The following is a 72,089-nucleotide window of genomic DNA, read 5'->3' as shown; positions in this document are numbered from 1 at the left end:
ATGATAGCTGGCTTGATATACATCTCAAATATAGTACAGGTAAATCCAGATTAAGTCCTGTGCCTTCTAGAGGTACCCAGCAAGGTGCAGCCTATACATTTTGGAAGCAAACCTGAAATTCGTTTAGCCCTAAGCTGCCAAAGTGTACAAAAGGGTTCAGCTTTCAGTTGGGCTATACCCAGATGCTGTTTTATAATTGTTCCTGAAAACTCTCTGTTAATATTTGCCAATTTAGGGGCACACAGGCTCATTCCTGGGAAGAATTTTAAAAATATATACTACTAGAGCTCTTCTGTTTTAATGAACTTTTCTGGGACAGGTTCCCCTCACTACTTTCAGGTCCTGATGTCCAGACAGAGAAAGAAAATTATGAAGCTGGAAAGAGGAAAATAGAAACAAAACAAACTAACAAACAAACAAACTGGTGTTCAAAGCCGCAATGCCAAGCTCTGTCCATAAAATGAGCAGGAGAGATGCCCAGAGGGCAACCAGCCTGCCCACCTTTTCCTCTACCCTCCCCATTCCCAGCTCCCTGCTGGGGTGGGAAAATTCAGGAAAGGGTCTCACTTCAGTTAGAAAAAAGGTCGAACCTCAACAGAACCCTAGCCCTTTATGGAAAGCCCCCTCTGTGCTTTTGCTTCTGCGTTGGCTGTATTTTCTGGACATTTTATTCACCTCTTCCTGGCCGCGGGACTTCAGTCGCGTTACTTTGCCTCTCTCAACTTGCTTTTTTATTTCTAAAATGAGAGATAATAATCCTTACCTCCCAGATGGCTCTTGTAGTAATTAAATTCAATAGGCTACATAAAGTAACTAGGAGGTGTAGGGGATCAATAAAAAATACTGTATGTCAGAAGCAGGAGCAATTTATCGAATGCTTTCTCTCTGCTAGATATCCAAAATGATGCTCATCGCCAGCCTTCACAGAGTTCAGGATAGGTTCTTCGTAAAATCTCCCGGGCTGAGAATTTTGCGCAGCCTTAAAAGTGCGCGGTGTAGGTGTAGCTCCTTGTCACAGAACTGACTATGGCGCTTAGGGGAGACTTAGTAAAGGTTAGTTCCCGGGGACGTTGACGTAGCTGCAGTATTTGTAGGAAGAACAGTGGGGTTTCAGAAGGAACCCTAGCGCGAAACGTCAACTCTGCAAGATACCTTAGTACCTGTCCTCCAGGATCTCATTTGTTTCTTCCAACACACCGCTCCGGGCGGGGATTATTTTCCCCATTTTACAGGGAAAAGCCTAAGGCTAGGAAGCACTGAGTATGCTACCCAAAGTCACGCAGATTGGAAGTGGAGGACCCGGGATCCCCACGCGCAGCACAGGGCCCCTCCTCACAGACCCTCATCATTCCACAGCCCTGCGCTGCCGGGGGGATTTAGCACGTTCCGGGGCCCTGCACCTAGCAGCCGCGCACGCGCACCGCAGGTCCCAATGTAAAAACACTACTTGCAAACTGTGGAGGACGGGGCGCGGACCCTAGCGTTTGCAACCCCCAGGACCCATCGCTGGATCCCGGCGGCTCGGAGGAGGCGGGGGAGGGGCGGAGGAGGGGGCTGTAGACGGGCCAGGGCTGCGGGCAGGCGCCAGGCGCGGGGAGATGAAAGGCGGGCTCCAGGGGAAGGGGCTGCGCCGGGTGACCAGCTCCAGCCGCGCCGGGCGCCCCGCCCCCGCCCCGCCCCGCCCCCGCTGCCCGGGGCAGAGGCGGCTGCCCGCGCCGGAGCCGCGTTAATTGCTCTCGGCCCCGGCACTCAGCCTGCGCGGAGCCGGGACAACCTCGCTCCAGGAGGAATGACAATTCGCCCTAATGGGACAACCTCGCTCCCAGAGGAGTGACAATTCCTCCTAATGGGCCTCTCGTTAGCGGCCTATTCTTCCGAACCCGGTATCAGAAGCGGGCAGACACGCGGGCGCCAATGTCCGCCTGGAATTCCACAACGCGGCTCCCCCATCGCCCCCACTCTCCCAATCATTCGCTGTGTGACCTCGGGGAAAAGGCTGCTCCTCTCTGAGCTTGTTCCTTACCTGTGCCGTGGGAAGTAGGAATGAGGACAATCAGACTGTAGTGGGGTGGGCATATTTCCAGGCATTTAAGAGATCACTTGCAGAGTTACAGAGCGGGAGGAGGGGTAGACTGGCATTCAGCGTTGCTTGGGGGGCGGGGGAGGACGATAAATCCCATGTTTTAGAAGTTCTGGACGTTCAAACCGGTTTTCCAGGGCCCCCGCCCACTGGAAAAAAGGGTCCTTTGCCAAAGTGCTCTGCAGATTGCACAAGGTTGCCTGAAGCCTGAACTTTCACTGGTTTCCCATTTTACAGATGAAGATGTGGAGGCGCAGACAGGAGGGAGGCTGGCCTGAGATCTGCTGTGGGACGACGAGCCTAATTCGACCCGGTGCCCTGGAAGAAGCCCACAATGAGGATGCCCTGGGGGCGGGGGTGGGGGGAGAGGGCGAGAAGAGAAGGCGGCAGCCAGCCTTGGTACCGCTTGGCGGCCCCAGGAGCCTGGAGAGGGATGGGCCAGTCCCTGGAGACTTCCAGTTGTTCCTCCCCACCGCAGATGTGAGCGTTGTGAAAGGGGGAAGAGCCACGAGCTCCATTCCTTCTCTAGCTCTAGATTCAAATCCACACCCTACTTCTTACCATTTGTCATCCAACTGGGCCTCAGCATCTTTCAGAAGGGGCATCCTAATGAGCAGCTGGCAGGGTTGCTGCTGGTGAGGACTCGGTGAGAAGCCTTACCAGAAAAACAAGTAGCACAGAGTGGCACCGCACTCACCAGCGGCTGTAGCAATTGTGTCTCGAATCCTGGAGCTGCCCTGGCTTTAAACAGGCTTGAACCCCGTATTTGTTGTGCAACTCGGGATAAATCCCTTCATCTCCTTGGTTTCCTCCTCTGTACTATGGAAAGGCCTAGCATTCAGTGAGTGTTGGATATTATCATTTCTTAAGTCATTATTGATATTTTTACCTCCTTTTCCATAGATCTGCGTGGCGTCATGCACATCTGGGGTCCAATGACCCCATGCTGGAGGATTGGAAGCATGAGTCTGCAACTTTTTTCAGCATTGCCTCCCCCCCCCCCCCCCCCCGGCCACCCCAGTTGGTAAAATGGGAATAACTACCCACCTCTTCAGAAGGAAGCAGATTGGCAACTCTGGAGTGAGGGATAGGGACTGAGGGAAGAAGAAATGCTTTAGACAAACGGCTCACCTCCGAGTCACATCTGTTTCCCAGTCCCTGGGTACAGCTCGCTGGCACCTTCCCAATCCCTGCTCCAACGGGAGGAAGGTTCCCAGGAGCAGGGCCCAGGCTCTGATGGAGCTCTGCACGAAAGGGGTGGTTTCAGGAAGCTGGGTGCCTGCAGTCCTATGGAACCAGTCTAGCCATCCAGGATGGCACCCAGGGGATCCTGCCCTGCCATTCACAAATCTCTGCCCACCCACCCCTTCTCAGTTTGCCCATCTGTAAAGCCAGAAAAACCACCCATCCTGGGCTGAGCTGAGGTGAGGTTTGAACCAGGGTTCAGTTAACTGTCCGCTCTCTTCCTCCAGCAACCGTATGATATAGGGGCCCTGATGATTCCCTAAAGAGGAGAAAATTGAAGCTTAAGGCTGGATAAGACTTTCTCACAACTAGTAAATACCAGGGTTTTGCTGATTTTTAAATTTATGTATTTTGCCTGAGGCAGAAGTTGCTCTAAAGGTGGGAGGGGAGGCATCTGGAATTGCTCACAGCAATGAAATATCTACTCTTTCCACTTTCTTTCACCTTGACAGATGGGAACCTTGGGTTTGGGATGGGCTAAATAACTAGCAAGGGAACACAGACAAAGGGCACCCTGGACTGTGGGTTCCCAAATCCTTGGGCAGGAATCTCTGATCTCTCCTATTTGTTGGCTTCCAGAATTGTTTCAGCTTCAAACCTCTGCCAGTTGGGCATGGGGCGGGGGGGGGGGGGGGGGGGGGGGTAAAGGGAAAAGGAAATGTGGGGAGTTGTTTAATGGACATAATTATATTTTTTAATTAAGGAAGACAGATCTCTTTCAACTGCCCCACCCCTAGTACCCTGGTGGGAAGTAAGCAAGATTCGCTTTACCTGTAGGATGAAGACAACTAGAAGCAATTATTCCGAATTTTGTTAGTCATTTCTAGGGGCGGGGTTGGGACACTGGAGCTGGGCCCCAGGCTTGTGTCAGTCTTGGGAAGGGGCTGCAGGTCGCCACAGGCAGGAGGACCCTTGCAGGGGGTAACAAAAACTGCGCTCAACCGGAGCTGGAGGCGTGGCAAAGCGCTTTCAAGTCCAAGACTTGGCTTGCTCCTCAGGATTGTACAGGGGCGCAGAGATTCCCGCTCTCCCGGAGTCCCTCTCGGCCTTTGCCCCCTGTAGTCTGTCACCCCATTTCATTGAAGGCGGAACTGCAGCTCAGAGAGGCACGGCCACTTGCCCAAGGTCAAAAAAAAAAAAAAAAAGTCGGGCTGGAGAGCGCATCCAGCCGGCCCCAGAGGGGAGCGCTGAGCCTTCCAGCCTCCAGGACCCTCCGATGCAGACACCCGGCCTCCCGGGCCTGGATCCACGGAGGTCTGATTTCAAAGTCCCTGTGATAGGAACTGTGTCCAGCACCCAGAAGAGCCCCTAGCACAGCGAAGGTCTCAATATATACCAGTTGACCAAATGAATAAATCCAGAAGTCAAAGTCGTGGTGGAGAACGTGGGGGCAGCTCACTGGACTCGGAAGTTCGCCTTCCCCAGTGACTTGGAGTGAACCTTGAGTTGTGAGGAGTCATCTCTGCGTCTTGACAGTTGGAACGAATGCTGGACTCATGTGAGAGGGGACAGAGTTTTTGATTGTCCACAAAGAAAAATAGGGCTCATTCTACCCCAGACGCTGAACCCACCAGACTTAGAATTGACCTTCACACTCCCCCAGAAGTAGCTGCACATTTCAGAGTCTGAGGAAGAGTTGCCAAGATTGTCTCCTGCACCAGGTCATGTAGCAACTAAGTGAACCAGTCAGCATTGGACCCCAGGTGAATCTGACTCCAAACCCCAAACTGCTTTCGCTTTATTTTTCTCTGATGGCATTTCTCTTGTCCCTGGCTTGACACGGATAGGCACTCAGCATCACACCATTAGCTTCATCTGCTCCCTTTAGTAATAGCATGCTTTTCTCGTTGCATTTCCCAGATTTTATAAAACAAGAGTGTGTTTACACAAGAGGTAAAAAAAAAAGACCTAAATGTATTTAGAAATATAAACTGAGTTTCAGTTTCTCTTCCCTCTAATAATAGCGGTTGCTGTTATTGGACACTTGCTAAGTGTCAGACCATATACTCAGCGTGAGACCCGCACTAACTCACTGAATCCTCACTAGAACTCTCTCTAGCAGCTTGTATTATTATCCTCATGTTACTGATGGGGGAATCTGATTCTCAGACACGGAAAAATCTAGATAAATAGAATTTCTTTTTAATTACGTTATTTACAAAGAGGTCATTCTCTCCCTATCCTCTACCTCCCTTCCTCCAAACCTAGCAAATAATAGTCACCACCATTTAAATAGGAAAAATAATTTTATTAGATCCACAAACTTTAAATCTAGTTAGGCCTCCCTCTGCTCATAACTTTAATAGCCTATGTGTCTTGTAGCTTGATAAAATTGGCACTTTTCCCGTTTTTCACCTTTCCCTGGCTCAGGGCTTTTTGCAATGGGCTTCCAGTGTCTGTGAGGAGGGCAGGAGGGTGAAGGGACAGGCCCCTGACCACAGCCAAGAAGCAAGCATTCTGATCCCCTTGGGTCCCTTACTTGCTGGGTGACTGAGCAGGTCCCCCCCCTCTCAGGATTCCTGCTTTTCCTCACAGGCAAAATGAGGAGGCACAGTTGCATTTCTTATCCCTCCTGGTTCTGTGGCTTTATGATAAGTGAGCGGGTGAGTGAAAAGTTCAGTCTGCTCCTAGTTCTGTCTACCCACAGACTGACTGAAGTCTCCAGGAAAGTGGAGACGTAGCATGGAAAGATCACCAGGAGGTGGTGGGGGGGGGAGCACTGGTTGGAACCCCAATTTTATCCTCTCCCAGCTAAGTGTCCTGGGACAAGTTCTGCCACTTCTCTGAGCTGAGCCTCCTTCTCCCTGTCTGAAAACTGGGGCTAATGAGCCCTATCTCAGGGAGTCAGGAGGATTAAATGGGCTCCTGGATATAAAACGTGAAGAGCAGTCAGGCCAGCATGTCCCCTGGGTGCTGGTCACCTGTGTGAGAAAGGAGAGGGCCTGACTCAGCAGAAGAGAGGCCTAGGAGGTAACCTGGAGGATAACTGTTGATGATAGAGTTATCGCTAACGCAGTTGCAGGCCACTGCAAAGAGGCTTATGAAAATCGTGCTTGCTAAGAATCCTCAGGACCATGGGGCAGCACAGGGCTTCTTGGCCCAACTGGTGGCACAGTCCTTCTTGGCGAAAAGAATCGAGGGTTTCCTGTACCCGGCAGGAAGGAACATCTAGGCACATGACAAGAAAGTCATTCCACTTTCAGGGATCTGTTAATCCTCACATTATATTCAGGAGACTGTCTTGGTACACCTTTAACACCTTGACGATGATTGCTGACGTCCTGTGGACAAAGGACCAGGCTGTGACCTTCAGGAGGCAACAGCATCTGGCTGGAAAACACCAGCATCATGTTGCCTCCACTCTACTTATTTTCAGAGTTAACCCCTCTATGGCTGATGGCTGATACTGTGACATAAATTTCCCTTTATAAACCTTTTTTTTTTAAACAAGTTTATTTAAAGTTAAACATTAATTAAAGAATACCACTGTTGGTGCCGGGATAAGGCCAACAATCATAATGATTGTTCTTCGACAAGGGAACAATCATGTAGGTGGATGCCTGAAATATGCGTTAACCCTGATTTACAGGGGGGGAGCACTGCATTTCCAACCGCATAAAGTCTGGTTGGAATGCTGCTCCACCTCCTCCTAGCTGGATGGCCTTGGGCGAGTTACTTACCCTCTCTGGACCTTGGATTCCTTATCTGTAAAGCTATGGGGATAGCGATCATTCCGATCTTCTAGGTTTGCAGGGAAGAAGCTACTACAGAGATAATAGATGGAGGACCACACCACATTGGATGGATTGGGTTGTTTGTAGCATTAGTAAACAATAGATAGGAGAATTTGTTCAAAACACGGGCTTGTTTCCCCTGGACCAGGCTCTCGGCTAGCTTAATAGTAATTGTAAAAGAGGGGAAGAATTCTTTGAAAGCGGGAGTTCTGTTTAGAAATCACTTACCCTGTTTAACTAGCTCAGCGTTATTGCCTGCTTTGCAGACTGTCATTTCTCTAGGGGACACTTTGAGAATCGTCATAGAACATCACTAGGCTCTGTAGGCAAAATTAAGACACCTGTAAATTGCAAATAGGGCCGAAAATGTTTTCACTTGTCCTTTGCAAAAATGATTAAACTCTTTGCCTGGTCTGTCCTTTTCCCCTTTCTTTCATCGTCGCTCCCTATTCCACTCCCTTCCTCCCTTCATTTTCCCCTTTTCCCTCAGGCAGCTTTTCCGGGTGTGACTCCCGGAAAACAAGTGCTACTCACCCTCCTGCCCTCTAGAGTCCCCCACTCGGTAGGTAGACAGCTTATCAAGTACCCGAGCACCCCCACCCATGTCAAAGGACCGTCCCAGCGCCAGCCTCGGATGGCAGAACTCTTCCCCTTCATGCTCATGGTGTCGCCCAAATACAGTTTATTACACATCTGAGTAAGTGGCCAACATTTACAAACCAGGAAACGTTCCATGGACATCTGGAATTCTGGCTTCTCCGCATCAATCTGCAGGTGAGAAGGCCCTAGGTGTGGTCTTTTTAGATGGGACATTTGTCCTAGAGACAGGGTATAATGGAATGTGGTGCCCAAAGGGACAGGGGACGGGTGGGATGGTGGGTTGCCCAGAGGGGGAGCGACCCCTCAACCTTTGGGGGGCAGGAGAGGGCTGTTGGGGGAGGTGGCATTTTGACTGAGCCCAGGAGGATTTGCCACGTCATGAAGGGGAGCTACCTGCTGGCAAAAGAGGCGGTATGTGAAAAGGGATAAGAATTGAAATGACTTGGTCTGTGTGTTTGTGTGTCAAGAGAGTCGGGAGGAAGTAGGGGTGCATACAGGCCGAGTGGAAGGGTGACGGGGTGGAGAGCCAGAACCCTGAGGGTTGCAGTGAGACAGTGAAGGGTCTTTCTTCCTTTTCTTTCCTTTCTTTCTGTCACCTTTTATTAAATTCTCCTTTTAGAATATCAAAAGCAATGGATATTCACCCTAACTAGTAAAACAAATCGGATATGCAAGGAATTAATAATCTTAATTCTCTTTCCATCAGTATAACTAGGATTAACAATTTCATCTGAATCCTTAGATACTCCTCATTATATATAAAGACAAAATAGCCTAGATAAATAAAAGTAGAAATTGACAGTGTCTTTGTGTCTGTGTGACTCTATCAATCTATGCATCCATCCATCACTTGCTTTCTTGTCTAATTCATGTCATAGACAATCATTTCAATAGATATGAATCTAACCCATTCTTTTTATACTCCATAGTAGGGATGTATTGCAGTTTATTTAACCATTTCCTTATTGACACAATTTCTCCAAAGTGTTACTACTACCAACAATTTTTTTTTTACCTATTTTATTTTATTTTATTTTTTAGTAATCTCTATACCCAATGAGGGGCTCGAACTCACAACCCTGAGATCAAGAGTCGCAAGTTCTTCAGACTCAGCCAGGTGCCCCACTACCAACAATTCTTGAAAAAAAGAAAGAAAGAATGAAAGAAAGAAAGAAAGAAAGAAAGAAAGAAAGAAAGAAAGAAAGAAAGAAAGAGAAAGAAAGAAATCCTCGCAAACCTTCAGACTCAAGCTCTTATCTTAAAGGTTTAATTTCTAAAACTGAGATTGCTGGAGCCAACTGAGTGTCCTTCTAATCTGAACAGATATTGTCAGATTATTTTTTTAAAACCTCTGTTCCTGGGTACATTTCCAGCAGCAGTACCCATCTCCCCCCCAGCTTTGCCAGCCCTCGATAGCACTGCTCTGTATTCATTTCTGTCACGGCCACAGTTTTGAACAGGGGACTAATAGCATTCCGTACCCCTTTGGGAAACTCCCTAGGAGCATATTGTGGAAAATGGGGAGCAGGGGTAAGGAGAGGTATGCCAGAACCAGTTGGAAGCTGGTGGGAGGCTGCTGTGGAGTGTGGGTGCCGCACAGGAATGGAGAGGCGGGGAGGGACGAGAGAAGTGAATTGTGGAGAAGTACTCATGCTCGTCACTCCCTCCCAGGGCTGGAGGAGTGCCCTGCTGGCCTCGCAGATCTGACTGCACAGGAAGGAGATGGAGTATGGCCTATCCTCCTGCTATCCTCCTGCTATCCTCCTGCTGTTTCTTATGCTCCTTCCTTAGTGGCCACCCACCCCCAGCCTCCTGTCCTCCAAGATCAACTTCAGCAGCTCCACACGTCTGGAGCCCTGGGCCAGGGCAGCAGTCCACTTAGAACAGAAGTGTGGCCTTGCTCCCTCCACTCAGGGCCTGGGCGAGCGGGCAGGGCTGGGTGGATGGACAGACAGGCTTCCTTGCAGGGCAAGCCTTGGAGCCTGGCTTGCCAATGAACTCACTGGTGACTTCACAATGCAGCTTGATGATTAGTAGTGTTGTTACATCTAATCCTCACTGATTTGCTTTTTAACCTACGCAGCACCTGGCAACAGATGTGTTAGAAGTAACAATAGCATTCAAAGTCTTGGATCCGTAGAAGAGGGCCAGGAAGGCCCGGCCTGCTGAGACTGGGGCGGGGAGTCCTGCTCGAGCTCCTGGAATGCCCTTGAAGTCTCTGTCCAGCTCCCTCTGCCCCTTATTCTTTCACCCTAGTGTTTTCTCTGTCTCCATCTTTCTCCTCGGCCTTGGATTGAGCAGCAGACTTATTTTCTCACAGGCCCCCATAGGGAAGCCCGGAAGCCCAGGGATGGGGCCATCTTATTCTAAAGGGTTTCCCCAGCCCTGCGGGAAGCTGAGCCAGTGCTTCAGGGCCTTGGGAGAATCTGAGATTGTCATCAGTACAGGACAGCCTGTCCAGCCAGCATGTTTGCTCAGCTCCTAAATAGTCCAAGAGAGTGTGGTAAGCTTTCCTGGACAATGGATCCATCTGACTTCATAATTAGCCCCATTCTCCGTGGAGCAGAATGTGGGCCAGCTGGAGACTAATTGCTGAGATTTCGCTCCTTGCATGACCTCCTAACTGATTCTTGAGCGGTCACATGGGTGTCCAACCTTACAGGCATCGAATAGAAGTATTTAGCAACCCAGGGTGTGGCTGAAAGTGTGAGGGGTCTAATGGAAATGAACTCTCCATTCTGGCTTTGACAGTGGGTCCTCCAACCAACAGCCAGGTCTTTGCTTGGAAGAAGTAGAGCCCATCTTTCAGTTCCTCAGCACTGGCCCAGGACACGGTTACATAGGATCAAAGGAAGAGGGTAGGCTTCAGCGTCACTCAGACCAAAATGGGGGGGCTATGTGACCTCGGGCAAGTCCCTTAATCTCTCTGGAACTCAGTCTCCTCATCTGTAGAATGGGCTGGTGGGTGTTGGATTATAGTGATGCTGGATTGTAAGGATGAGATGAGCAAGCACCTGCCACAGCTTTAGGCACCGAGAAGGTACTTGAGAAGTGGAAGTGACTTCAGTTTTTAAAAGCCGTTGACTGAAAGGACTGACAGAGACCAGCTGACTCTGAGAGGAGGAGGGGTGGTGGGAATTGTTCCCTTGCTCCCACCCAAGTCCATTTCTGCATCAGGCTACTGGTTACCTAGGCGATGCCAGGCCGCAGAAGCTGAGCCCGGCGAGAACTTGCGCAGCTGCAGAGTCTCCGCGGTGGTGTGTGTGGCTCAAGAAGAAGCCGGCCTGGCCATGTCCTGACACGGCCAGTGTCAGCCCTGGCGACCGGCCGAGGTGGCTGGGACAAGGGGCTTAACTCCCGTGGGGAAGGCAGCTCAAAAATCAGTTGGTGTCACATTAAAATGGGAATAAATAAATACAATTTTTTCAATTACAAATTAAATTCAGTTAGACAACCAAAAAAGGTCTGGGTCAAGGGGAGGGGAGGTCCTCAGACTTGTTTATAAACACAGTAAAAAAAAAAGAAAACCAGCGAGAGTGTTTGGGGGCTGATCTTGTCTGTTTTTCATGGAGCATGTTTCCCATTACAGGGGGAAAATGCAGGCCACACATGGGCAGAGAGGAAATATGCAGATGGGAGAATGATTGGGGGTGCCGGGGTCGTGGGATAATCCGTGAATTTGTTTTCAAAATCTTCTTGAATGTTCCGCTACTTTTACAATTAAAAAAAAGTGAAGCAAAATCAACTCTAAGTTGAATTCAGCTGGAACTAACTTAGTCTGTTGGTGTCATGTCCTGTAAGATGCACCTTTCCGCTGACTCCAGGAAAGGGCCGTGGTGGTTCTTATTTTTATCCCTCTATTTCTCCCTCTATTCATCCAACCCCGGGTGGTCAGGTCAAGTTCGAATCTGGGTACCTATTTCAGAGAGGGTTCCCTTGCTGGCTGCTTGCGGCACACGTGGTGGTAAGGCGTGGGGGCAGTGTGCCCATCATCTCACAGCCTTGACTTTATCATCCTTATTTACAGGAGGGGAAACTGAGGCTAATGGGGGATCCAGCCATCAGGGTAGAGTAGGTTTCAAACTTCAGTCTCCTGGGTTTGTCGAGTTCTCTCGTAGCCCAAAACAATTCCTTCCTTGGAAAATGTCTCCTTCTAGAGTGTCCCTGGCAAAATGGGAATCAACACAGCAGTAGGTACACCCCTGTCGCTGGCGTGAATTTGGGGGCCCCTCTAACAGCTGACAAAAGGGGCAAACATATAAAAATCTGTCTTCTCTCGATCTCTTTCCCACTCTTGGGCAACCAAGCATTTTCCTTGTTGAGAAAACCCAAGTGTCATAAAAGTGATTTGGATAGAAAACAAATAAAGATCTGGTTTGGGAAGGAAAGCCAAAATTCCTCATTATCAACAACACTGCTTCTTTAGATAAATAGTTACCTAATCCAAGTCTTCTTCCTTTTTTCGCTCTTCCCTCGACAAGAATGTTCCTCCATCTCGGCGGCCACAGTGGCCCCTGTTGGAACGGACGACGTTCAATGTTTCCATCGTAAGGCATGTTTTTCTGGGGTTTATTACTCAGCTGTAAAAATGTGCTCTAGGCAAGAACTTGGCATATTAAGTCTCATCTTAGAGGTAATTGGTGGGGATTTTTTTTAAAAACCTTTTTTCTTTTTACAGACAAACTTGGAAAGAGAAACAAAAAGGTCAAGAATTTACTGTTGGAAACTATGGGTTTTGCCCCCATGGGTTTTCCTCTTTGGTTTGGTTTGTTCTGTATTATTTTTGATCTCCTCCAACCAGATATTTGGGGCAAAGTTATAGAGGCTATAATCCCAGACACGCATTTATTCTTCCTTCAACAAATATTTACTGAGTGCCTAGTATGTCCCAGACACTGTTTTAGGCTCTGGAGATTCGTGGGCAAAAATACCCACGTGGTCTAGGTTCTCATGGGGCTGACGCGCGCACACACTCACACACAAATCCCACGTGCAACCAGCTGGGGGAAAAAAAAAACACCTCAATGTGGAGGAAAAACAATGAAGAGAGTACAGGCACTGGGGCTCTCGCTCTGGACAGGCTGGCCTGGGAGGACCCTCTAAGGAGGTGACATTTGCTCCAAGACGTTGAGGCTAACAGGAGCCTCATGTCAAGTCTGGGAAGAAGGAAAGTCAGGAAGAGAGGAAAGCTGATATGAAGGCTGCAAAGAGGGTGGTGTGTTGGGGGTGCACAATGAAGGCCTCCGTTTCTGGACTGCATGGAACTGGAATGTGGTGGAAGACAGTATCTGGCACCATGGGGGCCCAGGCAGATCATGAAGAGGCATTTTAGCTTTTCTCCTACGTGCAAAAGGAAGCCAGGGGAAGAGGCTCAGCAGAGCGGAAATGATAGAACCTTGTCTCTGGAAGATCTTTCTGGCCTCTGTGTGGAGGATGGATTGAGAGGGGCACCTCGGAAGCCAGAGGAACATTCAGGTGGCTGCCCTGGGTGTGAGGTCTCGGTGGGCGGGGCTAAGAGAGGGGCAGAGGAGATGCAGGGAAGGGTGTGGATTCCAGCGGTGTGGAAGGGAGAACTGGACATGACCTGCCGGTGGGTGGGGCAGGGAAAGAGGGCTGGGGCGGAGCTGGGGCGGAGGTGACCCGAGGTGGGGAAGGAGTGGGACCGGTGAAGGGAGGGAAGGGGTTGAGAAGGACTCCCAGTTTCTGGCCCTGGCCCACTGGGTGGTTCTGATGCTGAATGAACAGTGTGAGGAAGAATAGTTGTAGGAGCTGTGCAGACTCTGCAATCACCCAGCCTGGGTCGGGTCCCTGCTCTACCATTGACCACTTGTCAGCTGCACAACCCTGGAGAAGGGTCTTTCCCTCACTGTGCCTCAGTTTCCTTCTCTCAAAAATGGCAATAATAATAGAATCTGCCTCATGGGGTTGCTGTAAGGGTCAGACATGCTCATCCGTGTGCTCAGGACAGCCCCCATACGTGTTATGCACAGATCAGTGCAAGGAGAATAGCATCTTACATGTCGTCCACAAACAGAACTCCATTTTGGACACATGTTGATTGAATCATTTCTTCAGTAAGCACTTCTGGCCTCCCTGACCTCATGGGGTTTGCTCTCTGCCGGAGAACCTAGCCGTTAAGGAAATACATAGAATACACTGTGCCCAGCACTCCTGAGGAAGGAAACAGGGACCTATATAAGAGGGAATAACAGAGAGAACAGAAATTAGATTGCGCTGGGTGGTCGGGAGGCCACCTCTGGGGAAGTCACACGTCAGCTGAATAGGGCTTTAGCAAAGAAAAATGGGGGGATCATTCTCGATCTAGGGAACAGTAGAAGGCTGGGAGGTAGGATAGGACGTGGTGTGCTGAGAAAGTGAGTGTGAGACAGTGTTTGGAGCAGACAAAGCCAGGGGCTGGGGAGCATGGTGGAAGAGGCAGCAGGTCCAGATGGCTCAGGGCCTGCCGGTCATGGTCAGGGGTTGAGGTTTTCTTCTAAATGGGATGGAGACATGACTGAAATGTCTCAGGCAGGAAGTGAGAAACCCTGACTTGCATTTTTAGAAGAACAAGCTCAGCTGCTATGTGAGTCGGGTCCACGTTGGGCGGCAGAGCAGGCAGCACCAGCAGACTGAGAGGGAGTACAGGCAGGCGGCTGAGGCTGCGGATCTCTAACAGATGATGGCCGTCCCTTGGATGGGTTGGCGACCGACTGTGCAAGAGGAGAAGCGGATGTGCCTGAGAAAAACTTCAGAAGTAAAACCGACTTCTTCTCTACAAGGAGGCCGTAGAGATTCACTAAAAATGCAGATTTGATCTATTCGCTCCCCTGCTCAAATCCTGTCAACGGCTCTCCAGCGCCTTTGGCTCCCCTCAGCCCCCCCAAATCTCTTGCCATGGTCAATGCCTTCTCTCCCCATAATGCACTGCCCTCTGTTCCTGGACACTTGTCATCCCTCTCCAAGCCCCAGCTCCAGTCTCCCTGCCTCCCTCTCTCTGATGTCAATCTCAGTGCCCTCCCTACCTCAGTCCAGACTCCCTAACTGGGGTCTAGGTGTGCCCACTGCAGTTACTGAAATGAAAAGTTGGGTACGGCCTCACGGATCAAAGTAAATGGATCAAGAAACTATCGTTTATCCAACAGGTGCAATCATCTGAAAGGCCTCTATAGTGAATTTCTATCGTCCCAACTCACGCTTGGTGCCACTAGCTAGTTGGGCTGGGGGAGAGGGGGACTAACGTTTGATTGAGAATGTACTCAGGGTCTGTGCTTCACCCACCTCATCCTGTCTCATTGTCACAAGAAGCCTGTGAGGGAGATGTGTCAGATGAGGACACAGAGGGTCCAAGAGGTGAAGTGACTTGCCCAGGGTCACTCAGGTAAGTAGGTGGTGGGCTGGATTCAATCCCAAGTCTGATGGAAAGCCAAACCACAGTCTCCTCCAGGCCTGAATGTCCCCCTCACTGCATACCCAGGCGTAACACCCTTATCTCCCTCGGCTGGTTCCACTGAAGGAGAGACACTCAGATTCAAGAAAAAGAGTCTGGGTGTATTTCTATTATGGACTGACTTGTGTTTGTCCCAAACTCCATGTTGAAACCCTAGCCCCCCATGTGATGGCATCTGGAGATGAGGCCTTTGGGAGGTGATTAGGGGGCTAGATAAGGTCATGTGTGTGGGCCCTGTGATGGAGCTAGAAGCTTTATAAGAAGCGGAAGAGCGAGAGATCTTTCTCTATCAGCCATGTAAGCGCCCAGCAAGAAGGCAGCCATCTGCAAACCAGGAGGAGGGCTCTTGCCAAGGACAGAATCTACACCACCTTGATCTTGGACTTCTAGACTTCATAACTAAAAAATAAATCTGTTATTTCAGCCACCTAGTCCATGGTACTTTGTTATAACAACCGGAGCAGACTAACACACTGTCCTTCCTGGTGACAGTCCATTGTCCCTTGGGAGGACTCAGGTCCTTCCTACCTCTAGCCCTTCAATCTTGCCTTCTCTTGAAGTAGTAGGGAGGTGATGCCTCCACCAGTTGGATGTTTGGCTCCCCTCAGACACCAACCTATAATTCCACAAATTCATGGGTGAGACAAGAAAAACCAGAACTGTATTTGTCCCCTTGCTTTCCATTTCCCAGGTGGCAATGTTAAGGCAGAGTGAGGTCAAGGTCAGTGCTAACCTAACTCAACCTCTCTCAGTCATGGCCCTGGCAACCTTTAAATGCAGTTCAGGCAGACCGTGTTGGAACCCATCTTTAGTGGGCATTTTTCAGAGCAGGCTGGGCCATCAGCAGGCCCAAACACACTGGCATGCACGTACGTCTAGAATGAGTCATGGAGACTTGGCCCTGGGAACTCAATGCCCATGAACCTCAGCCCAGCGCTGGGCTTCCACCTCCTACTCTCCATCAGGCCCTCCTGATCCCCAGCGTGGATGCAGACCTTGCTGAGTCCCCCCTGACTTCCCTGTAGCTCTTGCCTCTGAGAGGTTTGGTCCTCCAGCCCCACCAGCCTCGCAGCGAGCAGCTCCCTCTCTGTTGGGGAGCGGCCTTATGGGGTGTAAGTGTGACTGGTTCCACACTTCTGCCGGGACCATCCTGTCCCCACCCCCACCCTGAGACTATTAGATCAGAGTCATATGGGTCAAGTTCATGAGTCTACATTTAGGAGCTTCCTGAGGGGTGCCATTTATTTATTTATTTATTTATTTATTTATTTATTTATTTACTTTTTAAAGGTTTTATTTATTTATTTGACAGAGAGAGAGAACGCGAGAGAGGGAACACAAGCAGGGGTAGTGGGAGAGGGAGAAGCAGGCTTCCCGCTCTGCGGGAAGCCTGATGCGATGCGGGGCTCGATCCCAGGACCCTGGGATCAAAACCTGAGCCACCCAGGAGCCCCCTGAGGGGTGCCTTTTAAAAACAAGATACAAAGCCAGAGGTTGTAACAAAAAGGACTGAGAACCTAGTCATATATAAATGAAAAATTCCTTAAGAAAAAAATATAGTCAAAACGCCAACCACGAAACTGCAAAGACAATTTGCAACATAAAGGCAAAGGGACACTTTTTTGTTGTTGTCTTATAAGAGACTGAAATAAATAAAAAAACAATCCGATAGCAAAATAAGGAAAAGATGTAATCTGACAGTTTACAGAAATGGAAATACAAGGGTACAAAACATATAAATGAATAATTTCATTCTCTTTGGGATTAAGCAAATGTAAAGGGAAACAAAACTCCAATACTAGTTTTTCCCCTGTCTTCAATAACAGTAAAGCTTTAAGAAGGGTATGGAGGAATAGTTACTTTCTTACTCTCCTGGCTGATTCGTACTCACGAATGGGTGCAGAGACCAGTTAGGTAATATCTATCAAAATGTGAACTACGTATGTCCTTTGATCCAGCAGTTCTCCTGTGAGGTCTTTATTGGCCTTGAAGGATCTACTCACGAAAGAATGTGAACATGTGTACCCAAGGATATTCATAGCAGCAAATTTGTAATAACAAAGAGAATAAACAATTTAACTGGCCATTAGTAGGGATGTGTTAAATGAATGATGAGCCGGCTATACGGTGAAATACCGGGATTAAATGAAAAAAAAAAAAAGGAGCTAGAAGTAATGATCCCTGTTATAAGTAAAGGAGATATTTTTTAACAGATATGTAATGAGTGCCTCTTGAGTACTTGGTACTCTTCTAGGCACTAAGAATCAGGAAGACAATCATGTAGACCAAGTCCTCGGAACTGACGGTCTAATGGAGGAGATCAGATACTAAAGAAACTGTACACTTATAATATTATGTTAAGGAGTGTTAAGTGCTGTGAAGAAAATGAGAGCAGAGTAAGGGAATAGGAGTAGGAGCAGTGTGAAGGGACAGGAGGAATGCGAGGAGTAAGAGGAATGATAGGGTAGGGGGTGACTCTAACTAGGGTGGTTCGAGGAGGCCTCTCTCATGAGGTGTCATGTGAGCAGGAACCTGAAGTGAGGGAGTGAGCCATATGCCACATCTGTGGGAGGAGTATGCCAGGTAGATGGGACAGCCTGTGCAGAGGTCCTGAGGCAGAAGTAGCTAGGCTTATTAAAGAACTAGCCAGAGGATCAGAGAGCTGGAAAGCTGGATGTGACAGAGAGGATGGAAGGAGGTAAGAGCAGACAGCCGGGACCAGATCTTGGGCAAAGAGATGCTGGAGAGTGAGTCAAGCTTATTTTCTGGAAGGATATATAGGAAACTTTTAATACTTTACATTTAGTTAGATTCTAGTGTAGGAAGAAAAGGGGCCTACTTTTTGCCTTATACTTTGTTACAACATCTGCATGTCCTGCTACATGCATATATTATCATTACTTATATTTATACTAATGTTGAAGGGGGGCTCTGTGTTGAAGCCCCATGGGCTGGTCAGCAGGCCTCTGGGCTGGTCTTTTCCCAGCCCCGCTCCCTGGCCTGGACCATCAGCCGGTTTTGGAAGCCCCAGCCCGCTTCACAAGTGCAGCCTTGAATTGAGACAGGTGAGGGCAAATCTGGACCTGCATTTCTTGCTGTCTTGCCTACATGACCGCCTCCACCACAGGACCAGAGGGACCCGGGTGCAGGCCTGCCTCTCGTGTGTGTGCAATCAGGTCGGAGCTGAGTGATCAGACTCAAAAGCTGGGAAAGCGGAGCTCAGCTTTTCCAGAAAAATGGCATCCTTCTCACCACCAAAGGTGAGGCCTGGATTGAGACCCTGAGACCATTTGGAGCACTCCACCCAGAGAAGCCAGCAGGAGTCTTGGAATCACTGCACGTTACCCACCCCTTCAAGTGAGGATCTCCAAGTGCCTTATAAATATTAATTAAAAGACATAGCATCCCAGAGGGGCTGGTATAATTATCGCCATTCAACTGAAGAGCAAACAGAAGCCCGTCGGCCTGGTGAGGAGAAGGTCCTCGGAGAGCTGCCCATACGCCCGTGAGCCGTAATAAGCTCGGATCCAGGCTGGACAGGCACTAAGCCAGAAATGGGTGTCGTGAGGCATGGGCTATATTCACATTTTACAGACGGCAGGACCAACCTCCCGAAGTCCTTTCTGAGCTAGAAAGTGGCAGAGGAGGGACTCGAACCTACGTATTTGGAATTCCAAGCCTGGGCTACTTCCACTGCTCCCACACTGCCTCTAAATAATTCTCTTTATTGCTACATAGTAGTTTGTACTTTCCAGAGCATTTAAACATCTTATCCATTGCTCAGGGTAACTCAGCGAGGCGGGAAGTGTGGAGGTAGCTGGCTCCATTTTATAGATGAGGAAATGGAGGCTCAGAGAGGAGGAAGGAACTTGCCTCTATTCTTACAAAGCAATAGTAGCTCATGTCCATATGATTTACAGCTTCTCCCTGAATCTTTCTAAGAAAAATATTTGCAAAGGCATTTAATTCATTCATTCATTCATTCATTCATTCATTTGGCAAATGTTTACAGAGCCTGCTGTGGATCGGGTGCTGTTTCTAGACACACGGAATACCGCGGTGAACAAAAGAAAATCCTTGCTGTCCCTGTGAATATATTCTTTTGGGTGTGGGCGGAACAGACCATAAAAAACAAATAAATGTATACTACACCAGATAGCACTCAATGCGAAGAAGAATAAAGCAGGGGAAGGCAGCTGAGAGGTGGGTGGTGTGAGGTTAGACGCTGGCTAAGTGAGCAGGATGATAGGATGGCCTGATAGGATGACAATGAGGAGAGATCTGAGTACAGTGAGCCGATAGGGGTAGCAGTTGGGTCTTGAGGAATGAGTAAGAGCTGACGCGCTTTGGAGGGAAGCAGAGGCGTAACCCTGCTATGATAACAGCCCCAATGAGGGCAGCTTCTAGACCCTGAGGGTTTAAAATGTGCCCCCAATCTTAAAATGTTGCTTCATGGAAACTTTGCAACCGTGGGAAGTGGGTGTTGGGGGAAATTGAGGCTGGAAAGTTAAGTGGCCGGCCCACCGTCTCATCGCTAATAAGTTGCAGATTTGAGACGGGACGCTGGCTGGCACCAAGCTGGGACTCCCTACCAGGCCACATCCTCACACAGAGGACTCAGCAGGAGGTTCAGGGAGACTGTGCTGGGCAGCCAGACTGGAGGGAGCAGGGGACAGAGCGATGGCAAGTGCAGCCGGCCCAGTGAGGAGGACCAGATCCTTCAGGGACTTGAAGGCCATGCTTAGAATTAGGGCTTCAACCTGAAGGTGGTGGGAGGCCATAGAGGCTTTTAAGTAGGGGCAAGAGAGCAACAGGTTTGAGCACTCTGTCTGGAGGGAGGCGAAGAATCCAGAAGGCTCCTGGGGCAGCTGGAGAGGGATTAGGGAGCTGCCATTTACTGAGATGGGGCGGTGAGAGTGGGGAAGCTTCTTTCCCTCTGCCAATCCACCTGTTAAAGAAATCCCATCAAGTGTAGAAGTTCTTAGTGGTGAGGAGGGGAGAATGTCTTTGAAGCTGCGTGGGAAAACATTACATCTTTCTATTTGCTCTCCTCTCACTGACATCTATTACTTCCTTTCATTATAAATGTAGGCAACAACCCAGAGCAACGTTACCAGTAGCTGTGATTTTGTCACTGGTAGACACCACGTGTTTTCTTTTCTTTTCTTTTTTTAAGTTTTATCTTTCATTTGAGAGCGAGAGCGCGCATGAGAGAGAGAGAGAGAGCGCGCACAATTGGAGGGAGGGGCAGAGAGAGGAGCGGGGTCCCCGCTGAGCAGGGGCTCAATTCCAGGACCCCCGGATCATGACCTGAGCCGAAAGCGGGTGCTTAACCGACTGAGCCACCCAGGCGCCCTGACACCACAAGTTTTCAAGTCACATTACAATTATTGCAGATATCTTGAAACTTCGTTTCTATTCATCACTGCTTTAGAGTTATGAAAGTCATTAGCTCAGTCCCAGATTTTGTTACTGATGTATTAACAAAGAAGCATCTGAGTTAACACACCCGCAACATTTTGACAACTGTATTTAAATATAATTGGGTGCCTTGATTATTTGATTTCACACATTTTTAATTTTTTAATTTTTTTGATTTCACACATTTAAAAACATTATTCCTAGATGGGGTCCATAGGCTTCAGCAGCGGCCAGAGGTGCCCACCACCCACAACAGGTTTAAAACTCTACAACGGGCGTCAGCTGTTTCCTGGGCATCTTTTACCCTTACTTTTCTGCCTTGGATCTCCAAGAGGCAGCAGTGGCTCTGGCCTGGAGGCTTCTGGAGGCTGAGATCTGGTTTTGTGCAACTCTTTAGCCTCAGGGTTCATGGAGAGAGCTCAGAAAATGTTATTTTAATTTGGATTTGATGTTGACATTTAAAAACCAAAGGTTTTTGCACACATCTGGATTTCTGGCTTCTCTTACGAAATCAGAAGGTCTGGCAACTCTGGGCCTCTCCACCTCCCATGGCAACTCTGGGCCTCTCCACCTCCCATTGGGGGCAATGCTGGAGTTAAGCAGCAGCTGTCGTGATGGACAGAGCACCCTTCTCAGCTCGCCACAGCTCCCGGGCACCCACTGCAGGGGCATGCTCCCCAGTGACTCCCAAGTCATTGGCGGTTTTGATCCCCAGGTGGGGAAATGGTTTGGGGGGGTAGGTGGACATACTGAACAGCAAGTGGCGATTCCCTGAACTAGCCCCTGCTGTACCAGTTAAAGAGAAAATATCTGAGCATGGAAACTTTGGCCAAGCCCAACAGGTCAGAATACAGGTAAATCAGGAGCCATAGACAGTTCCGGCTCTCCCTGATCCCAGTCTTGCTTCTTGCTTCACTGTATTCACTTACTGAAACCTTTCTGATTGCTTCGCATTGCACCAAAAATAAAATCAATGTGCCCAGCGCCTGGTCCCTCCTTTCCCTGGGTATGTTCCCCTCCATATTCCCCTCCTTCTCAGCATTCAGGACAAACATCATCTCCTAGGAGAGGAGGGTTCCCTGACTTCTCTCTAAAGGTGTGCCTTTTCCCTCTACCCAGACAATTTCTCTCCTGCTATTCTGCCTTCTTTTCCTCAAAGCTCTTACCATCATCCCAAAATTACGTTTCTAGCTTACTTATTTACTGTCCCCCTCCCAGCATGTAATATTTGTGATGGCAGGCCTTCATGCCTAGACACTGTGGGTCCATCTTGAGCTTTTAAGACATACTGTTGAAAACACAGATAGCAGAACGGTGGCCTTCTGCCAGTCCTGTCCTGCACCTCTCACCCAGGGGTCAGAGTCAGGCTCAGGCACTGGGCGAAGTTGGCTGGTAACTTGGCGATATTAAAAAAGCTGCCTTTTAAGCCTTTGTCAAAATATTCTTGCAGCCAAAGGTTATGCCTGCCATTGCCCTTCCTGTGGGTCTTGGGGTAAATCACTTAACTGTTCTGACCTGTTTCCTCATGCATGGCACCACAGGGGATCAACAGCATTTACCTCGTGGGGCTGTTCGGGGAGAATGAAACGCAACCTGCAGAAGTTCCCACCAGCACCTTTGTGCATAGTAGGTGCTTGACTAAATCCACCGAACCCTTCACCATCCCCCGGCCCCCCCCCCAACTTTCCCCTTTCAGCTGGAGCTGGAAGAAAGCACGTCAATCAAGGGATAATTTATGCAGCATGATATGCCTTTATTATTCCACGCTGAGTCGGGGCTTCTACTGTCCAATGAAGGTCAAAAGGAGGTATGGCTTTTATCTCTCCAGCAACTCTGGAAACACAGGGGGGAGGGGGCAAACTCACAGAGGTTTCCTCCTGAAAACAAACAGATCCTCTCCCCTGCCCTGAATAGCTTTCTGCAATCAAAGCTGTTAGAGTCTGCAAGCAGCGGGACTTCGCCCTGAGACTGGAGGGAGCTAATAAAGCATTGAATGGAGAGAGTGACCCCTAACTGGCAGAGGGGTCCCTGCTGGGCCTGGGGCCCGCGCCTGCTGCCTCGTGGAGAATCCAAAGGTCACGTGTCATTAGTCAGTGTCTTACAGCGACCCTTTCAAAATTATCGATAAAGGGGAAGGAGACCCTTTCTGTTTCGACTCCCCAAATGATCTTCTTCTCTCTTTTCTTTCCTTTTTTCACTGTAGGAAGAGCTACCCGGCCACATCTTTTTCTTGTTTCTTTCAGAGGCAAAAAGAACTGGATGGAAATCATGAGTTTCATGCTTGGGGAAGAAATAGATTGAGACCAGCTTCTTTTTCTTTCTGACACAGTTTCCCAGTGCTGAGAAGTCACTCTAGTTGGTTTCCCATGGACACTTGTCTTGTTTTGCCCTCGTCCTAAAATCCTTCTCAACGGATCTAAAGGTTTTGGAGGCATCTCTTGCCTACTTTCTCACCTCAGTTTGGCCCAAGGCCTGGGACCTCTGCAGAGATGAGAGCTGTGAACTTCTTGCTATTGCCTTCTCTCTCTGTGACTCAGTTTCCTCATCCGTACACTACGGGTGGCGTCCTGGGCCCAGAGGGAAGTGACCTGTATGACCTCATTAGGGTCTGACGAATACTGTAAAGAGATAATCAGCCCTTCCTCTAATGGGAAGAATGACAATGATCTTATTTCCTTTTTGATTTACTTAAGCCCCAGCAACCTGTGGTTAGGGTAAGCCTTAATCTTTAATTCATTAGCCACGGATTGATTTGATGGCATTCCTGGGTTTATAGGTGGTTGTTATATTGCTTCTTATTTGTCGTACAGTTTGTGAAGTAATTAAGGGCCACATCAGACCTCACCTGCAAATGCCCATTGCAAAGGCGAACCCCGATGTGTGTGCGTGCCTGTGTGCGTGGAGGGTACGCATGTATCACATCTGGCATTGAGCAGAGAAAGAGGATCACCTGTAGTCCAAATTACTCTGGGCAATCAATCCCTTAAATCATTCATAAAGCACTGTATATGTGGTTATGTGTGTAGCCCTGGACGGGTTCTATAGCTTTGGACATCAGATACCAAGCACTTGCTTGGTATTTAGAGGACAGGTTATGTGTATATTTTATATCTTCAAACACTAGAATCTTGTTCCTCGGGGCGAGATGCTCAGATAGGATTCCTCCTGCCGCCAGCAAGCAGCTGCCTGGCAGAGACTCAGGCAGGACCTTCAGGACCGTTGCCCCCCCATCCCGTAGAATTCCTGCAGAGGGGACCCTGGCCATCATCAGGTCAGGATCTGGAACAGAGCAAGTGTCCAAAACCTTTACTGAGTGAGGGAATATAAACAAGGAATCCAGTCAGAAGTTTGTAAGCAGAGGAGGAGGGTAGAGGTGGGCATGTGGGGTGGGCATGTGGAAGATGAGGGGACAAGGGGAAGGGGGATCAGCAGGGAAACAATGGGGGGGACAGGTGGTTATCTTAAGGAAAGAAGCAGCTCATGAAGCTGAGCTTATTGTTAAAGTGAATGGTCTGAGGTCAGAATCTGTGTGCTCCCAAGGCTTCCCCGCCAGGATGCGGTCCTCTGTTTCCTTTCCTGCCCTGCTTGGATCTCTATCTTTCCATCCCTGCTGCTTGCCATAGCCTCATTGTCTCTGCCCTGTCTGTCACTGGAGGCTGCAGGCTCCTCCAGGACAAGGAGAGTCACCCCATTCACCTCCAATCCCCCCGGGCTTGTCCAGGGCCTGGCAGGAGCAACCGGTCAGTCCCTCAGTGTCTAAGTCCCACTGGGCTGTGCCTGGACTTTCTGCTCTTAGCACATAAGACCCCACCATAGGCATCTGCTGGCTCCTCCCCTGTGTTTTCTAGTCATTTTTAGAGGATCCCTGAGCCAAGGTCTCTAGCCTAACTGCAGGGATTCAGTCTCCGTCCTGCCTTTCCCAGACTTTGCCTGGCTTGAGAAATGGGGATTATTGGGTTTGGCCTGCTGAGAAACAAGCCCTGGACTTCTTGATGCCTCAGTTTTCCGATCTATAAAATGGGGCTCTATAATACTTCCAACCTCACAGAACCGTTTAAAGAATTAAATGAACAAAAGCGTGTAAAGTGCTTAGGAGAGTGGCAGGCACAGAATTAGCTGCTATTATTAGTCCTACTGCTGATTTTAGTTTGTTTTAAATTATTATTTTATTTTTCATCATTACCGTTTATTAGTTTTGTTTATTACTGCTTATTATTTCATTTCTTATAATGATTTCTATGTTGTTGTTATTGGTTTGATTCCAGGTATTCTTTTTATTATCACTACTTTGCTATTATGACAATGATTCCCAATGATTACATTTTTACCAGCTTGGATTACCTGCTGTCATAGGGGAGTACGACATCCAGGAGTATGATGGCTGACTGTCCCTGGTGATGTATATGCATCAATCTCAAATGGCCATGGTGATCATACATGTTGCTTAAGTATCTTACCTTTCCTATTTATTTGTGGTGGAGAATTTATACATTGATTCATCCCTTTATCTAATTTTTTTTTCTTTTAAAATTTTTTATTTAAATTCAATTTAGTTAACATATGGTGTATTATTAGTTCCAGGGGTAGAATGTAGTGATGAATCAGTGGCATTTAATAACACCCAGTGCTCATGACATCAAGTGCCCTCCTTAATGCCCATCCCCCAGTTACCCCATCCCCCACCCACCTCCCCGCTAATTTTTTTTTTCTTAAATCACAAAACATGGGGTGTTAAATGTGACATGTCTAAGATGGCTCTGCTCAGACTTTTTAAGAGGACACAGTTGCCAAGAGTAGGTGAACATCACCTACTCTGAGCCTTGGTTTTTTCTGTGTGTGAAATGTGGACAGTAACACTATTTATTTCATGGGCCTGTGATGAGGTGTGAATGGGATACTGTAAAGCTCTTAGCACAGAATGGTTCACAAATGTCGGCCATTGTTGGATAAGAGATAATTCCTTTTTTAGAAAGAGATTATTCTTGGGGCCTCAGTATCCCCATCAATAAAATGGCCATGCTGACTCGGTGCCTGGCTGTTATGAGGGTCTGGGGCTTTAAGCACTGGGTAACTACTGGTTCTTGTCTCCTTCCCACTTGCTCCTCTGCGGAACCCAGAGAACCCCCGTGAAAGAGGAAATAAAAAGCATGGCCTTGCCTACTGCAGAGGCTCATTCCCACAGGGAGCCCTGAAATATTAGCCAGGCCGACAGTGCAGTAAACACTGTGCCCAGGCCCTCTGGAGCAGAGAAGACAGCAGGGTTCTTTTTAAGTTTTCCCCTGGGGATTGACATTTTATTAGCATAGAGATAAATAACTCCAGATAAGAGGCCTTTTACATCTGGGGCTGTAGGAACGTCGTCTGGGAGAGAAAACATGACGTTTCTTGCCAGGGCGGATCCCAGCCCTGGAGGGAGGAGGCAGGGGCCCCACCAGGATATGTAGCCAGCGGCTTCCCAGCTCGCTCGGTGGGAAGCAAGTTTTGACAACAGCAATGCTAATTGATTAAATGTTCTCATCAGAGATTACAGTGCAGTGCAGAGAGTGATCACATTTTTATTTCTTTCAGGAGGGGAGGGCTCGCCCTTCTTTTAATAGCTCAATTTCTCTGTGTAGAATATATCCCGAAGTATAGGAGGCCCTGGTTGGGTTCCTTATTCCTGGCCCTGAGGCCCAGTCACTCTTTGTTCATGTTAAATATGTTTACTACAAACTAGCTTGTGCAACTGCCTTTGATTTGCTAGGTTTGATTGGAATTTGAACCCGCAGCTGGACAGAGCGCTGGACTTCGGAGTTGTGGGATTGAATCTTGGTCCTGCCATCCTGCCGTATAAATATGTGTGGGTTCGGGAAGGCATTCGCACTCTCTGGGTGGGCCTCACTTTTCTTATCTGTAAAATGGGGATTCCATATACCTATTTCTTAAAACAAATACTGTGCAGGAGCTGGTTAATAATAATAATAATAAAAAACCCATGAGCTTCCTAAAAAAATAAACAAACCAATAAAAACAAATAAAAACACACTGTTAAGAAAATGAAAAGGCAGTCAGAGACTGGAAGAAAATATTCGTGACACATATACTTGACATAGGATTTGTAATCAGAATATATAAAGAGCTCAATAATAATAACACAGATGGCCCAATTTAAAAATCGGCAAAAGAGCTGGACTTTCCACCAAAGTTCTGCACATGGTTAGCAAGCCCATGAAAAGATGCTCAACGTGACTAGTCATGAGAGAATTGCAAATTCAAACCACAATGACATGCCACTACACACAGATGAAAACGGCTTAAATCAAAAAGGCTAATGACACCCATGTTGGCTGGAGCAGGAAACAATGGAAATTCGCACGTAGCAATAGGCGATGTATAATGGTACAACCATTTAGAAAAACAATGTGGCTGTTTCTTTTCATAAAATTAAACAGATACCCATAATAAGACCTAGCAATTCTATTTCTAACTTTTTACTCAAGAAAAAAATGAGGACTGAATATGAACATTTACAACAGCTTTCTTCGTAATAGCCAAACCCTGGAAACAACCCAAATGTCCATCAGAAGGTGAATGGATAAACTGGTATCACCATACCATGGATACATCTCAGCAATAAAAAGGAATAAACTAGTGATGGAAGCAACAACCCAGTTGAATCTCAAAAGCATTACAGTGAGCAAAAGAAGCCAGACTCAAAAGAGTACACACTGTAGGGTTCTATTTATAGAAAATTCAAAAATAAGCAAAATGAACCTTCGGTGAAAGAAATCTGAACAGTGATTATTCTGGTATGGGTGGTGGCAGGAAATGACTGAGAGGAGGCACAAAGGATTATTCTGGGGTAATGGAAATGTTCTATATCTTGATTGCGTTGGTGGGTTTTACCGGTGCATACATTTGTCAAACTCCAACTGTACGCTTAAAATGGGTGCGTTTTTATTGTGTAATTCACAGTCTGATTAAAGTTGATTTTAAAAGATTACCCATTTCACAGGTTGATTGGAAGCTACCTAGCACATCGTAGCCTCTTAATAAATGTTATTTCTATCTTTGAAGGGATACATGTCGAAGGTAACTGAAAGGTTGTTGAAGAGCTGATCAAGATCTTTCTCCCCCAGCTTGGGAATAGAGAGATGCATTTGGTGCTGGTTCTGAGAACATGGGGTAAAAAACTATGGAGAGATACCTCAGACAGATGCCACAGGAAGGGGATCAGTGGCCTCATCCCACCAAATCCAGTCTTCCCTTTTCTCCTGGGGGCCCACAGTGCTGCCTGTGAAGGGTGGGGTTCTAATAACCATCATTATTATCAAATCAGCAAAACTGATTTTGCTTTCCGTCCTTTAAAAGTATATATTTCCTTGTAGGTTGGCTTGTAAAACTGATCTGTGCTCTTTAGCAAGTGTTTGGAAAACAAAGTAAGAAAAAGAAAATCACCCCAATCCCCACTCCCCCAAAATAAGCCCAGCTAAAGTTGAGTGGATTTCTTTCTAATCTTACCCAAGTGTAGATTCTTTCTTGCTTTGGTTGGGATCATATTATAATATACGGAGTTTTCACGCCTTTATAAACTCTCCACCCATGCCGATTTAAGGTACAAGGCAGAGCGTACCTCATGGTCTTATTAACCATTCCTTCCTGTTGTCTGCTTTTCACCATTATAACTAACTTTGTAATGGCTATCATCATTCAGAAAGGTTTTTTTTTCTCTATGATTAACCTAATTTTCTCAAAATAGAGTCCTAAAAAGGGTGTAGAAACACCATAGGAATGTTTTTAAGGCCCTTGATACACAACGCCAACTTGTTCTTCAAAAAGTCGGCACCCCTTTAGGTCAGCAGCAAGGCAGGTGTGTTCCAATTACATTACACTGCCCATACCAGGTTTCATTTTTTCAAAATCTTGGATTTGTGTAGGCAACACTAATCTTTTCTTTCTGATTATATTTTACGCGTCAGCAAGATACTGATTATTTTCCCATCTAGTATTCAATCAGGTGGATCTCCCCTTGTAATCGCCAATTGTTGCCCTTTCCCACTTACCACTTGGGATCTCAGCTTCTCCTTTTGTAGGAAGATCACTGAGCCTAAAGGTGGGTGAATGACTGTACTGAATTCTTGACCTCTCTGTGCTCACTAATGTGAATCTGGAGTTCTGCTCCGGGCCCCGGAGTGCTGATTCTCACACTTCATTGTGCACACAATTCACTTGGGAGCTTGTTTAGCTGAAAGATGCCTGGACCCGCCCACTGAGATTTTGAGTTAGCGGGACAGTGGTGGGCTCTCTGGATCGGCAGTTTTAATAAGTATCCCCAGAGATTCTGACGCTGGTGGTTCACAGAATCAGCTCCAAAGTGAAAAACACTGCCTCAGAGAGGGAGCTGGTTGTCATTATCTGTATTTCCATGTGGGCATGGTCAGTGTGGTGAGCACGGTCTGAGATTGCTGGGCGCATAGTACGCTTATTCAGGCTTATTTCATTGGTTGGTGTTTCTTAATTCTAAGCATCCAGTAGGTGCTCATTATTATTTCTGCTTCACCCTTAGGGGATAGGCATGCAGCAGACACACAGTAATAAAGACTTGCCACACCAGGTAAATGCAAATGCTAGGCATACAATAGGAGTTCAGTGGAGGTATGCGACAAGGAGCTACATGGCCGGGAGTTAGTAGTGACGGGTCTTAATGCAGCCCAAATGTTTTATCAGGGAGAGTAGGCTTGCAAGAAGGTTTCTCGGGTGCCTGGTCTGGGAGGCTGAAGGAAGAAGATTCAAGGATCGACATACTTACATTCTGAACTCAACTAGAAGAACCTGCAGATCCTCTGAACAAGGCTGTCTCCCCAGACCCTCAGGCTTGTGTCTCTTGTCACATGACTTGCCCTTTTTCCCTGGGTTTGACGTTAGGACTTGAGCTCTTTTAGAGGCTCATATACCTCAGGCAGCCGGCTTGAAAGAGTCCATCACCTGGCTAATCCTAACCAACTGCTTGCCCCCGGGTTCCCCCTTTTCTTTCTTCTGACTCCATCCTTCCCTAGCTTCTGAAGCTGAGGTCTTCCCTAAGACCTGTAGAGAGAAGCGCCAACCCTCTCCCCCAGCGGAGCCCTCCATGAGCTTTTAGAAGGATGCGGAGGCAGAGCTCTTCCTTTGAAAGATGGGAATCCCTCTTCTAGGTGCGGGCTTTTTACTAGAAGAGCAAGAATGACTCTTCATTTCGTTTTGTGGATTGAATGCCATTTTGGGGGACTTTGGGGTTACTCCTTGTGTTTGCACGGTGAATACTGTCCACAAGCCTCATGGTCCAGCCAGGATGCAAAATCCCACCATCAGCCCTGTGGGACTCCTGAAACACCTTACTTCATAAGCATTCACCACATTTCCTTACAGAACTCGGGATGTTTACCGAACCCTCTGCTCGTGGGCTGTTTGTGAGCTGGTGGGCATGCATGCACGTAAGGTCCGTTCTTTTGATTAGTAATAGCATCCTCCTGTGCCAGCTGGCTGTACCCCTGCAGCCAAACTCAGGTATTCGAAAGAAGAAAGTCTGGAAGCATGGGAGGGAGGGAGGAGAGAAACGATGGAATCCTTAGCAGCCAAAAAAAGTGATGCCATAGAAGAATACATAGTGACATAAGATGTCCATGAACCATTTGCAATGGAAAAAATGCAAGTTACAGCATAGCGACCTCATTATTTCAGTAAAATATTAACAGCGGCAATCAATAATGGAACTATCAGATTTTTGTTACCTTCTTTTTATTTTTTTATGTTTTCAAAAGTTAATACAATAAATATATTGTGCTTTTCCATATATTCAAAGTACACAGCCAAAGAGCATTAAACGAAAAATAGAATTCTCCTCTCTTCGGATCCACCATTTTTAGTCCACAGACCTAAAATATACTCGACAGTTTTTGTGTGTGTGTAATCTTCAAATATTTCAAAACATAATAAAAATGTATACATTATATGTGTGTGCGTTTTAACACAATAGTATCATACCGTATGCACTTATGTGGAACTCCATGCTGCCTTATTCCTTGTAATGGCTACATTATATTCCATGGCATGGATGTGTCATAATTTATTTATGTTGTCTCCTCTTTGTGGTCATTTAGGCCATCCGTAGTATTTTTTCCCTATCAACAAGTATCATATTGTACTTTTAAAAATAAAGAAAAAGAAGGAAAGTGACAAAGCAGGATGGCGGGAGCCAGGAGTTTAATTGCCAAGGAGAGATACTGAGATACAGAGCAAAGAATTACAAAAGGCACAAACAGCCACTGAGTGAGTAAAACAAAATCCAACGAACAAAAATCTCAAAAACTCTCTGTTGATCTCCTTTCTGTCCCTGTCTCCTATCCCTCTGAGTGCCCATCCTGAGGGAATGAGGATGTTCTTAATAACTTGATGACCCCATAAGCTCCTAGATTTCCTCTTTGAACCCAGGACCCTCAATTCTTTATCTATTGGCTGGCAGATATATACCACCTTCTAATTCAAGTGTTGGATGTATGGGTTTGCTGTTCAGGAGAGAGATCAATGCTTCTCTGGAAATCACAGACATACAAACCTAAAACCTAATGTAAGGCCACCTCTTGAACAGAGTTATGTACAGAGGGGCATGTGCCCGATTCTACCTGGAAGGCTCAGAACAGGTTTCACAGAAGAAGGCACAATGGAGTTGGGTTTTGAAGGCTGAATAGGAGTTTTCCAGCCAGAGACTTGGGGAAGGGCATTTTAAGTAAGGGGAATAGCCAGGGCAAAGACACAAACATCTCAAAGTGAGGTTTGTTAAATTGAGTGATGGTGATTCAACTGGATGGCTGAAATTTGGGGAAGTGGCTGGAATAGGCTGGAAAGACAGGTTAGGCCGGGTTGTGAAAGTCCTCGAATGCCAGGTTAAGGAGGTTCAGCTTTTCATTTTGAGGGGAATGAGAGCCATGGAAGGTTTTAAACAGGGCGGGGACATAATGCGATTTGTACTGCAGAGATGATCTCATGGACAGACAGAGTGTCTGGACACAGAGTTTGGAAGCAGGAAGATAGGTCAGGCCAAGGCAAGCAGCACAGGAATCTTTGTTCTGTTTGTCCCTCGGTGATCCAAGTCCTAGGAGAGCTCGTAGTAAAAGATGATCAAATACCGATAATTTCATAGGTTCAACTTACTGGTTGGCAAAGGATTGGCCACGCCTTAAATGCTGACCAACAGAAAAGTGGGCAGTTATGCATCCGTGTGGTTGAGTTCGCTTTAGGCAAGTGCAGGAGGTCTAGCGTTATCTCCAAAACCTATTACAGACTCACCGGTTTTTTAAGGTCTGATAATAGAATTATGTGTATACCTTAAAGGAATCTTTATCTTTTAGATATACAACTTGAACTGTTTACAGTTAAAATAATATGATGTTTGATGTTTGCTTCAGAATGGTCTGGAACAGGGTGGGGTGGGTGGGAGGTGGGTGGAGGTATAGAATAAGCAAGATAGGCTAAGAATTGGTGTTTGTTGAGGCTGACTGATGGACACACGGGAATTCACATTATTATCCGTCTGCCTCTGTAGAGGCTTGGCAAATTTCCATAATAACGTGTTTTTGAAAATGCAAGAGGCAGAACAGTTTGTAAGGAACACTGCCATTTGTATAAAAGGAAGGGCTCTCTGGATGTGTGTGCATACACACAGGCTATACGCTGGTAAGAGGTATAGAATATTTTTGGAAGAGAGGTCAGGAGCGAGAAGGGGATGTACTCTTTTACACTTTAAAAGAAACTGAGGCATGTATTATTTTTAAAAAGTAAAATGAAAGCACAAGGTAGAAACCAACCAGAACGGATTTGCAGCCTATCACCCACTTTGCACGGTCTCACGACGGGGACTGCTCTCAGTTTCCCGATCCAGAGGCTGCAGAAAACAGTGCCTCCCTGCCAGGTGTGGCTGGAATCGGCCTGGAAATAATGTGTGCAAATTGCCTAGCCCAAGGCCTGGAACATGGAAGGTTCTCAGTAATCATGGTAATGACGGTGAAACTACCAAGTATACATAGTGAAATTGTATACGGGAAGGAGAGTCCTAAAGGGCTTTGGAAGGAACACACTACGAAGTGTCCAGGTGTGACATCCATCTCATACTCACCGTGTCCTCGTTACTCATTAGGCAAAGGGGCCTGGTTTCTGCCCCCAGCTGTCCACATTAATCAGATTCACCGGATAATTGCTCCACTTCACCCGTCACTTCATATGTGCGGACTACCCTCAAATCCCAGGCGCCTTCCTCCAGGGATGAACCTGAAAGCTGACTCAGTCATTTGTATGTGAGTTAATTTCTAGAGTGAGCTGGAGGCAGACGTCCGCAAGGGCAGGAGAGGACTTTTTCGGTTCGCATTTCATAAAACTCTTCCACGGTGACGTTTGGGACGAACACAAACGGCCAACCCATGCCTGAATTCCAGTCTGGGGGAGGTTAGTTTACCCCTCAGCAGGCTGTTTAGGATGGCTTGGGGGCGTCTGGTGTTGTTTGCCTAGCACCCTGACATATAACAAAATCTGAACTTTGGCCCGCTTTCTCACCAATGAACTCCATCCCCGCCGGGGTGCCCATCTTCTCTCACTCCTACCACGAGGTCTCTCAGGGGCCCACAAGGTTAAGGAGGGTCAAGCGAGGAACGTGGGTTCTGAATCAGACATTCGGAGTGGACGCCTCTGGAGGCTCACAGAGAGGGTGAGGTGCCGTAAGCCACCGCTCGTGAGAGTTATGTCCTCCGTTTCATTTATATCTTTGTTAGAAAGGGGATTCTAAAATCATTTTCTTTCCGTCCGTAACTAACCCATGGATTTGAAACGGAAGGCCCTTGGTGCACAGGGAACTTGGAAATGCCCATCTGCACAGAAGTATCGTTTGGAAAATGAAAGTGATCTCAGGGGCTCGGGATCTCTGGAGCAGAACTGTCAAAGGCTGCAGAGGGTAATGGATACTGGAGTCACTCACCACCGGATTGCCGCAGTCAGCAGCTCAGAGGGAGGAGTATCAGCTGAACAACTGTCTGGCTTCAGGAGGACACAGAAAGTGGTAGGTGGGTTCTCTCAACTTGGGGTGGCCCCACAGAAGCCATAGTGACATGTTCGGAAGAAGCCCAGGCTTTCAGGCAAAGGGCTGGAGTCCTCCACCCCCCTCCCCGGGTAATTATATATATATATACATTATACACATATTATATTATCTATATAATATATTATATATAATTATAGTTATATAATAAGTGCCAATATATGCTGAATATTTACCATGTGCGAGAAAGTGTGATAAATGCATTTTACGTGCATTTATGCATTTAACCCTTACAACAATCTGAAGGAGATGCTATTTTATTCCTATTGTCCTGATGAAGAATTAGAGGTATTGAGAGATTAAATAAGTCAGCCAAGGTTACACTGCTGACAGATAAAGATTTGAAGGACGTAGGTAGGCTGGCTCGTGAATGTGTGTTTAACCTGCAGAAGGAATGGAAAAGAAAGGAATCTTCCCTAAGCGATTCTCAGGGCACTCTCATGGAGTCAGAGCTGACTGACAACCTCCCCACCTGCGGGCTGGGTATGCCCACTCTTAGGTCTCTTTTTTTTTTTTTAAAGATTTTTTATTTATTTATTTGACAGAGAAAGACACAGCGAGAGAGGGAGCACAAGCAGGGGGAGTGGGAGAGGGAGAAGCAGGCTTCCCGCTGAGCAGGGAGCCCGATGCGGGGCTCGATCCCAGGACCCCGGGATCATGACCTGAGCCAAAGGCAGACGCTTAACGACTGAGCCACCCAGGCGCCCCGCCACTCTTAGGTCTCTTTTGGTTGCAACCACAGAAACCCAATTCAAACCAGCTTAGGGGAAAAATAAGAGGAGAAAATATTGGTGCCTGTAACTAAAACCACAGGCCAGGGTCAGCATCAGGCACGGCTGTCCCCAGGATATGGTTCCGCTCAGCTGCCTCAAGACATCTGTGTCCACTGAGGAACTAATCTCCAAGGTCATGGGAAGGAGATGCTCTGATTGGACAGGCCCGGGTCACTCCTGAGACCCAAACCATGTGGACTGCAGGTGGACAGTAGAGTTCCAAAGGAAAAAATCAAGGTGCCATTAACAGAAGAGAGAACAAGGCTGGGTGGGCCCAACTGAATGATGTCCATGATTGCTTATCCCTGGGGAAGGAAGTGAAGAGTCGCAGACAGGAAGTGACTGGCCCGCACTCTTAACTATGCCCTTTGTGTCTAGCAACATAATAGTAATGGTCATAGTAATAGTAACAGTAACCATCGTAGTGGTAGTAATATTAATATTCTCAGGTTGTTATGAAGAATGTGTCACAGTGTCTGACATAGAGTAGGTGCTCATTAAAAGTTGCTACACCGAATGAGTAACAATTTTCATTAGCCAAGCAGTGCTGTGCCAATACTACCAAATTCTGCTCTGACAGAGCTGATGTAATAGGATAGTCTTCTCCCTTTTGGCATAAAGTGGAGAACACAGTCTCTCAAGATCCAGAGCAACATAGGAGGAGAGGGGTGCGGGAGGGGGAGGGGATCTGCCTTCACAAGTCCTCCTAGGTATTTCCCCACCAAAAATCATACCTCCCGCAGACTCCCACATGCTCCGTGGAAAGCTGCTTGCTCATTCCTGGGTGGGAGCAGAAGCACAAGCAAATTTCTTAAAAATGATTTCTTTACTTGCTCCAAGTTGAGCTCAAAAACTTTGCTGGGATTAAGCTAATCTTTGATCCAGATTTAATGAAGGCACAAATACAGACGTATGCCATTTGGATTTGAGACACACTCAGGAAAAGTGTCGGCAAAGCAATTTGCTAAGACTAATGAATGGCTTTTGGCAAAGAGGTTCAAAGCCAACGTCAGAAAGAGCTTTGTTAGAGGCAGGGGAGAGGCTGATGGCAAGGACCGGCCTTTTCCTGCCACATTCGCATAGCAGCCCCTCTCCGCTGCCAGATGGGGGGGGGGGGAGTGGGGTGGGGGGGCGGTGGGGGAGGTGGGAACAGGGTGCAGTGCGGCAGTGCATGCGGAAGCAGCTGAGAGGGTCCTCCAGCGAGGGGGGGAGCACCCAGCGGCAGGACAAATGACAAATGAGGTGGCCCCAAAAGGAGGCTTAGGCGTCCAGGCAACAGCAAGTGCCAAATACGTGGTCTCAGGACAGCAGCCGCCGCGGGGACAGGGCCGGGAGCAAACTTCCTTACCTCTCTACATGCTCTCTTGTGTCTTAAATTTTGGACGATACACATGCGTATGACTTCATAAAGCCACATTACAAATACGCGAAATGTGCTATCTGTGCGCATGTGTATGCGGCGATGGATTCCGTTGATCACACGTTATTTGCGAAAGTTTAAGAAACGGACTGCAAGGCTGCGTTTTGCTTCCTGGAAGGAAGAGAATGCAATGGTCATAGGTGGTTAAGGGGAGCCTAGTTTCATCGGTCAGGATTCATTTCTTTTAAGAAAAAGACTGAAAGCAAGCACAAAATATTAGGCGATTCTCAATTCATCTTACATTTGTATAGTTCTGGTCTTTGGAGAATATGTTTTCATACTATTCTTTTGTTTGTTTCAAGCTTTTCTTTCAATTGCAGTTAGTTAACGTATTATTCTTTATGTGTTTTTAAACACTTTCCAAAACGAAACAGGAACTGCTTGAGCACAGCCTGGCACATCTGGGGCATGGTGAGAGAGCATTCCTGTAGATTTCAGGTTCGAGGGCGGGGCGGGGGGGGGGTGGTGCGCGGAGGAAGTGCTGGAGAACCATGGGACCCAGGTGGAACATGTGGGCAGGGTCACTCCCTATAGCTTCAATGTGCAAGGACTCCCAACCCCAGGTCTTACTCCCCTCCTGGGCTTGAGTGTCTAAATGTACTAAGGAGCTTGGCCTTCAGCAGGAAGAAGGTGGTTCCTCTGGGCAGGAGGGGTCTGGAAGGGAGAGGATTGGAGGTGGTGATGGGAAAGCTTTGGTGGTGGTCTGGGCCGGAGATGGGGGGCCAGGAACTGTGGCAGCTACAGGAGGAGTGGAAAAGAGAGGTTCCCTCTGAACCTTCCCAAGATCCCCATGTACCCAGTGACCCTGGAGGGAGGCAGAGAGGGAACGAAGGAGGCAAGTTAACAGACATCTGGGAGGTCAGTGGGGACAAGATCACCAGGAGCAAAAAACCTATGGAGTGGGAAACACACACGGGGCCTAGAAGAGGTAGCTCGGCCAGATTCTTGGCCTCTGCACCCAAATAAGATCCAAGGTAGATGAGGGGAGAGCGCAGTGGACAGGAGTTCTCACTCCTGCCTGTGCTGGGAATTTTCCTTTACAGTTCCTTCTCAGCAAGGAGTCTTTGTCCCCAGCCCTGGGACGTCATTCCAGGCTCTGGTAAATGGAACACTTCACACCCGCTCAGCCAAGTCCATTTAGTTGGAATACTCTCATACCCTTGTCAAAAATGGTGCCAAGGTGTATAAACAGACCAATTTCTGGGATTGTTTCAATCTAATCATATTAAATTATTTGCTCTCTTGGCCTTGAGGGGGTTCCAAGGGAAAGCGATTGAAGTCAGGTCCAAAAATAGCTACCTTTGATTTCCAATCCTGGTGCTAACGTGGGTGAACTTCTTAGAGCTTCTGGTGCTGACGTCAGTGATCCAGAGATGGTCTGAGTCAGGGACTGAAGGGGGGGGGGCCAGGGAGGTGGGCACCGGTCTCTGCTTATTTTTCTCCCAAAGCCCCATGATGGGAAGAGACATTTTAAGGGAGGTTTTTAGCTGTGATAGCGTCAAGTGCCAGCCGCCCCACAAAGGGAACATAAATCAATGTCAGGATCACGTGTTGATCGGGAAGAAAGAGATTGTGACCAAGTCTAACAGGGGAGAAAGAGGCCAGAGAGGAGAAATAGTACCTAAAACCTGACACGCTTTGACCACAGACCCCAAAGGCCAATACGTGTCAGTTAGAACATAGTTGGGTGGGAAGAAGCAGAGTGCACAGGAAGGCCAGGGCTTTGGAGCAAAGCAGATGTGGGTTCGAATCCTGTGAGCTTCCTATCTATGTGACTTTCCGTAGGTTTCTGAATCTCCCTAAGGCTCAGCTGTCTCCTCTGGAAAACATGAATCACAGGCGTTAAGCAGAGTTTTTATCCTTTAAGGACATCTGGAGAGTTCCTTGCTCTAGGTATCGTTTGCAGAAGGCAGGCATTTGAATGAATGTGTTCCCCTTTCCAGCCATTTACACCGTGGGGGCCTTGCACGACGGTGGGTCCCGGGGCCTTTTATAGTGCTTTGCACACTGTAGGTGTTCACTAAATGTTTACTGACTGATTAGAAGGTGATTCTCAATTCATCTTACATTTGTATAGTTCTGGTCTTTGGGGAATATCAAACAAAACAGAACAGAACAAAAGACATAGTCCCTCTAAAATTGGTTCTAAGCAGGAGTTGTGAGAAATGCATTGAGGTAAGTGCATCGGAGTAGAGAATATATTAGCCAGTGGACTCTGATGGAGAGTTTGCTATGCTCATGCCCTTACCTGGGAGCTCCATCTTAATGCTATCAACAGTGTACTGCACATTGCTACATCTCTTCCAGCTTTGGGAGAATGAGCATTAGGCATATTCCTATCTGGTAGCCTCCAAGTTCCAGAGAGACTAGACGGGAAGACAATGTCACCTACAACCATGGGATTCAAAGGCAAAGATCCAAGTCAGAACTGATCTCTCTTTTGATTTATCCAGCTATCTCCTGGGTATCTCCAGCTGGTGAGCTCATCACCTTCTCTCCCCGGCACTCCCCATCTCAATAATTGGCACCACCATCCATCTGGTCACCGGGAACAGAAGCATCCGTGAAATTGACAAGTGCTTATAGAGTGCCTACTCCTAGGCATTGGGGTACAGTAGAGAACAAGGCAGAACAAAAACTTATCATCAGGGGACTCACACTGTAGGGGGGAAACATGACTTCTATTTATGACTTCTATTTATGACTTCTATTTATGACTTCTAAATATGTTTGTTTGCAGTTCTCTCCATTTCTAATGCCATTGTCAGAATTCTGCTTTCATTGTCTAGACTCTTACAATATATCCTTGCTGGGTTCAGATCCTCTTCAACTCCCCCTTCCAACCTATTCTCGAAAGTAATCTTTATAATATTCAAATCTGATCATGTCATCGTCCAGTTTAAAATGGCCAACAGCTGCATATTTGCCAATGGAATCAAGTCTAAACTTTTAGCCCTTTACAGTGAATAGAGAGGGTGCAAACAGGTGGCATAAGACCTGCATCTTCCAACAGACAGATTTTGTTTGATGCACACAGTGTTGTCCTACAAGGTATTTAAGATACAAATTGGTTACTGCGGGGGCGCCTGGGTGGCTCAGCCGTTAAGCGCCTGCCTTCGGCTCAGGTCATGATCCCAGGGTCCTGGGCTCGAGCCCCGCATCGGGCTCCCTGCTTGGTGGGAAGCCTGCTTCTCCCTCTCCCACTCCCCCTGCTTGTGTTCCCTCTCTCACTGTGTCTCTCTCTGTCAAATAAATAAAATCTTTAAAAAAATAAAAAAATAAAAAATAATTGGTTACTGCTGCTTACATATTGGGAGATGTCACCCAAAGGTTCAGATTTTTAGCTTTTCTTGAAAAATTCTAAGGTCTGGCACCATTGGGCCAGCATTCCTGCATGGTCACAACTCTCTGGAGCCGATTAGCCTTGTCCACTGATACTGAGCTAGATACAGATGCTATTTATCACTTGACACCTGATACGCTCTATTCATTTTTGCTGCCCATCTGGATCCTTGTAAGTATTAGAGGTTGTGCCCCTAAACTAACCTCATTTCAGCTTACCTTTTCAGCATCATTTCACTCGGTTCATTATCTCTGTCCTGGTCTCACTGAACCACTGTGGTCTTTCGCGCCTATATGCCTCTACTCATGCTGTCCCCCCTGCCCCTTCTCCCTCAGCACTCACGAGTAGCTCTACTCAAGGCTCACCTCTCTCCTGGAAGGCTGTCTCCCTGCTCCTCTGTACGTCTCACTCCCAGGGCACTGTGTTACTCCCTCCCACTATTAGTATATGGATTTGTTTGAGTTCCCTCCTAGCCCTGAGCCCTGGGGGGGGGGGGGGGGAGGAACAATGCTTCTTATTCATTCCACAAATCTGTACCAAGTTTCTACAGTGTGTAGGTCCCCGATGTCAGCACTGTGGTGAGCAAGTCCTTGTTGTTGTGGAGCTTATATTTTGATGAGAGGATGTCAATCAGTAAATGCATAGGTTTATTTCAGGGAGGCTTAAGGTCTGCAAATTATGTATAGCAAGGGGATGTGATGAATGATGACATAAGAATAAGGGGCAGTACTCATTTAGCAAAGGTGGTGCGGGAAGACCTTCTGGAAGAAGGGACATATGCAAAGGTAGAAGGGACATATAACGAGAAGGAACTAAACCTTGGAAGGTGTGGATTTTGTAGTCCTGGCACAGAGCAGGTGTCGGGAAATATTTGAGGAATAAATAAATGGATGTATGAACCATTTACCATATATGCATATGCATACGCATACATGGAAAGATAATGATAACATCATATAATCACGTAATATAACAGGCTGGGCATTAAACAAATTACATTTTGCAGCTTCATTAGCTGGGCTATTATGAGTCCCAGGTCCATGTCCGGAAAGCCAGATGGAGGGTCCACACTGACCTGTGAGTCAGGACGCCTGTAGTTCTGCATCATTTAGGATTGCCTTTGGCTGCAAGTAACAGTAGAGCTGACTCCCAGTGGCTTCAATTTTAAAAATATTTATTATACACTCAACACCGGCATTCTTAACCCTTTTTATACTATGGCAGTCCAATGAAGCCTATGAACTTCTTCTTGGGAAAAAAAAATTATTGCTAAAATAAAATGCACACAATTACAAAGAAACCAATTGTATTAAAATACATTCATCAGTATATCAAAAATTAATTGATCATGTAGATATCTTTGTTAACTCATTAGATAACAATCTAGTGGCAGGTCGAACAGCTACTAAAACTTTGTAGTAATGATGAATGTAAAAGATGTTTTAAGATATCTGCTCTGACTATAATTATTGTGTGGAAAATACCTATGGTTTCTATGGGTAGCCATGGTGAGCAGCATAGTGGCCCCTCAAAGATGTCCACATCCTATTCCCCAAACCTGTCAATATATTAGCTTCCATGGCAAAAGAGACTGTGTTGGTAGAATTAAATGGCTCTTGAAATGTGGGGAGAGAATCCTGGGTTATAGGGATGGGCTCAATGTTATCACGGGGTCTTTATAAAGGACAGAAGAAGGCAGGGCTAAGTGACAGAGTCAGAGTAAGAGCTATGATGGCAGGAGCAGAGGTCTGAGTGACAGGGATCACAGGCTGAGGAGTGCAGGCAGCTTCTAGGAAGCTGGAAAAAGCGAGAAGATAGATCCCCTCTCGAGCGTCCAGTAGGGCAGCCCTGCTGACAGACTTTGGGTTTCTGACTTCGAGGCTGTAGATTTATGTTGTTTTAAGCCACTGAGTCTGTGATAATTTTTTTTAAGCAATTTTGATTTTATTATTATTATTTTTAAAGATTTATTTATTTATTTTAGAGAGGGAGAGCACAGAGGGGAGAGGCCGAGCGAGAGGAAGAGAGAGTCTTAAGCAGACTCTGTGCTGATCACAGAGCCTGATGTGGGGCTCGATCTCATAACCCTGAGATCATGACCTGAGCTGAAATCAAGAGTCAGACGCTTAACCGACTGTGCCATCCAGGTGCTCCAGTCTATGATGATTTTTTAAATAGCACCAACAGAAAACCGGCGCCTGTTTTAGTACAGGCTGTAACAAATACCTAAAAACGGAGACGTGGTTTTGGGATTGGACAGTGGCAGAAGCTGTAGGAATTCTTACTGCATGATAGAGAAAGCCTAAATGGCCTTGTGAAGGCTGTGAGTACAGAGATATGGATGTTAGTAAGGACTCAGAAGAAAGTGAAGGGCATGGGGGAGAAAAACCATACGGTTTAGAGAATATTTAGATTATCATAAACAGACTGTTGTAGGAATGTGGATACGAAAGGCATTCCTGGTGAAGCCTCAGAAAGGAAGGGGAGCACAAAAGCAGGGTCCTTGTCATATCGTGGCAGGAAGCTTAGCTGAGTCGCATCCTGCATTTCTATGGAAAACAGAGCTTGGAAGTGGTGACCTTGAGCATTACAAGCAGAGCTTGGAAGTGATGAACTTAGATATATATATCTATGTATTTTGCTGTGGACATTTCCTAGCCAAATTTGAAGGCGTGGCTTAGTTTCTTCTTGCTGCTCACAGTAAACTATGAAAAGAAGGAGAGGGAAGAATTGTCACACAGAAATAGGACCTAGGACTTGATGACTTGAAAAGCTCTCAGCTTCTCCAGATGCTAAAAGATGTTATCAAAAGATACCACCATTGGATTTGCTGCTGGGAAAATGTGCTCTGGAGAGAAAGCTGAGGATGTATCCAACCTTTTGCTGGTGCCTCAGAAGTTCCCAAAGGTCAGAGGATACAGCCATGGGGAGGGTTCTTTGAAAAGATTAAGTGTGTAGCTCCTGGATCCCCTCAGCCATCACAGCAAAAGCCAGGAATGAGGACAGAGTTATCCAAGAAAGATCTGTGTGTGTGGTGGTGGTGGTGGTGGTGGGGTGGGGTGGCTGCTTGTCTAACAGAGTGAATTCCATGACATACATAGGAGACTCACAAGGTTTCGGGGAATTCTACATCAGCAGAAATGCTGCCATTTCGGACTAGCAGTCCAAGGATGAAATAAAAATAGACCGTCAGACTCCCCAGAATGCTACAGGCAGAAAAGAGGGTGATAAAAGTGCTCAGTTGCAAATACTTGCTCCCCTTCAAGAAAAAGAGGGGGTGATTCTGAGGGAGAACCACCAATTCAGAGGGGGAGCCTTGAACCACAAGGGATATTCCCAGGCCTTCACACCTAATATAGCCTGATTTCACAATTGCTTGGGACTGGCCACTCCTTTTTCTCTTCCATTTTTTTTTTTTTCCCTTTTTGAATAGGGAGTGTCTATTAACTGGTATCCCATGCCTGGCTCATCCTTGCATTTTGGGAGCAGATAAGTTGTTTTCTAGTTTCACAGGTCCAGAATTGGAGAGGAATTTTGCTCCAGGGTAGATCATACCCACAATCTCACCCATACCTGATTTAGATGATGAAATTTGAGACTTTTAAGTCGATAAGATTTAGATGAGATTTTTGAACTTTGAGTTGATTCTGCAATGGCTTGAGCCATTTGGGGATGTTGGGATGGGTTGAATAAACACATGTGGGATGGAGGTGACTCTTGGGGGGACAGAGGATGGATAATACAGTGATAAAGTTCCAGTACTAATACTACTGTAGATTGTTGCATATGTTCATTATTGAAGAAAGTACTAAATTTCAGTTAGAAGTTTGTGAAAGTCATGATGTAATTTTTTCTCCGACCAGCTTCATAACCCCTCATGTTAAGAATCTCTGCCTAGGAGGAGATAGTCCCTCAGAGGCACCAGGTTCTTTTTGCTACCCCATCGTTGGGTGAGTAGACCAAGTTTTCCCTCATGCCACAAGATGGCTGCTGCATCTCCAACCATCACATTTTTATATACCAGCCTCCCAAGCTGGAAGGAGAGAAGGAAGGATGAAGGGAAACAAAATGAAAGGACTTTTTCTGCGAGGTGCTTTTACCTGTCGTCAGGGGTGAAATCTTTCCTGGAAGTGCCCAGTAGACCTCCTCTTTTGTCTCATGGGTCACATGTTCAGCCTGGTATGTGACTGCTGGCAAAAGGGAATTAAGTTACTGTGATTGGCTTAGACCAGGGATCAGCAAACCTTTTTTGTAAAGGGCCAGATAGCAAATATTTTAGGCTTTATGGGCTGTATCATCTGTGTTGCAACCGCTCACTCTGCTGCAGAAGCAGGAAAGAAACCATAGACAATATGTAAACACAAGTGTGGCTAAGGTTGTCAGATTTACCAAACAAAAATACAGGATGCTCAACAAATTTAAGCTTCATGTAAACAACAAATGCTTTTTTAGTATGACCATGTGCAATACAATATCTCAGACATACTTATCCTAACAATAATAAATACTAAAATATTCATTGTTTATCTGAAATTCAGATTTAACTGAGGTGGCCATCACTGTGACCAGCTCATGTTGGTTTGCTAGAAGCATTCCTATTTTCAGTACCAAAACTCCAGAGTTTAGGGAACTCTCTCATTCCCTGGCAAACTGGGACAGTTGGTCAACCTACCAATAAAACTTTGTAGACACTGCAATTTGAATATAATATAATTTAATTTAATATGATTTTCCTCTAGTTTTCCATATAAATCTCAAGTTCATTTCATAATCATTCTTCTTTTGATTCTTTCGACCATTTCAAAGTATGACAAACATTTTTAGCTCCTAGGCGGCACAAAAAACAGGCAGGGGGATGAGTTTGGACTGTGGTCAGTAGTTTGCTGATCCTTGGCTTAGACCATTCATGATTCATCCCCTGGGGATGGATGTATTGCTACTCAAACAGAATTAGGATTCTATTAACAAGGAAGGCAGGGAATGGCTGTTGGGAGGTAACTAAGGATGTCTGCCAATGAGCAACATCTCCTTTTCTGAAGACCTGTGTCTTTAGCTCTTGGAGATTGCCGCTGGTGTTGAATTACTCAACCTTCACCTCTCAGGCATCTCTATTGCTTCTCAAACTTGTGTGTTTCCCTTAGAGGCTTTTAAAACAAACTAGGGGTGATCTACACCTGGAAAAAAAAATTCTGCGCCTCTTCTTCAAATGTGTTAACTGTGGTCTTGAGCAAGTCTGTTCCTTTCTCTGGGCTGTAGTTCTCTGAGCTCTCCCCATCTCAGCCTGCCCCAGTGAGAGAAGAAGACATCTTCAGTCTGTGAGAGTGTTAAGTTTTCATAACTTAAATGGTACAGATTAATGTCGATGATTTCATCAAATGACCGGAAGACCCTGTAGCATGGTATTGGTCTCCATTTTCCAGAGAAGGACTTTGAAACTCAAGCAGCTGCCCCCATTTTTTCCTGCATCTTGTCTGCCCCACTTCGTTACCGGCCTCCACCCTGGAGGATCTAGAGGGAAGAAAGTTATATATTCCAAAATAGTGTAGATCCTACTGTCCTTGCTCGTAAACTCCCAAATGAACAGAAGTCCAGATGGTGCCTGTTTATCTGTGGTTCTAACCCAATTAGGACAAATTATCATTTCTTCAGTTTAATGTGTCTCCTGGGCATCCTTAAACAGTCAACAAAAAACGCATGAAGTTTGCATTGTTTCAGCTTTTCCATCAGCAACTTTTATGATCAGATTTAGAAATTGGTTGTAAAAAACTGGCTTCAGACCCCAACTTGGCAATATCAGACAATTCAGTTCTTTCCTGTCCAAAATTTAGAAGAATTCCCCCCTAGGCAGTCTAAAGAGAGAAAGAGAATGAGTGAGATGCGAAGTTTCTTGGCCTTTAAAAGGCCTTTCTTTTCGAAGTGAGTATGCGGTCATTCCCTTGGTACTGAGGGGCGGCAAATAAATGAACGGAAGGGAAAAATAAAGTGGCCCTCACCAGCTTCTCCTTCGAGCTTTTTGAGTTTTAAGAGGAATGATCCCAAGCCTGTGGAGTCAAGATCCTGAGAAGAAAGGTCTTGTGCATCCAGTGAGTAAGGAGGACCGGTTAATGAAATTAATGGTCACACTGAGCAAAGCTGACCATTTGTTACCCTTCCTGGATCAGCTGATTCCTAACAACTGCAGATGGGTTTTGAGGAAATACCATTGCATTGAGACACTGTGGTGTGTCCCCTGCCTGTCCACAGGTGGCTGCCCAAATCGCTCCTGCCTGTTCCTCTCCAAAGATGTCGTCGGCTCTTTTTTTTTTCTTTCACTGGGTCATGGTGGGGGGGAGCAGTGTGGGTGACTCCGAGGGACATGTTCACATCCTCGCTTCCTAGAGTCTCTGAGCATTCAGGGGTGACCGGGTTCATTCCTGCTGACCCATCAGTCCTTCTCAGGATGCCCTTCAAGAGAAACAAAAGAGGGTCCTGTGAGGTGTCAAGTTGTGACTCGTTCTTTGCCCAAAGAGAACCTTCTTCACCAACAATTACCACATCATCATAAACACTCGGGAGAGACATGATGTAAAAATGAAATTACTGAAAACATTTCTGGACTAACACTTGGCTTTATATAAACTCACAGACAATCCTATAAGGCACTCAAGCAGATTATGGGTTTGAGCAAACCTGGAAAATTGCTGCCATTATATTGTTATTATTAACACCTTGTAATTAGCCCTAAGGAATCCCAAAGTTCTCTTTCTTGATTTGGCTTTAATGAAGGAAAATTGCTACCTTTGCAAGTTGGATGGCGCCCGTTCTGATTAACCTTAAGTATATAGGACTATTATTTTGAAAATGTTTGCTGTCATGTGAATATTAGCATTACATACAACTGGGAAGGGGCTGGGGGTAGGGAAGGTGGAGAGGAGGAGGTCCTCTCTTCTCTTTTCCTCTCCCCCGCCTTCCCCCTCCCCCCCGCCCCAAGGAAGGTGAATCATGGTCTTACTTCGGCTGTGGTCCTTGCTTGGAAGATCAAGAATGAAAGCCCTGTGAAGGCCATGACCGCAATTCCTTGGCCTTTGCCAAGCTCCACTGGCAAGACTGTTGGCTGCCAGCTTCTCAACCTGTTGATTGCACAGGCTGGTGGGGTAATTGTACGGGGTGGTTTTACCATTACCTTGTGAGTGACCCTATGGGGATGAGATCATACGGGAGTTAGCACCTAGTGCAATAAAGCAGGTTTTATTTGCATGTCCCAGAGCCCTCCAGAGGCCCCTTCTGCAGCCTTCACAGGCACCGTGTCTCCAATGAAACGCCGCCAACATTAATAAAAGATCCCTCTATATACCCCTCAGCTCCCCTCCCACAGGCAGTACACTATTTTCATTACCTTCTCTGGGAAAACCATACATTAAAGAGAACTCGTTTGATCTTATCTGTAATTAATTTGTATTTTGATAATATAGAGGAGGAATTTTTACATGTGATGACTTACCTGTTCATTATTTTTCTCTTTTGAACTCCTGTGACCGCTTAATAATTCAAGCTGGAGCACGGTGGATTATGACATTTTCCCCGCCCACCTTTCAGGAAGGGGAAGGTGTTGCCTCTCACATAGAGACAAATTGCTTTAAATAATGACTTTGTGCAAAATTAGTCATACATAATTGAAAAATTCTATAGATGAATACCAAAGTAACTTGAGATGATCAGTTTACATAGGTGCTTGAAGCATGTCTTCCTGCTGGAAGCTGCTCTAACCTAGGAACTTGGCAGTTGGTTACATTTTTTTTTTTTTTTTCTCCTTCTTCCTCCCATTTCCCAGTAAGAAGGTGAAAAGGCTCATTTACAGGAAGGGATGGTGCAACAATATTCATGCAGAAGCATCACGACAGCGACAACAATCGTAACAATAATGGTAGTAATGGTAATCTCACAAAAGGGGCTGACGTCTCCCGGGGGCGAGAGGAAGGGATGGTGTCTTGGAGTAGAGATTTCAGTATGCCGATGCTTCTCGAAGCTCACTGAGAAGCAGTGACACACAGCTCGTATGTTACCAGGAGCCAAAGTCTAGCAACACCCCCAGCCCATTTGACATCTGGTGTACCTCCCCAAGCGGGTATTCTTGATGCAAAACATATTACGGTAAATGTCTCATTTTGCAAAACGGAATTGGCTCCTAGGTGTTCAGCTCCTCAGCTTGAGACTGAGCTGTCTGGCCGCACATGGACACACCTGGGCTGAATCCCACTTTTGTCTCCCACTCTGGGCGGATCCCCTAAACCTCCCAGTGGGCAGGGTTTTGGTGAAAAAAGATGAAGCATTGACTGATTCGGGCCAGTGCCTGGCGCATAGTAGGTGCCCCACACATTTCATTGCTTCCCTCCCCCCCAGCAGGTTGAATGAGCTGGACAAAGGCAGGGCGAGGCCTTTGTTCGTGCCACTCCCTCCCACAGGCCTGTAGGGAAGCGTTTAATCTCCCGGTCTCAGTTTCTCTCAATGATAATGGGATAATAAGATGTGACAGCTACCCATCCGTCAGGGTAAGAGGAGAATTAATGAGTTAATGTTTATAAAGTGCTTTGAGATCTCCCTCTGAAAGTCTCTTCAGATGTATTTTATTGGCATATTAAGACTTCTATCATCTGTGGGAAAAAAATCCAAATAGAAAAACATAATCATAACTCAAAGGAGCTAATGAGGATATTATGAGTGTAAATTCGCCACCTCATTTGCTTGTTTATGGAGTGGTTTCAGATGAGAAGGAGCATGCCTGTCCTGGTCCTCAGTGTGTGGCAGTGCATTGGACCTGATTTGAATGCCAGGAGAAGGACTGTTTCTGCAGCAGGGGAGAGAAAAAAAACCGAGGTGTCCCCAAGGTGTGAATTTGTTGAGGGAAAAGATGACACATTTTCTGTCTTCTGAGTGTTGTCTCACATCGACTTACTTAATCTTTCATCATTAAATGATGAGAAAAGTTACACATTGCTTACCTCAGTCAAAATTTGCATTTGGAGGCTAGAAATCATTGGTCGGTATGAAATAATACAGCTATTTAGGAGTAGAATAGGTTTGGTCTGAATGAACTTGAACATCCCTATAACACAGTGTTTCTCAACCTTTTTTTCGTTACTCTCTCCCTGATGAGACTTATGGAGATTTTTTCCCTAATCTCTGAGCCCCCCACCCCTAGGAAATTTTAATATCTTATATACACTGTTTATCTGTTTTATGTACTGGATGTCTATTTGTGCTTTATACATTAAAAGAATAATTTTTTTTTTTTCACTCTCACGACTCCAAGCACCAATATGCACACTCATGGGGGTAATCTCAACTCTGTTAATAAGGCATGCTTTAGCATAGGATGACAAAGTTTTCATTTGTTAACAAGACCCCAAGTCTTAACTTGGCCTCAGCTTTGTTCTCAGGCCCACCTCCCCAGATAGGCATTATTGATTATAGGGAAAACTTGGAAAGCACCCTAACAACTCAAAGTCAAGGATTGGTTAAATAAGTTACGGTGTGTTTATAACATGGAGCACTTTATGGCCAGCACACACCCAATCTGTGTTGGATTGCAGAGGGATTTGAGGGAAACAGTAGGCTCTGCAGTGGTCCATTATGTAGATATGTCTAGAAAAGGCCTGGAGTTGGACCTGCTGCTGTTATTGTTGGCTTGCCGAATTAGAAGGGTTTCTCCCTCTTTCTCTCTCTTGTAGTTTCACCTGTGCTTTTTGTTTTTCTATAAAACATATATAATTACATATTTAACATGGAGAAAGTAAAAAAATGAGAGAGAATCTTCACACTACGGATTTCTAGAGACAGTCATGTTCATGGTGAATAGTGGTGGTCCAGGCCCTCCATCTGGTGAGGGGCCCACGTGGCCTCCTGGGTCTTCACCAAAGATGACACCCCTTTGCTCATTCTCCTGGCTGGTAAATCATTTGGATCCCCCTTGAGGCAGCAGCTCGGGATCCTCCAAGTCCAGCTCTTAGTCTAAGAAGGCATGCTCAGACGACCTGCTGTTCAAGTTGTATGAAATGTCTGTCTGAAGACAATGAAGAGAGGCGAGTGTTAGAGAGTCTGCATCCTCCCCCTGGACTTTCTGGGGTCTCTGTTGGGCCCAGTAAGGCTGCTGGAAGGGTAAGAACTGGGCAGAGCTCAGCTTAGCTCCCCAAAGAAGTGTGTCTTTTGAAGCATTCTTTGTCATTTCTCCTACATACTGGGTCCAGATATCAGACCATTCGATGTCAAATGGCTGTTGACTGGTTCTTCATCCTATCTGTTTGGCACTCAGGGCCGCACTGGGTACATAGTAAATGTAGATGTTTTCCAAGTGAACCAATCAAGGTATTGGGCGTTGGGGTAATTAATGTTTTTGTGGAAGATTCAACAGAGCCTAGCCAGCCCCAGTGCCGGCCACCGACTTAGTTCTGAATATAAATACATCTCTTGAAGAATTTAAGAAGCAGAAAAACTTTCCTTCAAATGTTATCCTTCCTGCTATCAGACATTGAGAATTGTGAAACCTATTCTATGACCCTTCTTGACTTTAGTTTCTTTCTACTTTAGGGCTTTTGTACTTGCTGCAGATTCCTCCCTGGAACTCATGCCCCCTGACTATTTGTTGCGCTAACCCGTCCTCACCACCATGTGACTTTTCCAGGGAATCTCTCCTGACCGTCTCCATGAAGCAGGGCCCCCCTGTTAGCTCTTCTCAGAACTCCCTGTGTTCCCTCCCCCTCCCCTGGCACTTATCACAGGTGTAATTATATAGTTATATGCGCAATTATCTAATGATATTAATAACTAGCATTTAATGAGTACTTACTAGGCACCCAGCACTGTGTAAAATGCTTTAATCCTGAGTTCGTCATTATCTAGTCCTCACGACAATACGATGAAGTACTATTATTATTGTCATTTTACAGAAGAGGAAACTGAGTCTCAGAGGGCTTACCCAACTAGCCTGAAGTTGTGCAACCAGTAAGTAGCAGAATCAGGATTAGTATGCAAACCGCCTGCTCCCCAGAGCCGACCCAGGGAGCTTTTGTAACAGAGCTCCCCGATGCATGTTGCATGGGGACAAATCCAGATAGTAAGAAATTGGGAGTTTCTTATGAAATACAGGTGTCTAATCTCTCTTGAAAAATTGAAAGATGCAGCAACCTAGGCCACACCCCTTTGTGGCAACTAGCAGCTAAAAGTGAATGGCTGCTGCCCCTTCCTAGGGGACATGTACTCTCCAGCTTGCCCACTCCCATCAGCCGTCTTTCTGCTTTGGGCACTCAGTTGCTTCCATCATTCATTTAATATTCATTCTCTCTGAGCTAGGTTCTAGGCTGTGCTCAAGGATTTCATAGCGTAACTGGGGAGACAGACCTATAAAGTCACTTATGGGGCAGGAGATGAATTCAGCAATCTGAACAATGTGGCTGGTGCTATGAAAGTCCATAACTGAGCCCGGTGTATGGTGGGTTTGGGGAGTGGTGTCAGCATCCCAGATGAGGATGCCTTGGAATGGAGTCTTGAGAGATGTAATGAACTTTCCTAGAAAAGTGGGGGACAACTCCCTGAGCAGACAGAGTAGCATATAGGAAAAGTCATGGGAATGACATACATAGGAAGTTCTTAGAACTTCAAGTAGTCTAGGATGGCCAAGGCCAGGAGAAGGGGGAGAAGATGGACACTGAGCCTGGAGAAAGGGGAAGAGTCAATGACAAAGGACCTTGGGTGCTAGAACTGTCGTGGGGGAGGCTCACAAATCCTGGGGCTCTCCTCCTTTTTCCAGGTATGTGGTAGAATTGTTCTTTTCTGCCCCATTGGACATCAGGTGGTCACAGGACTCTCTTTGACCCATGAAATGTGAGTAGAAGTAACACACATTGCTCCAGAGTCAAAGTTTTGAGTCAGTGCCCTATTCACTACACTCCCTTTTCCTGCCTCGGTGTCATGTGGGCACATGTGGAAATGGAGTTTTGTCAGCCTGGGCTTCTGGATGACTCTGATGAGAAGAGCCCTCCCCACCCCCTACCCCCCCCCCAACATCAACCTGCCGTGGGCCAGTGGCCTGTGTAAGAATAAGCTTGTCGTGTTCACTGACATTTTGGGATTGTTTGTTATCTCAGCATGACAGGGCCCATCCTGCCTGATCCATCTGCCCAACTCAGGAATGCAGAATTGACTCTGTGATCCAAAAAATCCAAATGTCCATTTCCCTCTAGGGACAGTGCAGAGAACACAAATAACTAAAGGGGCAGGGTGAAGTATCATGGGCAAAAGAGGAATGTCCCACCCATCCAGGGGCACCCCAAAACTCCAAGTAAGCGGGGCTGGTAGCTTCTTTCATTCCTGAAAAATGTCACGTCCTCTGCATCTCCGTATCTTTCTCATGTTGTCACCTCTCTCTTGACTCCACCTGGAAAATTCCATGCCTCCTTCAGGTGCAATTTAAATGTCATCCTTGAATGTAAATATTCCCTATACCTGTACCACGGCCACCCAGATGTTGTGCTGTACTAATTGTCACTATTGCCAGGAGAGAGGGCACGCTAAAATGTTCCCTGGGGCTTAGTAAGTCACAAATGTGAGTGAGGGGAGTGGGTGAAGACTGCTGCAGTAGAAGAGCACAGGCCCCAGCTTCACCAGCAGACACACGGCTCAGCTCCAGCTAATCATGACCAAGTGGGAATACGGGCCCTAATCCAGCCCATCTTCTGATTTTTTAAAGAGAATCATGAAATCTGCAATCGTATGGAAGCAAAGTTTTTTCTTTTTTCCAATTTTAGCCCCTAGGCAGCTAGTGTGTATATTGGGTTGTGGGAGTGGGGACTATGAGTAGATTTGTAAAGAGAAGAGGGGCTGGTGCAGACCTGAGAGTTGACAAGATCCTCAGGCCTCAGAAATGGAGGCAAGGAATGAGGAATGAAAGGAGGAGAGGGACTCTAGAGATATTTGAGGGGTAGAATCACCAGGACTTGGTACCTTGATGAGGGTGGGGAAGTCACTTACCAACTCAGGGTCCACAGGGTAGACAGCATGTTCTAAGGGGGAGATTACAAGATCAGCTTCAGGAGGTGTGTAGAAGATTGTCCAGGTGCTTCCCGAGGCCCCTTCTAACTCTACATTTCTATCACTGATCCTTGATTGTAGGGCAGACACTGGGTTAGAATCCGGGGGTACAAGGTACTAAATACTAGGACTCTGCCCTCCAGGAGCTCTTGACACAAGATTTTTTACCAGATTATTGTTCATCAGCTACACATTGCAGGAAATGCAATATCACAGTATCTTAAACAAGAGAGAGGTTTATTTCTCTTGCATGAGGGAATCCTGGAGGCAGACAGAGAGTCCAGAATGGTTGGACTACTCCACGATCATCAGGGACCCAGGCTTCTATGTTCTTGCTTCTTTGTCATCTTCATCACGGGACTTCCATCTCATGGTACAATATGGCTGCTAGAGCTACTGTTATCACATGTGCATTCCAGCCAGTAGGAAAGAAAAAAAAAAGATAGAGAGAGAAAGGGAAGCACACTTCTCTTTTTGTGCCATTAGCCACAACTTAGTGACATGGACACACTGAGCTTCCAGGGAAGCTGAGAACTATCTTCATTTCACATGCCCAGCTATAATCAGAGGTTCTGGTACCAAAGGAGAAGGGAAGAACAAATACTGTCGGGCAAGTAGCAGCCTTGGCCACACATGCGATAGAATATAATCTTGCTGACTGAGGGTATTGGGGGGAACTAAGTGTCCTTTGCAGCCCCGGGCCCTTAGTCTGAATCACAGAACAAGAGGACCAAGTACAGCTAATTTAGCAAACAAAACCTTCATCACAATGAACCTACAGAGTGGTAGCGGGGACTGTGTGATGTTCAGGCAGCTCTGGGTTCAGTAGCCAGTCTCAGCAGAGGGCCAGTGGGAAAGAGCATGCTCAAGAAGCCTGAATAAAGATGCCCACACGTGTGCACACATACTCACACCCCTTCTCCCTGCCATCCTGACAAGTCGGCGGGTGTGAGTAGGGAGTCTGATGGATGGGCTTGCACCTTTTGTGCCACCAACTTGCCATGTGACTTGGTCAAGTCACTTCACCATCCCAGAGGCTCAGTTTATAGGGCGAAGCAAGGAATTGCATGCCTATAGTGTTGAGTACGTGAGAAAACATAAAAAGCAGCTTGCACAACCCGCCTGGGCTGCCGGGTGCAGAATTGTTGGTTTCCTTCTTTCTTTCACATCAGTTTAACCAAAACATAATCATCTGTGGGTTTTTCAGGAAAGATAAAGTTTTGATCACAGCCTCAGTATTGGAATTGATGGGTGATGTGACTGGGAACCCAAGAGACAAAGGGCTGGTTAGTTTCATAACATTAACATACACTTGACAACCTTGGCAATGAGGGTTGTTCACTTCAGCTGATATTTATTGTCCTGGCCTGGGCTGTGTCTGAGAAACACCCAGCAGAGGCACCAATAAATGGCTGGCTACATTTGGGATTTGAAAACTGATCACAAAGCTATCATTATTTCTGCAAGGAAGGACATGTATGTCACTTGTAACTAAACGGGGAAACTCCGTAAACGTTGTTAGGAAAAGCAAAGCCATTAGCCACCTTCTGTGCCTCACTCCCTTCCAGCCTGGTTATAGGGCAGGAGGGGACAGTTGAAGAGTTGGGAGGTGCCCCGTCACTACTAGATCTTGCTTAAGAAAGTTTGCCCATAAAGTCAAAGGTCTACGTGGCCCACGCAGAGAGCTTCGAAGTTCATTTGGAGCTAAGTTGTGGATAAGCCGACAGCTGGGAGGGGTGGCCTTGGGGTGGAGGCGCCACCTTGCATTGGCCATCATGGAGATGGGGAGTCAATCACACAGAGGCGGGCCTGGTGCTTCCCAGGTAAGGGCCCGGTGACTGTCACCTGTTGGCAGCTCGTAGAACTACTCGGAGAGGTTGGTTCTTCCATAAGACACACTGTTGAGACTCCTAGGTCCTAGGCCCTGGAACCCCAGGGACCCCCTATCTTCGTGGAGCTCGTTCTCTTGGAGCATGAGGACCAGCTCTCCTCCCATGGGCTGGCCCTTCTTCTGAGGAAGACAGACAGACCATTGTGTCAGGAAGATGGCCAACTCAGGAAGAAGGCAACACTTTACCAGATCTCCAGAATGCTGAGCCCGTTCACTCTTCTCCCTGGGGACAGGTCTCGTTCTCTCTGACCTGGTCTCTCGGTGAATGCCTCCCCATTCCCTCCGCTGCACAAAATTTATAAACCCTAGAGTCGGCCTCCACGATTTAGCCTGCTGTTCTCCATCTTCCACTTAACATGGGCCACAAGTTGATTTACTTCTGTCTGGAAACCTCTTGTCTTCTGCTCTCCTCTCGAGTTCCCAGGGCTTGAATCTGTGTCTCCCCTTCCCCTGGGCTGTTGGGGGCCCTCACTGGCCTCCCTGCTTCCCGTGCAGCCCTGTGCGACAGTCTGCCTTCCACACGTGCTGCGTGGACATGTCTCTAAAGAGCCTCTGAAAGCTAACTCATTGCCCTTTTTCTATTCAATTTATTTTTAGGCCCTATCTTTTTCTCTTTTAGCACTCACAAATTATGTACATAAGAAACGCTTCTTTTATAAAAACATCAAAAGACCCATCTGAAAAGAGGATCAAAAACTCTAATTTCTCTCAATTCCCTCATCTGAATCCTTTCTCCTCAATTGACTGCTATTCATTTCTGTGTATTCTTATTGATTTTTTTCCTCTCTGTCTATATTTTCATACAAACCCGTATCGTTTGGGGGTTTTAGACATCTAAGTGGGACCACACCACGCATTCTGTTCTGGTGCGGTTCCCCCGAATGACACCAGCCTCTGGGCACCTCTTCACAAGAGCACACAGGGCCCTCTTGGTGCCTTTCATGCTGCCCAATATCCCAGTATCCAACCAGCACAGCTGAGGGCATTCGGTGGTTTATACATTGTAGCTGTTTAAACAATACTCCTCAAACACATCCTTAACGCACATCCTTGAGCACGCATCTCTGTGGGTGTGTATTTTGGTTGGGCTGATTCCTGTGAGTGAGGTTGCTGAGTCAGAGGGTGAACTGTCTCTCTGAGGTGCGGCTGTGGGGACCCCGTTGGCTGAGAGCACTGCATGGCTCTGCCCGAGCTCCTTCTCCAGGCCTAACCGGGCCTCTTTCTCTGATACGCATCCCCCATGCCTTGACCCAGCCAGACTCATCTCCATTATCTCAATTCTTTGAGCTCTTCCAGGCCGCACTGAGACGTCCTACTGCTCCTCATCTGCCTGTCTGGCTCCCGCTTGTAAATTAAGAGCAGAGTTACATGTTACTGTCTCTGAATCATCTTAAAAAAACAACAACCCCGCTCTGAATGCTCTGCAGGTCTGGGTCTTATTTACATCTCCATCCCCGGTGCCCAACACTGAGCCTTGGGTAGGTGAACACTGAGCAGACGGTTGCTGAGGAAAGGGATGGGTGAGCGTCCCTAGAGAGTTCCTAGGCACTAGAGAGGTGCTTGTCTTGACCCAGTTTCTATGGAAGAAGGGGCCAATTTTGTCCTCTATTTCCACAGCATGTAGTGTGGTAGACTGAGCAATGCCCCCCCCAAAAGGCATCCACACCCCAATCCCTGCAACCTGTGAGCATGACAGGTGCAGGTGTTGTTTTTCAGTTTAACTACTGATTTTATTTTTTTAAAAAGATTTTATTTATTTATTTGAAAGAGAGAAAGAGCACGAGCAAGGACGAGATGGAGAAGCAGAGTCCCCGCTGAGCAGGGAGCCCAACGTGGGGCTCTATCCCAGGACCCCGGGATCACGATCCAAGCAGAAGGCAGACGCTTCACCAACTGAGCCAGCCAGGCGCCCCTTAACTACTTATTTTAATAAAACCAGAATGTGCACAGCACATGCAGTGCTAGCATCTACTACAATAAACAATTACTAAGGCTACAGTGACTTGAGGGACAATCTTCACATTCAGCAGCTTAAGTCCCTTCTTACATGATTTTGGAAACCTTGTTATTAACCGAAAGAAGTTGCTTGCTGATAAGAGTTGCTCACATGCTGTCGCTGAATGTAGAAGTCACTTGTTGTGCCAACACGACAAAGGAAACCACGTGCTTAAGGACTGCAGTGTGTCACCCATTCACCGAAAAAAGAATACACACAACTACACAAAACTCACACAGCAAACATCGGAGACCTTTTATCAGTCTAGACACTTCACATCACTGATGTTGAAATGTTTTATTACTATCTTAAGACAAGTGTATCAAAGCCTTGGCATGATTTCAACTCATATGTGGAGTATAAAAAAAAAAAATGAATACACAAACAAAAAGTAGAATCAAAGCTATAAATACAGAAGAGTGCCTGGGTGGCTCAGTCGGTTAAGCATCTGCCTTTGGCTCAGGTCATGGTCCCAGGGTCCTGGGCTCGAGCCCAGCATCGGGCTCCCTGCTCCGCGGGAAGCCTGCTTCTCCCTCTCCCCGCTCCCTCTGCTGCTCCCCATGCTTGTGTTCCCTCTCTCTCTCTGTCAAATAATAAATAAATAAATAAAGCTATAAATACAGAGAACAAACTGGTGATTGCTGGAGGGGAGGGGGCTGGGGAGCTGGGCAAAATGGGTGAAGGGGAGGGGGAGATAGAGGCTCCCGGTTATGGAATGACTCAGTCATGGGGAAGAAAGGCGCAGCGTAGGGAATACAATGCAACGATACTGTAACAGCGCTGGGGGATGGCTGAGGGCAGCTACCCGTGTGGTGAGCCGAGCATAACAATGAGAGAAGTTGCATCGCTTCATTGTACACCTGCAACCAATGGAACGCTGCGCGTCAGCTATACTCAAATAAAAAATTCAAACCAAACCAAAGCAAACAATCCCTTGGCATGATTTAATGTCACGTCGCTGATTTTGTTTTTACGAACATCCGCACTTGTGGCCACACCTCCAATGCCAGGCCTGCTTGCTCTGGTGGAAGGGTCTTCGTGGATGAGATTCTGTTTGGAGCTTCAGATGAGGAGGTTACCCTGGATTATCTGGGTAGGCCCTAAAATGCCATCACAAATGTCCTTGTAAGGGGGAGGCAGAGGGAGATTCGATCCCAAAGGCGAGAAGGTGATGGGACCACGCAGGCAGAGAGAGGAGTGATGGGGCCACCAGCCTGGGCATGCCGGCAGCCCTCGGAAGCTAGAAGACCCTCAGGAGGAAGCCTCGAGAAACTGCTTTCGGACTCCTGGCCTCCACAGCTGTGAGAGAGTGAGTTTCTGTTTTAAGCCACCACTTTGGGGATAATTAGTTACAGCGGCCACAGGAAACGGACGCGTGTCGTGAGCGTTGCTAATGGCTGAGATGGCGCCGGATGCTGTGGGGACTCATCACAGATGAGGGACATAGCTCTTTCTTCGGAAGTTTCAGCATCTCCCCCCTCCCCGCCCCCCCCCCGTCCCAAGGAGACAAGTTCAACTAGAGTAAGACCCCAAGAATGGTATAATGAATGGCATCTAAGCTGGGATTGGTCGGGCTGGCTCAGAAACTCACACGGTAAAAGTTAGAAGGTGGCGGTGCTCTCCCGCGGAGGGCACGGTTAGCTGTGGGAACTCTGGCGAGAACTGTGAGTGCATAAAGGCCGACCTGCAAATGATGTTCTGCGGTTGTCCATACTCGGCTAGAGACATCGTGCGATTCTCTGCCTCTTCTATATTTGGGCTTGTTGGACCAGATTGTCTTAATGCCTAAGTTATGTCTTGGCAGTTAACTTGGTAAATTTGGAAGCGGCACTGACTTACTGGCCTCTTTTATACTACTATTATTATTATTTTAACATTCAATGGTCCCACAGTGGTCATTTAAAGAGTTAATGGAGCTTTCCAGAAGTTCTTAACATATTTTTAGCCCTGGAGGAATTTACCCCAATACAATCACAGAGCTATTACTTTTATGAGTGTGATTTTTCTTTCTTACACAAATATTTCATCAACAGTAACAACAAAAATTAGCCACAATCCCACCAACCCACCAAATTTGTCCATAGTCCTTTCCTGTCTCTGTCCGTTTGCGGATAAAATTTCTGGTCATCTCCATCATAGCTTAGGTGCCCTTCTGTAAACTTTTTTCCCCTCTTGATATTCTAGCAGAAGCATTTTCCATGATGTTACATTGTGTTCGCTAAATAAAAAAAATAAAGACTGTGTCAAAGTCTTTCACCAACTGAGCCAACAATTATTCTTTTGTGGGGCACTTGAATGGTTTCTGATTTTTGTATTATTGTCTGTAAGGCTGCAGGATGGCCTGGTCTTCATTTTGGGTTATTTACTTAGATAAATTTCCAAGCCTGGCAGAATTTGGTCAAATCCTGTGAAAATGTGTGTGATGTTTGAAATACATTGCCAAATTATTTTTCAACAAGGCTGAACCAATTGAACTTGCCTGACAGCAATGCTGACATATTACAGTCTCTCCTCATGTTTACCAGCATTAGATGTTATCATTACCACTGAGTTTATTTCATATTAAAGAAAAATTCTTGTTGTTTCACTTTGCCTTTCTTTGAGTGCTCTCAAAGGTGGGATAGCTTTTCATGCTTGTCCCTTAACTGTACACATTATACTCTTCTTTGCTCACTTACATCTTAGGGTCTGGATTTTTTTTTTCTTTTGTAATCAAGTTGAATGCACTTTTTATACCCAAATAAGTATTGATTTTGTCTCCCAGATTTACCACACTTTTTAAAAACCTTTCAAGTCTCCACTTTTCCTTGTTATTCTAATTACACAATAGTTTAGGGCATAATACTCATGCTCTGAAATCAAACAGATATGGATTCAAATCCCAGCTCACCCACGCTTGATCTTGGGTAAGATACTTAACATTCCAGAGCCTCTGTTTTCTTATCTGTAAAATGGAGACAAGAGTCTCCTCTCCATAGGGTTGGTTTTCTTCTGCAGTCTGCTCTTTTGATTTTTATATCAGTGACTTTCACCCCCCCTTCACCCCTCGTATAGAAGTTTTACATGTTTACATAGTTGACTCTGTCTGTCTTTTTTGGTTTTTCTTTAAAGTTCCCAGTGAACTGTCTCTGGTGCATGTTCTCAGGATCACAAATGATTACGGCCCTTTGGTGCCCAAATGGGTTCCAGATGGGCAGCGCTCACATGGTAGCTTCGGTTCTGAGGCCAGCCTTTCAGCACGTAGGCTCCTCCCGTAATCCAAACGATGGGTGTCTGGACTCGGAAGGTGGAGATTTTCCAGGGCAAAAGGAAAAATGGACGGGGTTACTCAAACCCTGATGGAATTGTCTATCAATGCCCCCGAACGAAAGTTAATATTGTTCCAGCCATGGGCAAGAATGCCAAGAATGCTTTGTAAAGTTTTATCTTTGCAACTCTCCATTTTAATTATCGTCAGGAGGTGACCTACATGCCCGCCAGGGAACTTTCACCCCGCCGTGTGGGTGAGCGCTATGACACACTGGGGACCTGGCCCCTGCTCTCCACTTCTCCTCCACTCCCTCCGCTGTCTGATGATGGGGAGAACTGGCCTTTGGTGCCAGATGCCTCGGAGTTTGGATTCTGTCCCCACCACCCTCCAGGGCTGGCAAGGTCACTCGTGCCCTCATCTAAAACATAGGCATGGATGGTATCTGCCTCAGTGGTTTGGTTGTGGCGTTTAAATGAGATGATAGAGCTGGTTAAGGGCTGAGATGAGGGTGAATGTCGTAGCTCTGCCCAGTTCATTATTTGACCATGACTCTTGCTCAAAACCCTTACATGACTCTCAGAAGTCCAAACTGTTTGGTTCTTGAGATTTTTTTCATGATCTGACTCATACTCCTCTTTCCAGTTGCATTTTCAGCTCTGATGCCTATCAGCTATGTGGTCAGGATCCAGTTACGTAATCTTCCTGTGTCTCACTCTCCCCATCTGTAAAATGGAACAATAACCTCTATCTCATAGGGCTGTTGTGAGGATTAAATCAGCGGCTACATGTAAAGAGCGCAGGAGAGTACCTGGCCTCTAGTAAGTGCTCAATAAAAGTGACCGACTATGGTTATGACTATTTTCATCTGCATCCCCCGCAGTGCATCCCGGTCCTTATGGCCCTGTACCTTTGCAGGTGCTGCTCTCTCTGTGCCTAGGAGTCTGTTCTCTCCCTCTTTACCGTCTGCTTCATTCCTTCGGGCTCAGGCCATCTGTGCTTCTTCCAAGAAGCCTGCCCAGGCTGACCGAAGTGCCCCTCTCTGAGGCCCACCCAGCTGGCCACACTCATCCGTGGGCAGCAGTGGGCCTAGCACAGGTGCTCGAGTCTGACTTCCGTGCCGGCTCCGCCTGTTGGCATTTTCACCATCTTGGGCAAGTCACTTAAGGTCTCTGTGCCTTGAGGTTCTCGTATACTGGATGCACCAGTGGCTAAATGCTTTGAGGCTAAAATTAGAAGACATGGGTAAAGAGCTTAGGATAGCACCTGACACGTGGTGAGTACACAATACAAGGAACTATTCTTTTTACATAACTTATACTGTACAGATATTATCTGTGTACTTTTCTCCTCCCCCAAGACTATGAGCACCTTCAAAAGAGCAGGGACTGCATCTTATTCATCTTCATTTCCAATATCTGGCACGTAGCAGGTGCTTAATAAATGTTTGCTAAATGTCAGTAATCGCAAAATGTTTTTTTTAATTTACTCAGTTTTCTGTTGAGCGAAACCTTTGAGCTGCCAGAAGAAAGCGGCGGCTTGCATCTCAGACGTTTTTTTGAGGTGACTTTACAAAGGCTGGTGACTTCTCTGAGCCTTAGTCTCCTCATTTGTAAAACGATGATAATTATATCAACTCCATGGAGTTCTGGGACTACTAGAAATAATGTATGTGAAAGATGTATCATGTTCCTGGATGGAAAAGCTGAATCTTGTAACGATGGCAATTCTTTCAAATTAATGTGCTCAAAAATCTCAATGGGTTTTTTTCTTAAAATGCACCAAAATGATTCTAAGTTTATTTGGAAAAATGGCAAAAGAAGATTTTGTAAAAGGAGAATAACAGAGTGAGATTCTCATCAGATGCTGAAATGCATTTGAAAGTTACAGTCACTGAAATGGTGTAGTATTTGAACAGGGATGGCACATAGGTTATTGCGATAGAATAGATCGTTGGAAACCAGTTCCTGGGTGGTTGGCACCACCTGTATGAGGAACTACACACAATGGCAGGTAAGACTTGGATTTAATCAATAAAAGGCATTGGGGAAACTGGCTATTTGAAAAAAAAAAAAAGATCATCATCTCACACGATACTTCAAAATAAATTCCAGATGGATTACAGATTTCAACATAACAGATAATAAACATAAAAATAAAAGCTAGAAGGGAAACACATACATATGTTCCTTTTTCATATTTAACTATGATCCATCTGGATTATTCTCTCCTCAGAATAGGAAACCACTTTCTTAAGACAATGATGGTGGAAGAATCTACACATAAAAATATGACTTAGTGTGATCATATAAAATTCAAAACGATTTTTTACGTTAAAAATCATACAATTTTTTAAAAGATTTTATTTATTATTTATCTGAGAGAGCGAGCGAGCACAGAGGGAGAGGGAGAAGCAGACTCCCCGCTGAGCAAGGAGCCCGATGCGGGGCTCGATCCCAGGACCTCGAGATCATGACCTGAGCCGAAGGCAGACGCTTAACCGACTGAGCCACCCAGGCACCCCTAAAAATCATACAAATTTTAAAAAGACAGACGAGGAACATTAAAACAAATAACGAGGAACTAAACCCCTTCTGCATGTGAGGTTAGTTCACATCAATAAGAAAAACAAAAAAAAAAAATACAAATAGCAAATATGAGAAAACAGTTCAACCTCCCTGAAATAGCTGGATAAAAGCGCAATTCAGTCTTTATCCGCCCGGTTCCTCTCCTGACCGAGACCAGAGCCGGGAGGACACAGCAGCCACTGCGTCCCTTCTGCGCCAAGGGCGCCCCAAGGGCGTGGGTTTCGTTTTCTTACTTGAGCAGCGGCAAGCACGCGCACAGCCCTGTGGGCTGTCAGGGCCATCCGGTGACAAGGGAGAGGTCTTTTGAACCAAGCGGATTCGGGGCTAATCCCGACTTGTTAGCTGTGTGACCTGGGGCGAGCAATAGGGCCTCTCGGAGCTGGTGTGCCGCCATCGGCAAACGGGGATCATGACCGCCACTGGCCAGGGTGGCTGCAAGATTTAAGTAAGACAGCGGGTGAATGCACTGAGCACAGTGCTCATTTGGTAGCCACGGGTGTGGCCTATCCAGAGGAAGGAGGGAACCAAGGACTTCTACCTGCTACAGTCAGAAGGAGTGTGGCCTCCTATCGTTTTGTTCCCTCCAACGAGATGTCCTGTATTGTGCTACGTGTTAATTGCTTATGTCTATTTCAAATATTATCATTATTCAAGATCCCTCTTACAAATGTTCTCTTCTTCCATCCTGTATTAAAGCTTGGTAGATAGGTCTTACTGTCACCATTTTAGGGTTCAGGAAATAGAGGTGTCATGCAGTTGCCCAGATAAAGCAGCAGCCGCAGCTGGACCCTTCTATGCTTCTCTGCACTGATTTCCACACATCTTACCTCGGTGCACATCACAGCAAGCTTTAGAGGTCCAAGTGGTTTTTCCTTTAAGAGGAGGCTTCACTTTCAGGGAGGGAATATGGGTGTTTCCCAGGCTCATAGAGCAGGAAATGGTAGAAATAGGATTCCAACTTGATCTCATTGGGTACAAAGCTCATCCAGCTGGGGTTGGAAGCAGTTCCTCAAATCCTGCCTCTTACAATGCCCTACAGTGTCTGGAAGGTACGGGTGACAGGTTTTGGGAACTGCCATTCCAGCACAGGGGCCTTTCCTCCTTCCTGCCTAAGACTTCACTCCTAGAACCGCCTGGAGTAAGTGTCAACCAACATGCATTGGCTGGATGAGTGAACAGATCAATGGAGATGTAGGGAAATGCCTTTCATGTGCAAAGCCAAGATTTACTGAGCCTGTGGCCATTCCAAGAAAAAAAAATCAACACGGGAGAAAAAAGCCTATTTCACCAAAGGTGCTGTTTTAAAAGTTTGACACTGAAATAGAACTCTCCGAGCACTAGGTCTTAGGGAGCTGGGCTTGCGCACACCTGCAGCCTGAACCCAGCTTTCCTGGAGAGCAGATGTCAGGCTAACCACTCCGTCTGTGCCCTTGGACTCTGGCCCAAGCTTACAGGATGCTTCAGTTAATTCAGGATGCCCTAACAGACATTCCCTAGGCAGTGTTTGGGATCTGGGCAGGGGCTCCGTGGCCAGATGCCTTGGCAAGGTGCAGGATTTAAGGCCTGAGTGGCTGGCTGAGATGATGGGTGCTATGAAACATTGGAAAGGTCTGTCCCAGCCACACATCACCATTAGACAATGGGTCAGGATTCCTCCTCTTCCTGCAGAAAACAAACAGAACAGGAAGGCCTGGCTGTGCAGACTGAAGGAGCGGGCAGCCCTGCCCCTCAGCTGCACCTCTTCTCCCTGGAGGAGCCCCCGGCCTGGCTTCTTGTTCCTTTCCTACCCGCACAGCCCGGATGTAGCACCGCCCACCGCGAACCAACGTTGGGCCATCTTGGGGAGAACCTTTGGAACCGCTGATCCGTAATAAGCTTGGACACTGTAGACCAAATCAACCCCCCTCAGAGGAAGGCAAAGGAGGAGAGAGCTAGCCCTTAATGAGTGCCAACCATGCGCCAGCTGATCTAACCTGCAATCCTTTGGTTGTCCTCACTATCCTTCGAGCACCTACTGTCCCCAGCTTTGGGGCTAGCTGCATGCGGGGAAGTCAGAGCTAGGAATAGATCCTCCTCCCCAGAGGAAGCAATGCAGGAGTCAGAGATTTGGGCCAGGCTAGAGTCAGGCTGCAGCCTGGCACACAGGCCCCCAGTGACCCACCTTCTGCTGGCCCCCACTTATTCCTGTCATACCCACTCATGCCCACCTGTTGTTGAAAGGGCTCCTGAACTGTCCCCATCTTCTGGGCATGCTGTGTACAGCCCAGCCCCCGTCCACAAGCGCTGCTCACCACTGTAGGGGAAGGCTTCCTATGCTCAGCTCCTCTGCCCCCAATCTTGCTAAGACTGTCATCCTGTCATTGATGACCTCACAGTTGCCAAAACGGGAAGATCTTTTTTCCCTTTATGACAGTTAAAATATTGTTTATCTTATCATGGAAAGAAAAGATAAAATGGCAAAATTCTCATCAAACTCCTGTATACCCACGACCAAGCCCTCGTCTCCAACAAGCATTTGCCCCGCGTAGCCATGGTGACAGATTGTCCTTGACCCCCCTCTCCTTGGGGGCTGGGCCATGGGGGGTGCACCTCGCATCTCAGAATCCCCCCGTGGCCCACATAGAACTGGACCCCGGAGCAGTGACGGATGCACACACGTGCAATGAGCCATGAAACGGAGTGAGTGAACGACCACATCTAACCCCTGTGACATGACTTGCCTGAGGGCCATGCCCAGGTGTCCTGACTCCTGGCCCAGTACCAGTCACACACCACAGCCCCGCATGGCATCTGAGGGACCCCCTCCTTTCTACGGGTGCATTCGGTTAGGCTATTTATCTCCCCAGGTTTCCTGTGTACCTCGGAACAGATTTTCCAGTGAAGTAATAGCCGGCTCTGACCCAGCCAAACCAGCCTTCCCTGAGAGATTGTTCTTCTTTCTCTCTTCTCCTTTATGTTTAATTTTATTATTTTTCATGACAGCTCACATTATAAACCAAGATTAAAAGCATATAAATGAAAACATGTTCTACAAAGCATCACAGCATTACCATAAACACCTTTTACTATAGACAAATTAGTTGCTAGGTTCAGGGCCTGAAATGAAACTTCTGGAAATCTCTGTTGTATTTGAAGACGAGGAAGGTTTTAGAATCAATAAAGATTTTATCATAAGCCTAGTATTAGCTCTCCCTCACTAGCAATTAATGTTCTAAAGGAGAGAGGGGCCAGATGGTTTCTGAGTACCTACTGTGTGCTGGGTTTGCTGCATGTCTCATTGGGTGGCAATGACAAAGGCCCAGGTGCAGGCAACCAGGATGATCTGAGCTCAGATGCTACCCCTCCCACTTCCCAGCCAGGTAACCTTGGACTATGACCTTATCCCTTGAACCTCTGAATCCATTTCTATGAGATGGGGAAGACCATCCTGACCTCGTTCAGCTGCTACTGGGAGGATTAATTAAAACAAGGTCGGCAATGGGGCTACTACACACATATATTAAAAGTGAAATAAATAGTAATCACTCATAATAATGGTATTATTCATCTGACTCAGCCAGAAAAACTATTTTGCCGAAGTGAATTTGAACAAATGAGTGATTTGGTTGAAAAGATCTGCTGGAAAGCTAAGGGGCTAACAGGACAACACGACCAAAACAAAAATTTGGTTGAAAATGAGTATCTCCGATAGTTAGCTTTTTTTTTTTTTTTTTAAGAGAGGGAAGGGGGTGAAGGGCAGAGGGAGAGGGAGAGAGAATATCTCAAGCAGGCTCCATGCCCAGCACAGAGCCCCACTTGGGGCTCGATCTCACAACTCTGAGATTGTGACCTGAGTGGAAACGGAGAGTCAGAAACTCAACCTGCTGAGCTACCCAGGTGCCGCACCAATAGTTAGGTTTTAAAACATCACATACAAATTTGTCTTCCTTTATGCAAAGCAATTCTGGATTTTTTTCCCATAGGATTTTCTATTTTGTTTCTACATTATTTTCAATAATTTTTTCTTGCCCTTCATTGTAATAGGGAAAAGTTGGGGGCACAATAAATATTCATCAATAAAAGAACAAACCAGGGGTGCCTGGGTGGCTCAGATGGTTAAGCGTCTGCCTTCGGCTCAGGTCGTGATCCCAGAGACCTGGGATCGAGTCCCGCATCGGGCTCCCTGCTCCTTGGGAGCCTGCTTCTCCCTCTGCCTCTCTCTCTCTCTCTGTCTCTCATGAATAAATAAATAAAATCTTTAAAAATAAATAAATAAATAAAAGAACAAACCAAATGACCAAGAAAAGAGGAAATCATTAAGAGGAATTCTTGTACTATGGGGCTTTAAGTGAATTATGGGATGTTACAAAATAGTGGGTATGGCAGGAGCTCATTTTCTTAGCAAAATATTGTGTCTGGGCAAAAGGGCATGGTTATATCTGTATTATAGGGTGGGCAGTAGGTGGGAAGGAAGTAAGACTATGGGGGCTCTTTATGCATTTATTTTGCTTCTCTGTATATATATTTTACTATTTTTGAGAGGAGAATGCATTACATTTATACTAAGAAAGAAACTAAAGGAATAAGCTCAAACTTTTTTCAGTCTTCAGTCTAATTTTTTTTTTTTTTACTTAAACCTATTTTATTTGTTTCAAGCCAATTCTGCCCTTTTTGGTTTTGTGATATATTTCAGAGTTGGTGCACAACGAGGTTGAAGTTGTTCCCCCATCTGTGCAGTGGGGATAACAGTATCTACCTTGAAGGGTGACTAGAAGGATTAAATGAGATGTTTTATATAACATTTTGCACACAGTCCTAGGCACATAGTAGGTCTGCAATATGCAATAATTCAATGGTGTCTTTCTTATGGACATTTGGTGGGTCCTAACAAGTCTTTGTTTCTCGCATTTAGTTTGTGTCTTTTGCCACAGATTGTTGCAGAGAGTTCCTCTGGGTGGATGTCGAGATGTTCTCCTACCACCCTTATTTGCACGACTGTGATACCATCCCAACTGCGTATCACAGTTGTAACCCTCCATTGCTATCCACCCCCACCCCCATTCCAGGCTATTCTGTGCACAGCAGCTGGAGCTGCTCCTTTAAAAATTTAAATGGATCACATTGGTTCTCAGACCTCCAAAGGCTCCCCATTATATTTAGATTGAAACCAAGGCTGACTATGGTCTACAAGCCCTTGTGCCACTAGGCTCTGCTGCTTCTTCAGACTTATGTCCTACCTTGTTCTCACTCATTCACTATGGACCACCCACACTGGTCTCCTTGCTGTTGTCAAACACACCAAGGCTGTTCCACCCCAGGGCCTTTGCACATCTCACCTGCTGTGCTAAGATGCTCTTGCCCTAGATGCATGTGTGGCTCTCTCTCAGTGCATTGAGATCTCTGCTAATTGTCACCCCTTTAACTAGGCCTTTCCGGATCCTTTTGCTGCTCTTTCTTCATGGCATTTACACACATTATTCAATAGTTACATGTCTGTTTATCCGATGCTTCTCCTCCCACTGAAATGTGGGCAGCCTGATGGAATGAACTTTGTCAACGTTGCTCACACTTGAATGCCCACCCAGACCTTAAAGGAATACCCATCATATTGGACTCCCTGTAAGCATTTGTTGGATGGATGAGTAAAATAAATGAGTTAAGTGTGACCTTAATATTCATCACAAATAGTATAAGTACAAATGATCTCCTAAAAATGGATTAGAAATAAACATACTTTTCCCCCCAAAAGAGAAAACAAACCCTGCAGCATAGTTGAGATTCTTAAATCTCAACCAGTTGCCAAACCACCCAATTCTACACCCAAATTAATAAGACTTACAAATGGCAAATGAGAATTTTCATTTTTCAACCCATCAACATTCTGCCCAGTTATCAGATTGATCAACTTACTTGTGGCCAATTTATTTTCCCAACCAAGTCACCAGGGATCAGCATGGTAGGGAAATAGGACACATTCGGGGTCCCTGGGAAAGCCTAACTCTGCTCTGCTCTGCTCTGCTCGCCCCCCACCGGAGGCAAACCCCGATTCTCCAGTTCTGGGTATCAGGCTGTGTTTCTATAGGAAAACTACCTTTTGCTCCCCACCTCGGCCCCCCTGGGTGTCCCAGCCCAGAAGGGCCTCTCCCCTCCCAGAAGCACATAAGGCCCCTGTAGCTACCCGTCTGGGACCACGTGCTTTCATTCACACACTCAGAATAGCAGGGATAATATTCTGTTGGAAGAAGAAAGGAGAGAGTGAGGGAGGGTCTTCTGATCCAGTTTCCACTGTGTATTTTGGAAGTGTGTGTGTGTGTGTGTGTGTGAAAGAGAGAGACACAGAGACAGACAGAGAGAAATTGAGTGAGAGGGGGATCGCCAGTGTGTTTATGCGTAAGAGTCCCGTGTGCTTCTGTGTCTGGCTCTGTGCATCGCATGGTTGTCTGTTTATTATCTAAGTACCTCTGTGTGTGGCTGTGTCTGTGAGTTTGTGTCTGTCTGTCTGCTTGCCTGTGCGTCCCTTTGCAGAGCCCTGCCTCTGTCATTATGTGGACTGTGTGTGATCTCCTACCGGTACGGGGGCGGGGGTCACTGCGGCAGACACACGGTGTGAGCGCTGCCTTCTCCTCTGTGATCTGGCACCCTAAGGAGCTTGTGCTGGTTTGGAAGAAGCTGGGAAGAAGGACAAGACATCCCACGATATCAGCCTTGAGGAAGAGAGAGGAGGGGCCTGAGTCACAGGCATCAGAACTGGATGCAATGAAATAGCTAACCCTGGGCCGGGTCCACCCAGAGCCCTGCACGCAGCAATCTAGGCTTCTGAGCGCAGCCCACAGGGCCTCTCAGTTGGCCCCTGGTGATCTCTCACTGCCCTCCTTGTGCTTTCCACAGTTCCCAAATGCCCTCTGCTCTTCCTGCCTCAGACCTTTGCTCTGGCCATTCTTTCTTCCTTCAGGACTTTGCTGGGACACCTCCTCCAGGAAGCCTCCCTTGACCGTCATGGAAGAGCTAGCCTCCCCGCCTCGGTCCCCATAGGGCCCCCACACTCCTCCATTTGACCACTCCTGTCCTTGAATTGTACATTTGTCTGTGGCCTCACTCTCACCTCCCACAGGCCTAGGAGCGCTCTGAGCACAGGGACCGGGCTTATCTGATTCTGTAGGACCAGTACCCAGCAGGAAGCCTCACCTGTGCAGAATGAATAAGCGCCACAGAGTGGGGTTGAGCCCAGCAGACCCGGGTTCCAGCCCCGTGCTGTCAGGGACTGACTTGGCCCATCTTTTCTGCTTCTTGACAAATGTCATCCCCCTCATGTCATCCCCAGGATGGGGAAGTGGGAGAACGCGGGAGCGACCCGTGGCTCACACAGGACCTCAGTCGATGCTTCTCGTTACTGTCCGAGTAACTTAAACATGATCCACGTTTTTTCCTCTCTCTCTCCAAGCTACTCCTCAGAATAGAGGGAGTTGTCTTTCATACAGCGCTCTTACAAAGTGTCTCATTCGATGGGGAACTCTCTCAATTGCTTTATTTTCAACAACAAAGAAATGTTTGGGGAATGTACATTAGCCTAAAACCACCTCAAACAAAATAGGTTTAGAATTCTTAAAGAGATAATCTGACAGAATCTGTAAGAAAAGGAGTCAGAGACATTTTACACAGATTTAGCAATTCTTCCTCGGGGTATGACCTCAAATTACAAGTGCTGGATGTCATGGCAAATAAGCCTTTTAAAGCTCGGCTTGAAAAAGCAATGCTGAGTGGTTCTTTTGTGCAGAGCACGAACTTACACACACCCAGAGAAAGAATAAAAATCCCGACTGCGCTCATGTCATGCAAATGGGATGCAGACTCTTGTTCCCAGTGCCGCCTGGCCTCAGACATGGAACCAGAAAGCGCTGGATTTCAGGGCGGTGAGACTGAGGTGAAGAGAAAGATCTGGAAGGCTGGGTGGGATGACGCAAAATGGGCCTCTGGGGCGCAGATCCTTGTGGAAGAGCACGGCGAGCGTCGGGGCCAAGTTGCTTCATGTGACCTGGACGTGGAGAAAAGCGAGCTTTCTAAAGGAGCATTTTTCATTCCAAAGAACAGTCATGAAACAGGCCATTCTGTTACTTTGTAATGTGAAAAGGATCATCACTCCTGCCATCTGTCGGATATTCACCATGGAAGGAGCGGTGTGCCAAGCACATTGCCTAGATTACTATATTTCCCTTCTCCTCATACTTATAAAGTAGGTATTGTCTTTTTATTCACTTTGAAGATGAGGAGACAGAAGTTTGAGAACTTGCCCGAAGTCCCACGATGAGGGCTTACAGCTGGGCTTAAACTCCAGGCCTGACCTCTTCACCACGGCCTTGTCCCAGCTCTTATAAACATTTCCTACTGTTTGCACAAAATGATCGTATCAGAAGGGCAGGAGAGTGTTCTAGCAAGGAGTTGTAACTTAATTCTGCTGGTCACCCCTTGCTTGCGGGGCTCCGTGAGTCTGCCTGCTTGCTTAATGGAGAGATGAGGTCTCCAAGCCAAAAGCATAGAGAGGCCAAGATTATAATGCAGAGGAATGAAGGGTCCTGGAGTAAGCAATAGGGAGAGGTGGGGGCTGTGGAAGAACAGAGAGCCCGTGCTGATCTAAAGGGGATAGAACTACTGTTCCAGCTCATTGTTGCCATTAAAAACATGGCCCTGCTATCACCAGCTCTTCATTTTCAGAAGCCAGAGAGCCAGATTTTGGGGTGAAGTCTTATCTTTAAGAGCTGATCACCAGCTCAAATTAATTTCTCAAAATCTATGTAGAGTAAATAAGACATATCTGGGTGTGAGAGTCTCAACCTCTGTGTGTGAGCACCACTGCAGCCTAGGGAAGCTGGGGTAGTGTACCCTAAATCACAGATTCACACCCGGTTCTGTCCCTTACTCTCTGGGAACCATCCTGAGGCTCAGCCTTTCCTGTCTGTAAGCTGGGGCACACTAATAATGCTTACCTTATGGGTTTGTTGAGAAGAGCATGAATACGTTTGAGTGTCTAACTGACATTACAAATCGAACATAGCCAACACTGACCTCCTGTTTCCCAGCCCCTGTCGCTTTTGTTGTTCTCACTGTTTCTTCTATCAGGGCACCATCATCTTCCTGCTGCTCCCTCTGACAGAAATCTTCTTCTAGCCCTGTTGGACCAAAAAAGGCTCTGCTTCCAGAACTTTCCATTGGCTGGTTCCCTCTTATCATTCAGGTCTCAGCTCACGTGTCATCTCCTCAGAGACACCATCCCTGTCCACCCTATCTAGTGTTGACACCTGCCTCCATGTCAAGTCACCATGAAACTGCCTCCATGTTGCTTTCTCATTAACCTCATCATGAGCTCATGTATTTATCTGATTCAGAGTTTATTGCCTGTCTTCCCAAGTAGAACAAAGACCCCACTGGTCTTTGTTCACTGTTGTACTGTCACTACCTAGAACAAGGCTTGGCACATAGTAGGCACTCAAAGGATATCTGTTGAATGAATGAGTGAATGAATGAATGAATGGTGCTGTGGGAGACAATGAGGTACAAGAGGATAGAGTGGTTCTTAGAAACTGACTTTCAGAGAGCAGAATGGAGGGAGGTTGATGTCTGGACTACTTAGAAAGAACCTGCGGTTGTTTAGAATCTTGCCATGAATCAGCACCAGGTCTTGCCCATTCTTTGCTCTTTTACCCAGTAAAATGTGATTGCTTGAGAAGCTATTAGGGAGATAGACATACTGCGTCCTGGAGCACTGATAGAAACAACTCACAGAATCGGGCAGGCCAGTCTGAGAAAGGTGAGGAGGCTAATCAAGCTTTTTACCCAATGCACAGCGGCTCAGGGTCTGTTGCCAAGAGTGTTTGGTGAGACTTGAACATTGTTTATTGTGACAATTAGTCTCTCCCTATGGCACGTAGATTTCCATCTCCATCAGTGATTAAAAAAAAATTTCCAGGGCGCCTGGGTGGCTCAGTCAGTTGAGCATCCAATTTGTGATTTCCGCTTGGGTCATGATCTCATGGGTCACGGGATTGAGCCCTGCGTCAGGCTCCACGCTCAGCGGGGAGTCTGCTTGGGATTCTCTGCCTCTCCCTCTCCTTCTGCCCCTCCCCCTGCTCTCGTGCATGTGCTCTCTCTCTTTAAAATAAACAAATAAAA

This window comes from Halichoerus grypus, chromosome 2 (genome assembly GCF_964656455.1).
Source record: "Halichoerus grypus chromosome 2, mHalGry1.hap1.1, whole genome shotgun sequence".
NCBI lineage: Eukaryota > Metazoa > Chordata > Mammalia > Carnivora > Phocidae > Halichoerus > Halichoerus grypus.
Note: the sequence above shows the minus strand (reverse complement) of the source record.